Source organism: Ochotona curzoniae, unplaced genomic scaffold (genome assembly GCF_017591425.1).
Source record: "Ochotona curzoniae isolate NIBS_2020 unplaced genomic scaffold, NIBS_Ocur_1.0 contig_2688, whole genome shotgun sequence".
Lineage (NCBI taxonomy): Eukaryota > Metazoa > Chordata > Mammalia > Lagomorpha > Ochotonidae > Ochotona > Ochotona curzoniae.
In genome coordinates this window covers 565,329-618,710 of record NW_024465553.1, presented here as the reverse complement: position 1 = coordinate 618,710, position 53,382 = coordinate 565,329, and the positions used below count along the sequence as shown (strand labels likewise).

Below are 53,382 nucleotides of genomic sequence, written 5' to 3'. Positions count from 1 at the left end.
GGAGCCGGCGGCCGGGGTTGCGGGGCACCCCGAGCGAGTAGCGGGGTGGTTTAGTGGGGAGGGGCGGTGCGGGGCAGGGCAGGAGTGTGGGACCACGCCGCAGGCAGCCGCCTTCCCGCCAGCTTCCTTCTGGGGGCCTCGGGCTTGTCTCGTGGGTCACTCTTGGTGCGCTGGGTGGGGCTACAGGTGGCCTGGGAAGGGGCGACCCAGCGGGGGGCCGCCCCAGCCCCTGCTGGGGCTGGGCAAGGTCGCCTCTGTGCGGAGGGGGTGGGGCTGAGCTGCCGGGCCGGCTGGTCTGGCTGCGGCCTGGCAATGGAGAGAGGGGTCCCCACCCCTGCCTGCGGGAGGTGCTGGGTGCAGGGCGTAGGCGTGGAACCCCTTCCCCTGGGGGAGGTTACTCCACCCCCACGGGGTTGCTGTGATCTGGAGGCGACTGCAGGGATTGCCCAGGGAGTGGGTGGCCAGTGCAGGCCCAGGCAAGTGCCCATGTCCCCAGACCGCCTACGGACACTGTGTGGCCTGGAGGCTGTGGCAGCCACCTGTCCTGAGTGACCGCTAGGACTCCCAGGGTGTGCTGCGCTTGGTGGGAGGGCCTGGAGACAGTAGTGGCCACAAATGCGTGTCCCACAGTAGCCCTCTGGCTGTCCTGAGGCTGGCGTTCCGGTGTCCGCGGAGCTTGCCGCTGTGGGTGTCCATCCCAGGTGGGAGTAGCCCCCCGACTTCCCACCCCAAGGAAGGGAGCAATGTCGGCCAGATACCTGCTGGAGGGCTTGCGCCCCTGCTGCTTCTGGCACAGGTTTTGGCCTCCAGGAGCCCCCCGACCCGACCTGCGTCCAGCCCCACCTGCCCTGGGGACTCTGGGTGCCAGAACAGGCAAGACGGGAGGCCCTGTCCCACTCGCAGCCCTGCTCTGCTGCCCGCCAGCAGGTGACCTTGCCCCCCACCCCCAGAGCACTGTCCTTTCCTGGTACAGATGGACGGGGGGAGCCGCCCCTCAACAGGGGTGTCACGGCGGGTGCACAGGGTCCGTTGGATGTGGGGAGGGTGCTAGTTGCAGACACCTAGGCTCCAGCCTTCCCTTCTCGCCGCTTTTTCCATCCTGGCTGATGTGAAGGGTCCCCGGGACCCCTTCACAGTGTTGGGGTCTGCTTTCTGCAAGTGGAACCCGTTTCCTCCACCAGTGGAGCTGGATGTGGACAGCAAAGTGCCCTGGGCAGCTGACCCACGTGCCCACACTAGCTGGGGTGCTCATGGATTTCCTGCTGAGAGCCCTGGGCCCCAGGCAGGCAGGCCCCACTCCTGGCTGCCATGGCTGTGGGCTCTGTGTGTTTATGGAGGGCACACTGCCATTTCTGCAGTTACTAACATGCAGTACCATGCAGGGGTGTGTGGATGGGACACTCTGGGGACAGTGCGGTCATTGCCAGCCACGGGAACGGACAGGCCTCCCGCAGACTCGCTCCCTGGCCTGGCCACCCCTTCCAGCCTCTCATCCCTGCATTGTTCTTTGCTTTCTGGGGTGCCTGGGCCTGCACTGTGTCTCATGTGGGTGGCAGGGCCCACTGCTGGAGCCACTGTGTCAGCAGGGGAGACAGGCCTTGAGCCACCTGCTGGGGGACATGGCACTTAATGCCTTCCTGCTGACCCCGAAGGGCCACTTGTCTGCACTTACTGATTTTTTTCTTTTCTTGCCTTCTCCCTGCCTCGGGTTTCATGTATTTCTCATTGTTGCAGTTTGTGTAACAAATAAAAACAGTGTCCATCAGGTGCAACTGACTGTTTTGAAGGGTGAATGTGGGAGGGCTTCGCTGTGCTTGGCTCAGACTGACATCATCGCCAGGCGCCCCTCTGCGCCCCAGAGGCATCCGCCTCACTCACATCTCACCTTTGTTTGCCGAATGACTGCACAGCTGGGACTGGACTGGCCACAGGCAGGAGCCGGGAGCTCCACTCCCGACTCCACAAGGCCTAAGGCCACCCAGGCGCTCCAGAAGGCGGAGCAGTGGGTTGGAGGGCTACGGGCTGCAGTCCCAACCCTTCTGGGGGACGCTCAGGGCTGTGCAGAGCCCTGTCCCTGCTTCCTCACGCTCGCTCAGACGTGTTGCGCCCAGTGGACAGCCAGTGCAGGGTAGAGGTGATGCTGTGTGGGCCGGCTCTGCTCATGTGTTGCCACTGGCCTGGAGGCTGCAGGACACAGGCCTGTGTGGTCTCCCCCATCCATCCATCCATCCTTTGTGTCGCCCCAACTTGTAGAAGCAAGGGCCGATTTCACTCCTCTGTGTCGTCATGGCCCACAGTCCCCACTGGGCCATGGCCAGCTCCCTCTTCAAGTGACATGGAAACAGAACTTCAACGCTCCTGGTGCCGTGGCTGGTCCGTGGGGGTGTAGCCGTGGCAGCATCTACACTAGAGGGAGGAGGGGAGGGCAGCTTTGGCAGGTCTGCCACCAGCACTGAACTCATTCGATTTTGCAAAACGTTTAGTTACGGATTTAAAAGGCAGAGGGATCTAATGCTGAGTCACTCCCCAAATGGTGCTAATGTCGGGGCTGAGCCTGGAGCTGCACCGAGTCCCCCAGGTGGACAGGCACTACAGCCGTCCCCTGTCCTGTCTCAGACACCCGGGCAGGGCCCTGCTCCACTGGCTGTGCCTCAGGGCCAGGCTCAGCCTCGTCGGCACCCACACTCCACGCTGTGTGCTCTTCATGTCCCGTCTCCAGAATGACCGCACTTTGACCGGATGGCCATGCCGACTCCCGTTCCCAGCCCTGGCCGCTGGCTGCTCCAGGTAACGGGCAGCTCGCGGGCTTGCCCTGTCAGCGTCACATCTTCAAGGTTCCTGCCGGCTGCAGCCTGTGCCTGGTGCGCCATCTGAACAGCAGTCGGCAGGGACACAACTCTTGCTTCACTTCCCAAGTGAGGTCCTGCTGTGTGCAGGTGCAGGATCCTGCACAGCCCTTCTCTGGTGGACGCCGGGCCGGGCGTGCCTAGATCCATGGCCTTGTCCAGGGGGTGTGAGTGTGGGGGTGGCCCTGCCTGGCGTGGGGATGGTCCCTGCCTGGAGCGTGGGGGCGGTCCCTGGGGTGGCCCTGCCTGTGTCTGCACCTTCAGCTGAAGCTCTAAAGGACCGAGGCTCCCACCTCATGTGCTCTTCCTCGCAGCACTTGGGGCTCGCCCGCAAACCACCCAAAAGTCCTAGCGTGTGGCATGTGAGGAGGGCAGAGGGTGCCCGGTCAGCACAGTCCCACCCCAAGCCTCCTCCCTGGGACCACGTGGCTCAGCCTCCACTCCTGAATTTGTCCTTGTGTCCCCAAAGCCCACTTGCGATGTCCCCGCCCCCACCGCTGACTGCCATGCTCTCCGTATGCCAGTCCCAATGTTGCCCCTGGGATTTATGCCAGCACCTGGCACAGTGCAAACCAACCCCCGGCTGAGCCTCTGTGTGGCTATGACCACAGCTCCGGGCTGTGACCTGAGCCCGCCTGGGCTGGCATCTGAAAATGGCGTGGGACTCAGGTATTGGCCCCTCCAGCTGTGTCCCTCTCAGAGCCGCCTGCCCTTTCCCACTGTTGCAGGGTGGCAGTGGGAGAAGGCTCCTTGCTGCCCACTCCCAGGATGCCTACAGCAGCCAGGGCTGGGCCGGCCAGAAGCCTGGGGCCCTGAACTCCCGCTGGGGTCTCTCACACAAGTGGCAGGGGTCCATCTCCTGGGTGCCTCCCAGGGTGCATGCCAGCGGGAAGCGGGATCAGAGAGAACAGGGGGCTCAATCAGGCGCCCGGCTGTGGCACGCACCCTGAGCCCGTGTGTGCCCTGTATCCATCCTGACAGCGCCTCCCAGTGGCAAGTTCCCCCAGCAGGCTCAAGCAGGGGCTGTCTTGCAGCGTTCCTAAAGCAATTGCTTTGCCTCTTGATTTGCCTCGCCCGATTCACAGCTGTGCATAAACTGTGTTCCGGTAGAGATTCCAGCCCCTTTCGCGTGTCCACCTGCCCTTTCTCTTTCCTCCTCTCTCTGGGGCCTTCCAGCTGCTGGCTCCTCTGTGGACTTAGGCCCTGCACCTCCTTCCAAGCCCCTGTCTTCTTGCCCCTTGCTCAGGGACAGCCCACCTTCTCTGATGCTATGAGAGGGAGGCTGTGTCTCATCTCCCATGCGTGGCACCAAGTTGGGCTTCGGCGTCTTGTACTGTTGGGAAGCCCAGGCCATTCTGGCAGCTACCTGGAACGTTACAGTGTTGGCCTTTTACACGATGTACTCATTTGGCAGAGTTACAGAAAGATTTCCCACCCGTGGGTTCAATCCCCAAGTGCCAGCAGTGGCCAAGGCTGAGCTAGGCCAACCGGGGACAGCCTGGATTGGAACATGGGGTGCCAGGGTCACAGGCAGGGCTCACCTCGCTGTGTCAGGCACTGGACGGCTTCAGTGGGGTCTCAGGACCTACCCTGTGCCCCTTGCCCCCATGACTCAGACATCCTTCCCTGGAGTCTGCTTTATCTGCCAAGTGCTTTCTCAGGTGCTCCCTAAGTGGTACCAAGTCTCTGGAACGCAGTGGCGCCCCCTCTGAGGGAGCCCCGCCGGGCTGCTGTGGCCATGCCTGTCCCACTGGGTCCCAAAGTGCCCCCTCCATGTGGCTGGAGCCAGCAGCTGTCCTACCTGTCCAGCTGTTGGCCCAAGTAGCAGGTGCTGCATTCAGTGGTGGCCTTGCACACAGGCATGTCCAACACACACACACACACACACACACACACACACACACACACACGTCAGCCGGGTCTTCCTTTTGCCTTGGCTGCAGACAACGTGCACCACCTGCTGGCCACTTGTGGCAGTGCCCTGCTGCCATCAGGGCCTGAGCCAGGCACACACAGGGGCAGAGAGGCAGGCCTAGGGCCACAGGGATGCCACAGGGATGCTGCTGCCTCTTGGGGCTGGGGCATTAGCTGGGGCCCAGGGAGGGCTCGGAATTCCTACAGCAGGCACGCCCAGGGCTGCACACATCTCTTCCCAGGAGCTGGGTAGGGGCAGGCAGGTGGGCACCTTTCCAGCTAGCCAGGGAGCTGCCCTGTCGGCTGTGGGTCACAGGGGCTCAGCCTGGCTCACCCTGAGGCTGGGTTGAGTGGGCCTTGGCACCTCTCTCCGAGGAAGGGAGCTGACACTGCAGCCTTGCTCTGGACGTGGTGGAGGCATGGGAGCTGCCTGGAGGTCTCGGCAGATGTGCTGGGCGGGAGGTGGGGGTGATCCCTGTGGCCACTGTGGCAGTGGTGGCAGAGAGGGGTGGGGACATAGGGAGGAGGAGGACATTATGGGACAGACATGAGGGCAGCACCAGCCATAGGCCAAGGGCTCAGCACAGGCCAGCCGGGCGCTGGCCACGGTGCTGAAGCCGGGCTGGCCCGCAGACTCCTCCCAGTAGGGTGTGGAGGTGGCACAGGTGGGAGGGGACCGAGGGGACCCAGCGACCTGCGAGGGTCTGCTCTGCAGGAAGGGCCTGACCAGGACTCTCAATACCCCGCCCCCTGCCAGCTCCAGGCGGCTCACCTGACACCTGTGCTGCCCTGCAGCGTGGTAAACCAGGGTTGGCTCTGCTGCCTCTGCCCGCAGCTGGCCAGCTGCATAGCCCTGGACTGGTGCTGCTCCCCACCCCACTGGCCTGGGGGCTGGAACCTGTGGGCTCCTGGTGCCTTGAGATGCTGCACCACGAAGGGCCTCGCTCAGCGCTCAGGCTTGCCTGCGTGTCCCCAGGGGCCGCTCTGCCCTGCACTGGTAAATTAAATGATGCAAACATCCCCCACGACCTTCATCAATCCGGGAGTGGCCTACCCGCGGGAGCCCCTCCCCCGAGGTCCTAGAGAACAGAGGCCAGGGAGGAGGGCACAGGTGGGAGGTCTTCAGGCCCCTCCACCAGCTACCCCAGGGAGGGGTCCTGGAGGCAGGGAGGAGGCAGTGGAGCTGTGTGGGGGCCGAAAGGGTCCGGACGGTGTGCCTATCGCCCTGTCCCCAACTGCCCAGAGCGAGCGCAAGACCAGGGCTGGAAGGGGTGTCCTGGGGGAGGGAGCCCTGCCTACAGGGCGCCGGAGGTTGCCCAGGGTCAGAGTAAGAGGCCGCGCCCGGGGGAGCGGGTGGGCGGCCCCTGCCCAGCGCTTGGAGATCCCCGGCGTCCCCGGGGCTTGGGGCCTCGGAGCGCCCAGCCGCTACAGTAGATGAGAGGGGAAGGGCCTGGCGCTGCCGGCGCAGGTGTCGCGAACCGCGTTCAGCTGCGTCGCCCCCTCCCTCCGCCGCGGCCCCGGCCGGAAGCGCGCGAGGCAGGGGGGTCGGCGTGCGCCGGGCTGGGGGGCCGCGGGCCGAGCGCCTGGTGGCGGCCCGCGGCGGCGCGCGGCGGGCGCAGGGCCGGGGCGCGGGGGGCTGGCGAGCGGCCCTGCGCGCGGCGCGGCGCGGTGCGGGGCGCGGCGGCGGCGGGCGCGCGGCCAGCGAGGGCGGGGCGGCGGCGGCGGGAGGCGGCGGGAGGCGGCGGGAGGCGCAGGCAGCGGCTCCCCGCGCTCCGCTCCTCCATGGCGCTCCCGGGGCCGCCCGAGCCGCCCGGCGGCGCGCCCCGCAAGGTCCCCAGCCTGCTGGAGATGGGGGCGTTCTGCCTGGACTCCGACATCATCCTGGGCTTCACAAGTCACCTCCTGCGGCGGCGAGGCAAGGTGAGGCCCGGCTGGCCGGGAGACGCCGTCCCGCGACTTTGTCACGCGGCTCTGGACAGGAGGCGCCGGGGACCCCGCACCCCTCCCTCCACTGCCTCCTGCCCACTTTGAGGCCTCATCCCTGCTGGACGCTGGCAGGGCGCGGGGCAGCCGGCCAGGGTGAGGGCGCAGCGCAGAGAGCACCTGGCTCTTTCCTGGGTGCGTGGGGGAGCGAGGCAAGGGGATCGGAGGCTCCCCCAAGGTGGCTCTGGCCCTTTGCGCACCCCCAGAGGGCCGGGGTCGGGCACGCAGCCGTGTGGCCCCGGGCTCCCCAGTAGCGCGGAAAACTCAAGTTGCGGGTGTGGCTGGCTGGCCGCGGGGCGCCGTGCTCCGTGCTCCGGGGAGGGGGTGGGAGTCGCGTCCCGGGGGGCCCAGGCCACGAGCCCTCAGCAGGTGAGGCATAGGTGCAATGCCCGCGGCTTGGCGTTATCCTTCGCGAGGTCTCCACGAGCTCCGCGTGGAAGGGGGCCGGCAGCCTGGAGATCCCAGAGTGGCTGGGGGCTCAGCCCGATTGCTTTTCCCGGTTCAGATCACAAGTAGTGCGGGCGCCGTCAGCACCTCGTCTGTGCAGGAGGAGGTGGGGCCCAGCACCGGGAAGGGCCGCCCTGGGAGGCGGCTGGGGTCTTTGTGTGCGCGGGGGCTGGGGGCTCCGCCGGGACGGTGCCGGGGTGCGCTTCCCCGCCCGGGACGCGTGGCGCAAGGGCGGCAGAGGGCGCTCGTACCGCGCCTGCCTCGTGGTGCTGGGGGTTCGGGGCTCGGCTGCAGCCGGGACCCCTCACTGGGGCGACCTCCCAGCCGGGCCCCTTGCACAACAGGTCCCGCGTTGCGCTGAGGACGCGCGTGCGCTCATGCTATGCGTCCCGGGCCGCCAGCAGGCGACAAACGCGTGCGACGCCCGGACCCACAGGGTGGCACGTGGGCTGCTTTGGATTTAAGCGGGCGGATGGGGTCGGGGCGCGGAAGACCAGACACTCCTTTGTCCCCCCTCTACGCGGCCTCAGCCTTGCCGCTCGAGCTTCCCGGGAGACACGAACCCGCGTGTTCCGTGAGAGAGCCGCAGGCGCATGCGTGTCCCCGCGCAGGGTAGGGGGTGTCCCCCCCACCAGCCCGGCTCCTTGTCCGGGACTCACCTAACAGGTTGGGGTCCTTGGAGTGGGCGGGACCGGGGCGGGCCTCCCTCCCTTTCCCGCCCCACGCGCCGCCCACCCTCCCGCGCCCCGCCCCGAGCCCCAGCCCCGCCTCACCGCGGAGCCAGACGGAGGCCACACCGGGCGCTGGCGGCCACTCGCCCGGGCTAACTTCGCAGCCTCGGGCCGGCCATGGGGCCTCCCCCAGGCCGGATCACCTAGCTGTGGCATCCCGGAGCGCCCCCGAGGCCCCTCCTGCGTCCCGACCATGGGCGGCCGCGGTGCTCCGCTGTGGGTGGCCCCATCTGCGGTAAGCGCGGCGGGGCGGGCGGCGGGGACCCGAGCTGGGGACGGGGGCGCCTCCGGCCGAGGCTGGGGACCGGCTCTCCTGCTGGGCGCGCCGAGCCAGGATGTTCGTGTGGGCACGGAGGGGCTGAGTCCCAGCCCACAACTTTAGCTAACACGTCCCGGAGCTGGCTCACAGTTCTCTGCCCCATCCCCGCAGGTGGCCGAGAGCGGTCCGGCCCAGGAGCCGCCACCACAGCCACCACCGCCGCTGGAGGTGCCACCGCGCAAGAGGCTGCCCGCCAGGCCAGAGCAGGACCCACGCGGAAGCCGTCCCGCACCCGAGGGCGCCGGCGCAGGTCCAGAGCAGGGCCACCTGGTCGGCGGGAGTGACTGGTGCCGCCACTGCCACACGAAGCTGCTGGAGCTGAAGCGACAGGCCTGGAAGCTGGTCAGCGGGCCGGGGACGACCCTCCGGGTAAGTGACCCTGGGTCTGCCCCTTGGGCAAGGCCTCGTGCCCAGGCCTCGGTATTCCTACCACCACCACTCAGTGTTCCTGCCATGGGCCTGCTTCTCTTAGGGGTGTCTAGGCTGGGATCCCGTGTCCCACAGCTGGCACGCGGCTTGTAGGGTGGGGTGGCGGTGGCTCCGCCCCGGCCGGGTGTGCCCGCACTGCTGGCAGCCGGGTGCAGCTTGCCTTGGGGTGTCTGGAGACACCTGGTGAGGGGGAGGGCGTGGGGTTGCCCAAGGCGGTCCCTCTCAGCTGGAGCTCTCCCAGAGTCAGGCACCGGAGTGGCCCGGGACTGAGGCATCTGTTGTGTGGGCCATGTGCTCGTGGGGCCCAGCTGGCAGGGTGCCGCCAGAGATGGTTCCCAGGGTTCCCAGCCGCTGGGTCCTGCAAGGAGCGGGGCCATTGTTCCAGGGAACAATGCCGGGCCTGGGAGGGGGCCTCCCGCGGAAGCCCGCCCGTCTGGATCCTGGAGTCCAGAGTCCTCCCCTGCTCTAAATATAGGCCTGCTGGGAGGGCCCTGGGGTCTGGTGGCCCTGAGACCCTCTGTCCCAGGCAGAAGCCACACTGGTGTCCAGGTCCTGCCTGGCCTCTGTGACCAGAACTGAGGAGGTGTGCACCTGCTGGGCAGAATGGGCACTGGCCTCTGCCGAGCCCTGCATCTTTGGGCCCATATGGGCTTCCAATGGCGGTGACTTGGGGCAGACTGCTGATGGCTGGAGGCAGCTAAGGGCCACCTGCTGCCCTGGAGAGGGAGTCAGGCCAGAGACGGGTGGCGCCTTGGGGCTGGACTGGCCTTTGCTGTCTCTGCTGCTGCCCAGGCCTGGGTCGTGGTGCTGCAGGTCACACCTGGGCTTCCTTGCTCCTGTTGCGGAGGGCGCGGTGGCTCTGGGTTCTTCCGTTCCATTGTCGGCCCAGGGAGCGTGTGACCCATGGTTGTGCTGTGTGGCCATCGCTCTGGTGAGGGACATCACCCCTTCTGTTCCCAGACTGGGAGACCTGGGGAGGGAGTGGGGCAGTCCCTGCTGGGCGATGGGGGAGCCTGGTACACAGCGTGGGGGTTGTTGGATTTGTCTCTCTGCTGGTCCCCGGCTCCCTGGAACTTCCTCTCCATCCCATGGAGGACTTTGAAAGGCCCACAGACCATTAGTAGCCAGGACCCCCATTCCTATACGGATGCTGGGCCTCTGGCCTGCTGTGTCTACCCTTCGTGCCTTGCGCCGTGAGCCCCTGGGGACACTGCCCTAATGCCCCTCACCCCATGCTGCTTTCCCTGCTTGCTGCCTGCCCAGCAGGGCCACCGCAGACTGGCTGCAGTCAAATGGCCCTGAGTCCCAGCAGACACCGTCCCTGTCCCAGACAATATCTGTGCCGAGGCAGGCTGCAGTGACAGGTCTCCCCATGCCCGGCTGTGGAAGCCCCAGGCAGAGCAGTGCCCCTGTTCCCCGGGGACAGGATGCAATGAGACCCTGTAAGCTCACGGGCATTACTGCTGACTTGTGCCCCAGTGGGGAGCCCCAGGCAGAACAGTACCCCTCCCTGCCACTCCCACGCCACGTTCCAGAGGACACGATCCTGTTGAGACCCTGTGAGTTCCCAGGTGTTCCTGTCCACAGCTCTCCCAAGTGTCCAGAAAGCTCTCGCTTCCCTGGTGGTTGGGGGAGGGAGGAGCTGCCTGGGAGAGCTGGGCTCTAGGGTATCCTCACCCCCCCACCGTGCCTGGAGCCTGTTCCAACCCTGCAGGTCTCAGCTCTGATGACAGAGCTGGGCGCAGACTTGGCTGCCAGCAACCACCACTACCGGAGAATGCGTGGCCCAGGCTCCACCTGCTGGGACCCGCTGCGCCTGGAAGCCGCATGGCGGGGCTTCCGGCTGAGCCCAGGTGCCAGCAGCTGCGGGGGCTGCCTCCCAGGCTGTCCGGCTGCTGAGCAGTGCCTGGCTGGCAGGGGCACAGATGACTCAGCTGGAAGGGTGTGTTCCTGCAGCTGTGACTGGTGGTGGGCTCCAGCACTGGGAACCTTGGTGGCCTCCACCTGGCTGGGAATGGCCCAGCACAGAAAAGGCCTGTGCACGGCTACAGGGGTGGGTCTTGGGTCCTGGCTGTGATCAGATGAAGGGCTGCCAGGGAGGGGGACAGCTGGCCACTCTTGCCCTCTGAGAAGCCCACCTGTGGACAGCCCTCCCTGCCGAGGCCTCCTTGCTGCCCGGCTGCACCCCTGCAGGCCTGGGTGGACAAGGGAGACCATTGTGGAGAGGAGACCTCACTGGCCTGGTCTGTGGCTGAGCCGGACAGCTGGGCTGGCTCCGGGCCCGTGGTGTGCCAGCCAGTGCTGGGTGGGCTGGGCCACCCACTGTTCTGCTGGTCACTTCCTGGTCTGGCTGTTAGGTACCCGGGGGGCCTGGGCAGCGAGCTGTGACTGGCTGGGGGAAGGTGGGCCATTAGCTCTCTGTGTGGACATGTCTGTGTGTCCCTGCGGTGGCAGCACCCGGCCCAGCCTGGAGGCCCTTGCTGGACGTGTTGTCCACTCTGCAAGTGGCAGCTGCTTGGGGTCTGGCTGTCACCTGTGACTATGGGTCCCCAGGTGTCACTCGCCCCTTCCCCAGCCCCTGCCCCTTCCCCAGCGGCCTCCTGCAGGGAGGGTCTGGGTGGCTGTGTCCCTGCGGCCACTCGTGGGGGAGCCAGCAGAAAGCTTGGGGTGACACAGAAGTCGTGTGGAAGTGGCCCTTTCTCAGTGTGTGGATAGGGCCCCCACACCCTGGGCCAGGCCCAGCACCCAGTGGGAGGGTGACTGAACACAGGGCTGCAGGGACGGGCAATCAGCCTAGGGAGCTGGGATCAGGCTGTGTGGGTTCTAGGGGGACCCCAGGACTGGAAGGGAGAGGGAGTATCCTTGGGGGGGAAGCACTTGAATCACCCCAGCCTCAACCGGGGCGGGGCAGGTGGGGGAGTGGTGCTGCGGGGAGCTGGGTGACCAGGGCCCAGCCCCTGTGGATGCCCACTGGCCTTACCAGCTGCTGAGGGCCCTTCAGCCTTGTAGACCCCCCTGCTCCCGCCTCTGCTGTTGCCCCAGCCCGCCCGTCTCAGTGTGTGGCCAGGCCGGGAGGAGCTGGGAACCTAGCAGGCTGGGCTGGAGTGGCTGAGGCTGTTTCCTGGGGGGAGCGGGTAGTGGCTGGAGGTCACCTAGGGTCCTGAGGTCACCCCTGTGCTGCCAAGGCCTGGGTGGGCCTGTACGAGTGGCTCCTCTGCAGGGCTGCGTTGGAGCAGGAGTGTGTGTGGGGGGATTGTTGGCTTCTTGGCAGTATCCCCCCCACCAGGGGAAATTGGTTCATTCCATTATTTCTTCCTTTTGGAAAGTGTCACCTCCCCCAGGCTGGCCTCCCTGGCCCCCAGGCTGCACGAGGGGCCTCCCCTGGCCTCCCTGGCTCCTGGGCTTGCCCATCTGCACACCAGTCTCTTGTTAGAGATTTAAGTCCCCAGGTCAGGGAGGGGACAAGACCAGGAGTGGGGGCATCCCGGGAGTCGGGGGAAGCCCAGGAGGGGCAGCCCTGGAGCCTGGTGAGTGGCCCTAGCTCGGCCTCCTGCTGAGCGCGGAGTGGCAGGCTGGAACCTGAGCCCCTTGCTGCAGCCCTGGCCTGTGGGAGGCTCTACGTGGCATTGCTGTCACAGGCCTGCATGGAGGTGTGGACTGGCAGGGAGGTGGGCTGCTATGGTGCTGGGCCGGTGTTGGACCTGCTTCCTGTCACGTGACTGCCCTGTTCCTTGCTGTCCTCAGGAGCCCTGCCTCTCGGCGTTGCTTCTGGACAAGCTCGCGGTGCCGGGGGCCCTGGCTGCCTGCCCCCCCGAGGCTGAGGGCCGCTGCAGCACCTGCTCCACGCACCTGCACCAGCTCACGCGTGAGGCCCTGCACCTGCTCCAAGGCCCGGCCAGCCACGAGGACCCCGACAGCCCTGGTGGAAGCCCAGGCCCGGCTGCCGTGACCAGCCGGAAGGAGTCACTGGGCCCCTCAGGGCCAGACAGGAAGAAGGGGCTGGCCTGGGCCCCGGGCCCCAGTGTGCAGGTGTCAGTGGCGCCCGCGGGCCTGGGCGGAGCCTTGAGCACAGTCACCATCCAGGCCCAACAATGCCTTGAGGGAATGTGGGGCGTCTCCAGAGTCAGCGGCTTCCTGCCACCCACCTACCTGGTGAGTGTCTGCCACTCCTGTGCACCTGAATCCCCACAAGCAGGGTCAGGGTCCCTCCAGGCCAGCGGGTTCGGGCTCAGCTCCAAGCTCGCTCCCACAGTGGCCTGGCCTGGCCCCTTTCGGGGGCGGGGGAGCTGCCTGTGTTGGGGTGACTGCAGACACCCCTGAAGCTGCCAACCCCAGCTTGGGGCCACTGACTCGGGGACTTGCCCCCAGTTTTCCATCTGGAAGGAGGGGGTACCCTGAGCTGGGCTTCCAGGACCGGGTTAGCAGGTGGTGGGAGCTCTCTGGGGGTGGTTTCCATGCCTGAGGCATGTGTCCATTGTCTGTTGGGGTCAACAGTGGGGCTGGACTTTCACCTTGTGGGTGAAACATCAAGGAATGGCCGAAAGGCAGGGTGGTGCTGGTGCTCCCTGCACCTCCAGGCGGCTATGAGCCCTGTCCTGCGGCCTGCTGAGCCTTCGTGTCCTGGCCGGTAGCTAGCTCTTTCCACTGTGCCTGGTGGAGTATGGGGGTGGCCTCAGTGCTGCTTCCGTAGCCTGGACATTCCCCTGCCCTCACCCCCACAAGACCCCATCCTCCCAGTGACCAACCCTCTGAGGGCCCCTGACCGCGAGTCTGGGTGCCCAGGGACTCACGTCTGAGGCTGAGTCTCCCCTCCCCGGGGCCAGGCTCCTTGGCAGGTGGGGGCGGGGGAGACCACTCCCTGGCCAGTCCCTCCGGCAGTCTGCGGGCTAGGCTGCTGGGTGGCAGGACGCATGTGCTGTCACCACTGTCGGTGGTCAGCGAACTGCCTGGGGTGGAGCTGGCCTCTGGAAGAGGCTCACGTGACCCGGCCACAGGAGATGGGGCTGGGGCTCGATCCTTCTAGGGGACACGCTGTAGGGCTTGGTGGAAGCTGAACAGACGATGCTGGCCAGGGAGGCCAGGTCCCCAGGAGCCACAGGCACGGCTTCACTGCCCCAGCACTGAGCACGGCCAGGGAACGAGGCTGGGGCCTGTGCTGTGAGCCCTTGGGGTTCTGGGTGTCGGCAGTGGCCTGCCTCTGGAGCCAGGCTTTCCCAGCCTGGCTCACATGGTGCTCCCTGACCCTTCCTGCAGGATCCAGTCCACCTGCTCAGGGAGTGGATATGGGTGGCTTTCCTGGCGGTGTGGGGGCAGGGACACAGGCCTGGTGCCCACGCTGGAGCACCTTGGGTCCCGGAGCGCTGGTGGGTGTTGCCAGAGGCACCCTGTAGCCGGCCCCAAGGTGTGCCAGGATCATACAGGCTCAGGCCCTGGGGGTCCCCTGGTGGGACGGGTGTGAAGGCCGGGCCTCACGCTTTCCTCTCTCCTGCTTCCCACCCATTGCTGTCACGGCTTCCATTGCTCTTTCCGTGTGGCTGCCCCCCGCCCTGCTCTGCCCTGCCCCCATGTCATGACCCCGCCCCTGCCACCTCCCCCCTTCCTCCCGTGCTTTGAGACAGCTGCTTTCTCTCAGCTTCTTCGGCACGTTTGGGCTCTGCTCTGGCAGGAGTTGGCAGTGGCCGTCCCGTTGGACGGGGCCGTGTCACCGCAGCGCATAGGATGGTCATGCCGAGGCCCGAGTGGGACTGCCGAGACAGGTCAGTGCAGGAGGCCCGGCCAGCCGGCTGCAGGCTGCAGGTCTCCCGTCCTGGATGGAGGGCGGCCCCACGGGCCCCCCGTCAGCTTCAGAACGCGAGTCCGTGGGCAGGAGCAGGCCGTGCGGCTAGATGCCAGGTGGATTGTGGGCACAGCAGCCCTGGGCCCTGGCAGCCGCCACGGTCACTTTAAGATAAGTCTGGGCCTAGGGGTCACTGGGACGTTGTGACCTCTTCCTCGGGCTGCCCTGCTGTGGACAGGTGGGGTGGAGCGTGGTGCCCACCATTTGCGTACCCCAGCCTGGTGTGGCCGTGGGCTGGGCCTTTGCCACCCTGCCTCTCAAAAAAATGGCTTTGACTTTCCAAGGAGGCACCGGGGGGGAGGGGGGTGAGACACGGGGTCCCCCACAGGTGCCTTGTGTCGCCACGCACCCTGGGCGCTGGTGCGGGGGCTGTGGGGCTGAGGGCTGTGGCCTCACGCAGCTGGACCTTTCCACCTGCTCTGCCTGGGCCCTGGGAGGAGGGAGTGTAGGGCCGTCGGCTGTGGGCCGAGGTGCTCTGCTGGGGTCCCCGGAACACTGCTCACAGGTCAGGCCTGCCTCCCACGTCAGGACACCAGCCCTCGTGGCCCAGTTAGATCACAGCCTTGGCCTCGGTGCTGACCCTGCCCTCTGCCTGCCTGAGCGCAGAGGGCACCTATGGGTAGGGGCTGCAAAGTCGCACTTGGGGCTGAGGAGCGGCCCCAGGGACCAGGCTGGGCATGCCTGCGGCAGGGTCCCCGGAGGGCAGGTCCGCGCAGAGCTGTGTGGTAAGGCCATGTCCCCCCCACAGCCAACTCTGAAATGTCACAGTGCAGGCCGGCCGTGTATGCCCAAGTCATTCCCGGGTGAGGCCCCAGGCGTGGGCAGCGAGCTGCTGTATCCTCCTGGACCTTGACTGAGAAGCCAGGAGGGCCCGTGAGGGGGGCTACACAGGCGGGTCCCTCCGTAGCCGTCTCCTCACCCCACTCGTCCCTCCTTCCAGGCTGAGGCGGCCGTGGCTGCAGTAGCGGTGGCGGACACAGTCCGAGATGGCCCACCCATGGCAGGCCCCGAGTGTGTGTCCAAGGCGTGGGGTAACGCGGGGACACGCACGTCGGCTCTGGTCACTCCGGCCCCTGGCCCCTCTGCTGCAGCCTCTTTCTTCATCAGGTAGGTGGTGGGGTGGGGTGGGCTGACCTTGGGCGGGAGGGCCTGTGCGGGGAGCATCTGCTGCCCGGAGGCCTTGGCCTCTGCCCACCTGTGAGATGGGCCCAGGATGCTCTGCCTGCCTCCCCCCCCCCGGGTGGCTGGGTAGGGGTGTACGAGGAGAAATGGGGCTCCCGGAACAACTCAAGTGATGCCGGGGGTTGGGGAACTCGGTTGCCTGCGACCCCGTGCAGCTTGCCTGTGTGCTGTCCGGCTGTGGGAGTCGCTGGGCCTGGTGCCGAGATCGGTGCGTGCGGGGTGCAGCCTGTTTTCATTGTGGTAATGAGTGCTAGAGGCAAGCCCAGCTGTGGGTCGCAGTCCCATTAGCCACCTGAGCAGGCGGCCACACTTGTGTGAGTCTCAGCCAGTCGCCAGAGTGGGGCTGGGACCGAGGGAGGGTTGTGATTGTCGGCGCTGTCCCCAGGGGCTGCAGCCTGATTGGGGAGTGACGGGGCATGCGATTAGGGCATTGTCGTGAGGCTGAGCTGTGGTCTGGGCTGCCACCCCCATTAGGCCAGAGAGCCCGGCTGAGGGTTCCAGCCTCAGTTCTGTCCAGCCTGTTCAGGCCTGCCGGCCAGGCGGTGGCAGAGGAGCCGCCGCAGCTGCCACCCTCCTAGGCCGTGCTGGGCCTGTGATGAGCAGGGGGCTCCCTGGCTCCACCTTCTGGGGGTGCCTGGGTGGGGGAAGGGGAGTCACCAGTGATTGCCTTTTGTCTGGCGCTGCCTGTGCCACGCGCTGACCTTGGAAAGTTACCATAGAAACGCTTGTGTGGGGTGGGGACAGCACAGAAGCTTTGCTGAGGAGGGGCCCCAGGAGCTTCCGGAAGATCTGTGGCAGGTGGCAGGTCAGGGGTCAGGTTGGGAATCGAGTTGGGGGATGGGTGCTCTGAACCGATGTACATGCCTGGTCTTGTGGGTAGGGGGCTGTAGCCTGGCCTGGGGAGGGGGCTGCCTCATGGGGGAGGCACACGCACAGCTTGGGGTTCCCTGTCCAGCTCCTCCCTTCTCAAGGTTCATTTGCATACTGGTTAATTAGGCAGAGTTAGAGAGAGAGAGAGCGAGCTTCATTGATGCTACCCCTCAAGTGACCACAGCAGCCAGGACTGAGCCAGGATGAGGCCTGGTGCCTGCACCACTCGGGTACAGGAACCTGAGTGCCTGGGCCATCCTCCGCTGTCCTCCCAGGCCATTAACAGGGAGTCCAATGGATGCTGGGCCGCAGCGCCAGCCCTCTGCCCCCTCCTTGTGAGCCCCAGCCTGTGCTCTGCTCCAGGGTATTTCCAGCCTGAGTGTGGGTGGCAATGGAGGACACTGGGGATGCAGGAGTGGCCCAGCGGGACAGGTCCTGTGCTGGGTCAGTTGCTCACTCACTCAGGCATGCATTGGTTTATGTGCCGTCACTGGACTCCGAGCTCCCCTGTGATGGAGGCCTGGGCATGGGGGCATCTGTCCCCAGTACCCCTGCTGGTGGGGAGGCAGCCTCATAAGCTGGCAGGGAGTAGGCAAGCTTGTCTTCCTAGGAGAGGCTGGGTCCCTGTCACCCACACTCCTTTGCAAGCTCTACCATGGACATCTGTGGCCCCTGCTCCACCCATGCCAAGGCAATGCTCTGGCTGGCTGACATTGTTGGAGCTGTGCCCAAGCTGGGGGCCAAGATGTGTGGTGGAGACATCTTCTAGAACCTTCCAGATTTCTGGCACCAGGTTGTCTGTGCAAGGCCCACACTTACCTGGCCTGGCCTGGCCTTGACCAAGGCCCTGGCTGTAAGAGTAGGGCTGAGCTGCCACACCGCAAGTGTGCCTGGTGGGGGAAGCTGCCCCCTACACACCTCTAAGTTCCACCTTGTCACAACCTGTCACCCTGGTGGCCTAGGCGCTGCCCATGCCGCCCAGGTGGCCCTGGCCTTTGCTGGGCATGAAGTTTTACACAATCTAGAGCACCACCCGGTGTACCATGAGATTTCAGGGCCCAGATGTGCCGGGCCCTGGCCCCCTGCAGGCAAGGGCCAGGTTGAGTGCATGCCAAGGAGCTGCCGAGCTGCCAGCATCTGGTCACTGCAGCAGCCTGCTCCCCTCCCCCGCCCCGTGTCGTAGATTACTTTTACTTTCCGCCGTGACGCCTCACTCGGAGCAAAGGTGTCCCTGGGGTCTCTTAACAGACAGCACGTGTTAAAAAACGAGGAGTTAGTGAACGCTGGTGGGCTGCAGGCCGCTGATGCTGGGGGAGACGCCGCAGCTCAGTGCCCAGAGCAGGTGCAGGGCGGGTGGGGAGCCAGGGCGGGGGCCTGCAGCCTCACCCACAGCCCTTCCTTGGCTGTGCCCCAGGGGGCATCCTGACAGCCATGGCGGGACCAGACCTCAGCCAACCGAGCCCCGGGAGGGAGGCCCCACCTGAGACAAGGGGCAGAGCAGGCGGGGTCCCCAAGTGTGGGGAGCCTGGGCCAAGAGCCATGTGCCTGTCTGGGGATGTGTGTACCTATGTGGTTGGGGCATGCTGGGGGTCCACAGCGGTGGTTGGTCACCAGCCCCTGGTGCAAGCGGCTGTGTGGCCTGGGGTTGGCTGTGCTGCCTGTCTGGGGATGTGTGTACCTATGTGGTTGGGGCATGCTGGGGGTCCACAGCGGTGGTTGGTCACCAGCCCCTGGTGCAAGCGGCTGTGCTGCCTGTCTGGGGATGTGTGTACCTGTGTGGTTGGGGCATGCTGGGGGTCCACAGTGGTGGTTGGTCACCAGCCCCTGGTGCAAGCGGCTGTGTGGCCTGGGGTTGGCTGTGCTGCCTGTCTGGGCATGCTGGGAAGGTGACTGTGGCCAACTTGAGCCTTGCTCGAGGGCCTGTGAGGTCCCAGTTTAGAGGTGGGGTGCAGGGGACCTAGTCGCCAGTCCGGCTCATGTTGCCCACGCCCCAGCAGGGAGGTCAGGCCCATGGTGGGCAGAAGGTCTTGGAGCTGGCCACGGGGCCTCTGGTGTCCTGAAGGTGGAGGGGCCCCTGCTGAACTCTGTCTCCCGCGTCCCCCCTCAGGGCTGCGCAGAAGTTCAGCCTGGCCTCCAGGCGCAAGAAGGCGCCCCCGCCGCCCACCCCTACACCTGTGTCCTGTGCCCGCGGTGCCTCTGCATATCCCACTGACTTCAGCAGGGTCCTGCAGCTGGGGCCGCCCCCTGTACCCCCCTGCTTGCTCCGGGCTGCCTCCAAGGCCAAGGACAACCCTGGTGGCATCGGAAAGGTACTCCCATCTCTGAGGGGGAGGAGTGTCCTGGGACCGAGTGCTGGTCTTGGGGTTGGGGCTCTGGTCCAGCGGGCCCTTGTCTCACAAATGCGACCCTGCACTGGGTTCCCTGGGGTCAGTAGCCCAGAGGGTGTCGGAGGCTCAGGAAAGGCCAGCATACCTCCGAGAGTGTGTTTCTGAGCACCCCTGGCCCTAGGGTATGTCTTCAGGTCTGCCCCTGCTTCCTCTGGCCTCAGCATCCCGCCAGCTGCTCACCTAGGCACTGCCCGCCTCCCCCCCAGGCCAACAAGGCCTCCACCTCCTCCTTGCTCCCGACTGGACTGTGTGGCTGTCGTGGTGGGAGACCAGAGTTGCCAGGGGAGAGGAGAGGAGTCCCCCGCTCCTGGCAGATGCCCCCTGTTCTGCTCGGGGACAAGAGGGCATTGGGCTGCCACGCCTCTCCCTGTGGCTCTAGGGAGAGCTGACCCTGCAGTGCAGTGGCCCCCCGCCAACTGGGGGACCCTCTCCAGCCCCTGAAGGGGTGCAGGGCTGGCGCTGGAGGAAATTCCTGGGGTGCCGGAAGCAAAGTGTGCATTTGCATTGCGCTTGGTGGTGGGATGGTTTTGTGGGCAGTGGCGGGCGGGGATAGAATCGATTCTACCTAATGGAGGCGTCCTGAGCCGCAATAGCGGCCCCGTGCCTGCCCCACAGCTGCCCCGCACCCTGCGCCTACCCCGCACCCCCATGCCTGCCCCGCAGCTGCCCTGCACCCCCACCCCAACCCCCCACCCCCGTGCCTGCCCCGTGGTTGCCCTGCACCTGCCCCGCACCCCGCACCTGCCCCGCAGCCCCACGCCTGCCGCTGGCTGTCAGTGCTGCATTATCAATTTGCTACTTGCAGAGAGGCAGGGCGACCCTCAGCAGAAACAAACCAATTGTGCCGGCCGCTGTCGCCGAGAAAGCTGGGCCGGGAACCGGGCCCTGCTGCTCTGATGGTCAGGGATCCCACTGGCCTACCCCAAGTCCAGTGTGTGGGGGTCCCAGGTGCCCCCTGCTCGGGGCTCCGTGTCTGACCTACCCAACCCTGTCCTGCAAGGCTTTGCTCCAGTGACCACCCTTGTGGCCTTGGGCAGCAGGGCCCAACAGCCAGACTCGGGTTGTAGTCGGGGGTGCCGAGCAGGGGCTCACGTGACTGCCTCATCTGGCTCTGCAGGTGAAGGTGTTGCTGCGGGTCTGCCCGGCGCAGGGGGCGGTGCACTCGGCTGAGTCCACGTCCTTCCTGAAGGTGGACCCTCGCAAGAAGCAGGTGGCCTTCTACGACCCTGTCGCTGGCCTCCGGCGTGGGGCCGCGGTCACGGTCCCCAGGATGTTTGCTTTTGATGCTGTCTTCCCTCAGGACTCTGAGCAGGTGTGGTGAGACCTGGGGTACCCTGTGTCTGTGTGGGGCAGGGCGGTGCCCCGAGGTTCACTCCCGCAGCAATCTCCCTGGCCCACAGCTGCTCAGAGCTGGGTCTGGCTCAGACTGTCCCTTGGGGCTCAGCCAGTGAGCCCTGCCCGTGTGTTCCCCTGTGCATTCAAGGCCAAAGTGGCTCCCGGGTTGGATAGAGTGTGTGCGTGTTGTCCGTATGCCTTGCTCTGGTCATGTGTGCCAACGGATGGGGATGACCCACCCCGCTGGCCTTGGCCATGGCACCTGCCCGACTGTCCGTCCTTCCCAGGCTGAGGTCTGCTCGGGGGCCGTGGCCGACGTGCTGCAGGCTGTGGTCGGTGGGGCTGACGGCTGCATCTTCTCCTTTGGCCAGACAAGCGTTGGTGAGTGCCTGGCCGGGTCTGTCCGCGATTGCTGTCCTCCCCGGGGAAGGGCTGGGTGGGGAGGCCGAGGCCTGGGCATGACGTGCCCCCTGGGCCCCAGGCCAGTCGCACACCATGATCGGGAAGGACAGCTCACCACAGAGCCTGGGCGTCGTGCCCTGCACCATCTCCTGGCTCTTCCGGCTGCTCGGCGAGCGCAGAGACCGGACTGGCACCCGCTTCTCCGTCCGTGTCTCTGCTGTGGAGCTGTGTGGCCGTGACCAGAGCCTGCGGGACCTGCTGGCCGAGGTGGCCTCTGGCGGTCTCCAGGACACACAGTCTCCAGGCGTGCACCTTCGGGAGGACCCGGTGTGCGGGGCACAGGTGCGCCTAGGCCTGGGCAGAGGGCAGGGGGCGCGGGGCGGCCGGGGCAGCTTGGGACCTGTCGCCTCCCCGTCTGCCTTCAGCTGCAGAACCAGAGTGAGCTCCGGGCGCCTACGGCCGAGCGGGCTGCCTCCTACCTGGACGCAGCACTGGCTGCTCGTAGTACAAGCCGGGCGGGCTGCGGCGAGGAGGCCAGGCATGGTTCACACATGCTCTTCACACTGCATGTCTACCAGTACCGTGTGGAGAAGTGGGGCCAGGCGGCAAGTAAGCCCTGCCCCGGTGGGCGTGCTTGGGTGGCGCATCCACGGGGGCCGCAGCTCACTGCCCTGTGCTGCCCTCCCAGTGTCAGGAGGACGAAGCCGCCTGCACCTGCTGGACCTGGGCAGCTGTGAGACTGTGTCCAGCAGGGCTGGAGAGTCCTCAGGGGGCTCCCTGGATCTGTCACTGCCGGCCCTGGGCAGCGTCATCCTGGCGCTAGTCAGCGGTGCCAAGCACGTTCCCTACAGGTGGGTGTGGACACCTGGGAGCCCCTGGCAGGGGTGGGGCTGGGTGCTTCCTGGCGGCACTGCTCCGGGGGCCACCTGCACTGGCCTCAGCCTCGGAGTCCCCTCTTGCCATCGCCAGGGACCACAAGCTCAGCCTGCTGCTCCGTGAGGCCCTGGCAGCCGCTGGCTGCCGCACCACCATGATCGCTCACATCTCGGACGCGCCAGCCCAACATGCTGAGGCCCTGAGCACCGTGCAGCTCGCTGCCCGTGTCCACCGTCTCCGCAGGAAGAAGGCCAAGGTGGGCACAGGCGAAGGAGGGCATGTGTGCGTGGACCTGTGTCCAGGGGCGTGACCCTGCCGGGTCCTCATGGGGCGGCCCCCAGGACCCCCTTCTGTTCTTGCTCTCTTCTGGCCTGGAGCTCCGTGTTGCTTGGCAGGGCCCTGAGAGGGGAGATGGGGACCCGGCGGCCTCACAGACCTGTCTTGCTTTGCTCACAGTGCGCGTCCAGCTCCTCGGGAGGAGAGAGCTCCTGTGAGGAGGGCCGGGCACGCCGCCCGCCGCCCCTGCGGCCCTGTCACCCACGCTCGGCTGCTGCGGACCGTGGCGACCCCGAGTACTCATCCAGCAGTGAGCAGTCCTGTGACACAGTTATCTATGTGGGGCCTGGGGGTGCCCCGCTGTCAGATCAGGAGCTTACCGACCACGAAGGCCCTCCCGACTGCGTGCCCATTGTGCCTGTCTTGAGCCGCCGCTGGCCGTCCGGAGGTGCCCGGGATGCTGACCACTTGCGCTGTAGTACCTTTGCAGAGCTGCAGGAACGCCTGGAGTGCATCGATGGCAACGATGCTGCACAGGCCACCGTTGCCCGAGCCGGCCCCAGGCCCGAGCCGCCTGAGACCCCTGCCCCTAGGAAGGCCCCAGGCTCCCCCGTGGTGAGCGGTACCCCTCGTGCTGGTCCTGGTCCCAGTAGCCACCGGGCTGCACCTGACTCCCCCAAGGCCAGTGCCCAGGATGGCAGCCACCCTCGGCCTGAGCCACGCACCCTGGACAAGGCCATGGTGGATGGAGGCCGGAGATTACTGCCCAGCCCGGCCCCTCCACCACCGCCACCACCACCGCCACCGGAAGCTGAGGACCTCTGTGGAGGGGGCAACGGCAACATGGCCCGGACACCTCCTGTGGGCATGAGTGAGCAAGCAGGCTGGCCCCTGTCTCCCCATGGCCGCCACCTGGAGCGGGGTCTGCTTACCACCACGGTGACGCTGCAGCAGCCCGTCGCCCTCAACGGGGAGGACCAGCTGGTGTTCACGCTGGTGGAGGAGCTGGCCCTGGGGGCGGCGGGCGGCCGGCCCCCCAGCCTGGCCAGCTATCACAGTGACTGCTCCCTGCAGGCTCTGGCCTCGGGGTCCCGGCCCGTCAGCATCATCAGCAGCATCAACGATGAATTTGACGCCCTCACCACACAGGCTCCCGGAGGCCCAACTGAGGCAGGTGGCAGGCCGGAGCCACACATCAGCTCGTGGCTGAGTGACCTCAGCATCTACGGTGCCGAGGGCTGTGGCCCTGTGCCCCGGCTGAGCTTCAGCCCTGACTCGCCTGCTGGGCCTGAGTGCCCGGGGCCTCCTGGCCTAGGCGGTGGCTCTGAGGGCAGCAGTGTTGGGCTCCTGCGGCATCCCAACCCTTGCCCGGCCCCAAGTTCTCAGCCAGCAGAGGCTGTCATGGCCCCAGCCCCAGCCCATGCTGGGCCACCCCGGCAGGCTGTGGCCGCACAGAGCATCCATTCTAGCCTGCCCCGCAGGCCGAGGATGGACTCCGAGGCTGGCCACACTGGCTGCTGTCCCCTGGACCAGAACCCTCCTGACCCTGGCAGCCTCTTTGGTGACCCCTGGCTGCTGCAGGCAGGCGAGTGGGACTTGCTACAGGTGGGCTCAGCTCGGCCAGGTCCAGGGCTGCCACCATGTACCCAGAGGGTGGTCGACGGGTGTGAGGTGGCAGCCAGGACTGCTCCCCGGCCAGATGCAGCTGCCCAGATCCCCGTTCTGCGGAGGGGTGCCACGACACTGGGGGTGAGCATGCCCACTGCCTCCTTTGGGGACCATGCCACTGTTGAAGGCAGCAGGAGGAGTCCAGCTCCCAAGGGGAGCCTCTCTCCCAGGCCTGGTGGGGTGGTCCCCCCAGCCCCGCCTGTGCGTAAGTCCAGCCTGGGGCACAAGAATGGTGCCACCCTGGCACCTACCCAGGCCGTGAGCCTGAACCGCGCGGCTGCCACCATCCAACTCTCCTCAGAGGAGGCCAGGCCCGGTGGCCGGGCTCCATCCAGCCTGAAGGCCCGTGCAGGCAGGGTGGAGGGGGCACAGCGAGTGGCGGGCCACGCCTCCCCCGAGCGGGTCGAGGCCCTGGGACACAGCAGTGGCAAGGCCAGGGAAACCTCTGCACGGCCACCCCGGGCTGTGCCCAAGCTAGGGGTGCCACCTGCCAGCCCCATGCCCACGCTTGCTCCTTCCTTCAGGGGCAGCCCAGCTAAGGCAGTGGGAGTCCCTAGGACCCCAGGAAGTGGGGGCAAGGGCCGGAGCCTAGCTGCCACCGGGCCTCGAGCTCTGGGTGCCTCGGCAAAGCCGCCGGCCCCCACAGCAGGCAGGACCCCGGGGGGCCCCCTGGCTGGCCCCAGGATGGTGGCCAAGGCCAGCCGGGGCACCGTCATGGGCACCAAACAGGCACTCCGGGCCACTCACAGCCGTGTGCATGAGCTGGCGGCCCGCAGCAGGGGCGGTTCCTCGTGGGGCTCTCCTGACTCAGATAGTGGCACCGACAGTGGTGTAAACGTGGCCGAGGAGCTGCCCGCCTCGCGGCCGGCCCTGCCCTCTCCGTACAGCACCGTGACGGCCCCACGGCGGCCCCAGCGCTACAGCAGCGGCCATGGCAGCGACAACAGCAGTGTGCTGAGCGGAGAGCTGCCACCTGCCATGGGCCGCACCGCTCTGTTCTACCACAGCGGCGGCAGCAGCGGCTATGAGAGCATGATCAGGGACAGTGAGGCCACGGGCAGCGCCTCCTCCGCCCCGGACTCCATGAGCGAGAGTGGGGCGTCTCCTGGTGCCCGCGCCCGCAGCCTCAAGTCCCCCAGGAAGAGGACCACAGGTGAGTGCCTTGTGGGGGGCCTGGACTCCCTGCGAGCTCACCAGTGTCCTGGGGGCCAGCTGAAGCTGCCCTAGGGGCAGGGTACGGGTGGGGCTGTGAGAATAGCAGGGAGGCCGACTGTATTGCTGTCTGGGGCGCGAGTGAGTCCTGGAGGGAGATGTTTTGGGTCAGGGGCCTCCATCCTTCAGTCCTCGCCCCGCTTTCAGGAGTGCAGAGGCGGCGGCTGATCCCAGCCCCGTTGCCCGACACTGCCGCCCTGGGCCGCAAGCCCAGCCTTCCCGGGCAGTGGGTGGACCTGCTGCCGCTGGCCGGCTCCCTGAAGGAGCCGTTTGAGATCAAGGTCTATGAGATTGACGATGTGGAGCGCGTGCAGCGGCACCGGCCGGCCCCGCAGGACCACCCCACCCAGGTACGGGCCACGGGCGCGAGGGGCGCGAGGGGCGCGAGGGGGTGGCTGGGAGCTCGGGTGGGCAGACGCCTGAACTCTTCTCCTCCTGCCCCCAGCTCTCCCAGGACACAGAGAAGGTAGGAGCAGGCGGCGTCCAGCCCTGGAGCTGAGGGTGGAAGGCAGGCAGAGTCCTGCAGCCCCCACTGCTATCCCTACGTTCTGGGGGTCCCTGGGTCCTGCCTAAGTGCCCAGCATCTGAATAACCCTGGCAGGTGCCCAGGGATCTCAAGGTCGAGCTCCCCCCAACTGGGACGTGGGGAATCACACCCTCCCGCCCCCTGCCCCGTGCCCGAGCTGACTGCCCACCCCTATGCCCAGGGCACGCGACTGCGGCTGGCTGAGCGCAGGCAGCAGCGGCTGCAGGAGGCACGGGCCAAGCACAGTCGTCTGTGTGAGGAGCTGGAGGAGACGCAGGGCCGGCTGATGCTGCAGCCGGGCCGCTGGCTGGAGCAGTGTGAGTGCCCTCTCGTGCCCGGTGCCCCGCCCATCTCCCGTGCTGGTCACTGCCGCTCCCCTGACTGGTGCCTCGACCTCCTGCTGTCCCCAGTCGAGGTGGACCCCAAGCTGGAGCCCGAGTCAGCTGAGTACCTGGAGGCGCTGGAGCGGGCCACGGCCGGACTGGAGCAGTGTGTGAACCTGTGCAAGGCGCACGTCATGATGGTCACCTGCTTTGACATCAGCGTGGCCGCCGTGGCCACCACGCCGGGCCCCCAGGAGGTGGACGTCTGAGGCTCGGTGTGGAGACGGGCATCAGGGAGGGCAGACGGCCGCTGCCCCCCAGCCACGAAGTGCCTTTAACCTTGAGCTGGACTTTGTCCCGCTCACATTTGGTGCTAAGGACTCCTTGGCCAGCAGATGCCAGACCGGGGGCCGCGCCCCGCCTGAGTTCGTGGCGGGCACGCCAGGCCTTCTTCACGGCAGGAATTCTTACCAAAACCATCCGCCCTCGGGTTTTGTAACGTCTCTTAGGGCTGTATTTTTATAGTGTTTTGCCGACAGCGGGCTTTGGAGACAGAGGGTCTGTGTCTCTGTGGTTTTCTACGTAGGGGCTGCCCCCTGGCAGGTGCGACCCTGGGGTCTGATGTGTGCGTGTGAACGGGGGTAGAGAGGAGTGGAGGTGACCTGCGGCTCCGGCAGTGTCCATCCAGAATAAAAGGTGTGTCCGTGGTCCTTGGCTCTGGTCACTCCTGTCCTGCCTTTCCAGGTGGACACAGCCCCTGCTGCTGTCCCAAAGGACCTGCAGCTTTCCATGCCCACCGCAGGCTCCAGGCTGGGGCTGGTGGGAAGCGGTCCTGTGGGCCTTAGCTGCCCACCTGTGGGACAGCATGGCTGCGGCTCCTGGCTCCATGGCTGAGGCTGCTCAGCCTGCTCCTGCGGAGGCCCTGTGGGCTTCTGACAGGCCTGGGGGGCCCAGGCTGGGGCTGCAGTAGCTCTGCTCTCTGCTCCTGCCCATGCCTCAGCCTGCCAAGCCATTACAGCTCTCCCCACAAGCCCCTGTGGCTGGGCCTCACTGTCAGGAGCCAGTCTGGTGGCATGGTCTTCTCCCTCCCAAGCCTCGGGGACCTCACCCCACTCGCACACAGGGCTGTGGGCGAGGTCTGTAGAGGCCCTGGCACACCTGAGCTTGAGCTGTCCACCGGGGTCTGACCCCCTGCCCAGCCCCCTCTGTTTTGGGGGCAGTGGCGCCCGTGCTGCTGGCTGCTGTTGAGTGGGGCGGACTCTGTGGGGCACACTGCTGCCTGGGGCTGCTGGAGCAAAGCCGTCCCCAGCCCTGCCTGAGCAGAGGCCCTGAGCCCTCCTGCCCCCTGGTCCTCACTGTACAGAGGCCCCTGTGGGCATCTGGCAAGCAGGGGTCAGGACGGTCAGGGTCAGGGGTCAGGACTGGCCTGTCTCAAGGTCAGAGGTTAAGGTGGCCTGTGTTGGGGTCGATGATCAGGGTCAGACCTGTGTTGAGGTCACTGGTCAGGCCAGGCCTGGGTCAGGGTCGGGGTCAGGCCAGGCCTGGTGGCGTCAGGGTCAGGGTATGCCAAGCAGGGCCCACCTGGGGGGCACTAGGTCCCCTAGGTGGTTCTGGGGCCTGCTCCTGGGATGCACGACCTGACTCAGCTGGGCTGCTGCGGCTGGCCAGGGGTGAGGGCACGTGTCCAGGAGGGTCTTTCCCTCCACATGGTCACCCCTGCCTCCTAGCCTTCAGCCTTCACTGCCTGGCCCTGCCCCGGCCTGAGGCAGCTGGGCAGGCCCGGGTCCCACGGTCTGAGCGGCCTTTGATCTGGCCCCAAAGCCTGGTCCTGTCATTACAGCTGGGAGCTGGCGGGCTGCAACCATTTCACAGATAGGAAAGCCTTGGATGCCCAGGACCGCCCACAGGGGCCTGTGTGTGTCCTGCACGTTTTGCCCTTTCCAGGAGACCCTGGCCAGGGAGAGCTGGGACTACCGGGCCACTGGTGAGGCAGTGGGGACAGTGGGTGGCCAAGGCTGGAGTCCATCCAGTGGCCTCCGAGGCTGGCCTGGCACCTGGCTGCTGGCTGCCCCTGGAGAGGTGTGCCTGACTCAGCAGCAGGTCCAGACCTGTGCAGCCTGCCCTGCCCGCCCCAAGGCTGGCACTGGAGGCCATGATGGGAGGCGGGCCAGGGCAGGGTGCCCTGGGCCGGGTGCTGGGAGGAGGCCTGGTGGGAGAGCAGGCGGGTGAGGGAGGGTGGGAGCCCAGGGAGGGGGCGCTTCCTTCCTCCAGGGCCTGGGTCAGTGTGGGGGCGGGGAAGCCGCCATCATCCACCAGGCACAGCTCCAGGAAAGTCTGAGAGCCCGCTCCCTGCTCCAGGGGCACAGCAGCCTCCTGCCCGCCTGGCAGCTAGGGCTCCTGAAACTGGGCGGGCCCTGGGACCTTGTGCAGCCAGCAGGAAGCTGGTGGAGATGGCTTGTTGCTGATACTGTGTTTATCAAGGTGGAGCCAGGCCAGGCTTCCACACAGGAAGCCCGTGAGGCTGGGAGGAGGCCGGAAGGAATTCTCTGGGCCTTCCTGTGGTTCGGGCTGGCGGTGTGGGGGATGGGCATTGGGCTGTGGGGCTTGGAAGTCCCCACTGCCCCAGCTCAGGACCGTGGCTCAGGCCCAAACCTCTTCAGGCAGGACAGGCTGGGGGCAGGGCCTGGCGCAGGTGCACGTGGTCGGGGCCGTGTGTGGCCTCGCACAGGGCCTCTACTTCAGGGAGGGCAGCCAGAGCCTTTGGGGCTTCCTGTGGCTGCCCTGTGACCTGCTAGACTTGAGCTCTGCTTCAGGTTCGCAAGCAAGTGCGGTGGTCTGACTCCAGGCAGTGCGGCCTGCAGAAAGAGGAGCCCACAGCTGGCCCTGCCGGCCTGCAGCTTCCAAGGGCAGTAGCCTCTGGGTCCTTCCACCCTAGAGGCCCCTTGCTGGGCCCCTCAGCTGCTGTCCTTGGCTGTGGGTCAGCCCTTATGCCTGGGTTCTACCACTGGGCTCCTTAGCTATGCTCTGGCCACCACCCCCTCAGGTAGGTGGCTCCTTTGGCCTCCAGGGTCTGGCCCCGGCCAGGGGGTCTGGTCCCAGCCCCCTCCCAGGAACAGGGACCCTGAGGGTGTCCTGTTTTCCTCCTCAGCGTGGAGTACCCCCTGCAGGGCTGAGTTACTGGCAAAGGGGAGGGCCCTGGAGCTGTGTGAGCACCACGCTGCAGGTAGAGTGGTGGGGTCTCCCGGGCTCTAACAGGGCGTTCCAGAAGCTGCCACCTTCACTGGCCCCCACTGGGCCCCCCTGGACTCCAACGCCCACTGATCGCCAGCAGCTCACCTGCCCGCCAGGTAGAGCCGCGGGCACAGCAGAAACCCTCCTTTGGCTGTGGGGGACATCTCATCAGCCCCATGGATGTCCGTGGTGTCCCCAGTGGCTGGACAGGACTGCCCTGAAGAGTGGTGACCTGGACACGCAGGTGTGTGCTTGGGAGCGGAAAGGAGAGGGTATGGGGCAGGGCACGCCCAGGAGAGATCGCCTCCTGGGGTAGTCAGGAGGTGCCTGAAGCAGGGGTCACGGGTTGGGCCGGGGCTGGGGGAGTGCTCTGAAGGGCAGCTCGGCCTCCCTGGGGGTCATTTCCTTCTGCGACCCTGGTCCTTTGTGACTAGCCCACCTCTACATCCCAAGCTATGAGCCTGGTGGCTGGGATGGCTGCAGCCTGTGGGAGGTGCTGGTGTGCTGGGGCCAGGGCTGGGGCTGGCCAGGAAGCTGCCGGGCAGCCTCCTCCTGTGGGGCAAGGACTGTTGGGTTGAGGATGCTGAGGGTCCCTGCTCTGGCCAATGCCAGGACTTGTGGCAGTGGAGACCTGAGAAACATCCCTGCCCAGGTCTGCCCACCACATGGGGTCTGCAACAGGCCTGGTCTTCCCTGGGTGGCATGGGGGCCTGGGGCTGTGTCGCCATGGAGGCGGTAGCCCAGAGCCTTGGCCGCTCATGGTGGTTTGGTGGAAGAGGGTGGGCTTGCTGCCCCAGAGCCACCCATGCTGGCCACCACGTACTTGTTTTCCCTGTGTGTCTGTGGCGCTCTGCAGGAGCCCAAGCACGGCCAGGGAGTGTGCCTGAGGTCTCAGGCTGCCAGGGTCTGAAGGAAGCCTGGCTGGGTCCAAGCTGCTGTGAGGGGCATGGCCAGTAGGCTGGAAAGAGGCCTGAACAGGGCCGTGGGGACTGCCCGTGGGCGATGGGTCCAGGTTTGGGAAGCTCAGATCTGCAGTCTGGCCCTGACTAGAACTTGGTATCAAGGGCAGAGGGACATTGGTCCGCAAGGGTTCCAGAATGGAGGCAGCCTGGCCCCGGGACTGGGTCGTCAGCTGGGCCTCCAGTGGCCAGGCTCTGGCTGGCAGTGGCAATGGGAGCACCAGCTCAGTTAGGAAAGATGGCAGCTTGACATCTGGTTGGCCCAAGCCTGGCATCATTGGTCTCAGTTTTGGAACACTGTGGCCAGCGATACGGTACAGGAGGCTAACCACATGGACACCGGTTCACATCCCGACTGCTCCAGTTCCCATTCGACTCCTGGTGATACACCGGGGAGTGCATCGAGGATGGTCCAGGTGCTTGGCTCCTGCACCCACGGGGAGACCGGCTGCTGGTTCAGGCCTGCACCCATGGGGAGACCAGCTGCTGGCTGCTGGCTCGGACCAGGAACAGCCCTTGCTTTTTGCATGGAGGTCAGGAGGGCTTCTCTTGGGGGCCTGGCCACTGCTTTCCTGTCAAGGGGCCTGCCCAGGTCCTGGGGCTTCTGTGTCTAGAGGAGGCTGTTCCCCTGAGCTCCTCCCCAGTCTTGGGATGGCCAGTAGGGATTCCCCCAAGTGCCGGGTCTGGAGTTGGGGCATGGGAGCCGCACACGCTTGTGGCACCTAAGAAGCAGCCAGCGTGGATATGGCTGGCCACCTCCATGTAAGCATCCTGGTCCCGCCACTGTGCAAATATTGATCCTGCCCCGAGTGATGCTTCCCCCGACGGCATTCTAATCAGAGATCAAAGCCACAGAGCCAGACTCGCCTCTCCTGCTCATCCGTCTCCCTCTCCCCACGTCCTACCATAAATTATTCTATTCAATTAAGTAAACTCACGCATAATGGCATTTTGCAAACTGAATAATTTATGGGTGAGAGAAGGGGGGGCTTGGTCTCCTTGCTCGTTCCGATCAGTGGGTGGAGGGGGCTGCAGGGTCATCTCCCCCTCCTCTCTAGGGGGGGTTGGGGCCATGGGTGGGGTGTGGAGGCCTGGCTGCCTGAGCCCCGTCCGACCTGCACACCCTGTGCTCAGCAGGTGAAATGAGCTAGGTCCTGGGCAAGACAGTGAGCAGGTGTGCTTCAGGACCCTGGCTGAGGTGGCCATGGCCCCTCACTGTCCTCTGTCTTGCTGGGCCACAGGTCTCTGCAGACTTCAGCTTCCCACGCATAATGGGGCAAGGTGTGGCTGCCACCTCCTGCCTGAATGGGCACGTGGATTACCCAGGGGCCGAGAACCTGCCAGGCAGATGGAAGCCTTCGTGTCTCGGCTGTTTGGGAGAAAATGTGGACCCCGAACGGTCGCAGCTGAGAAGGTGCCATACACAATGAGCCTGACCCAATCCTCAGGGTCAACCAGGCAGGTGCCAGGGGACTTGGCTGCCCTGGGTGTAAGCCCGCTCTAAAGGCAGAATGGGGGGCAGACAGTGGGAGGCCAGCTGGAGGCTCTGGGGCATGTGAGGGCTAACAGAACCCATGTGTCTCTACCCAGCCCAGGACACAGAGAAGGGGCGAGGGCGTTGTGTGCTGACCTGGATGCTCAGGCGTCCCAGAGCTGGCCCAGCTGGAGCAGCCTGGGGCCGTTGGAGGAGGGTGCTGGTCGGCTGCTGCCCTCCTGAGGGCCCTGCCCAGGGCAGAATTGGGCTGGGGGAGGGGTGGGCACAGCACACGAGAGAGCAGCAGCCTGCATACCCCACGTAGGGAGTGGGGTAGCCCGGCAGAGAGAGGCTTGGGCAGGTGGGGGTGGGAGGAGCCATGCAGAGGCCGCCCGTGGGGAACCCAGGTCAGTCCACAGGCACGGAGGCTGTCAGGGACTTGGCATGGCTGTGGACGCTGCTGAGCGGCCTGGCCTGCCAGGTAAGAAACAGCTGGACTTGCATCTGCCCCCAGAGGTTACAAGGGGCTGGTCGTACCTGGGCCTGGGCCAGGGTGTCCCCAGAGGTGAGGCTGACCGCTCTTCGGCCCCGGGGGTCCAGCTGGGGTTTTTCCAGGCTGATCCCAGGGGGACCTCACTCAGGCAGAGGACTAGCCTCCTCTAACGCTGGCCCTGGCATGCCCCTTAGCTGTGGGGCTGGACCCTGGCTGCCCTCCAGGGTCGCCTTGCTCTGTGTGGGGGAGGGGCAGGATACCCCTGGCTGGAAATGTCATTAGGAAGGAGCCAGTCTGGGCTGTCTTTGGGGTTTCCCATTAAGGCCATTGGCCACCATCTCACCAGCAGGGTCCTAATCCCATTTGTGCCATTTGCGTCTTGCCTGTGAGCCTCAGATAACAAGGGAACATTTGCATGGCGGAACTGAACGGGCAGTGGCCCTGCCCCCTGGGGGACAGCTGTGCACCTGCGAGTGCTCTGAGGTGTGCGCGGTGCACACCGGCTGTGCCCCTCTGTAATGACAAGCCAGGGGGCCTCTGCTGCCGCAGGGAGGGGACTGTGCAGGGGACGCAGGGCCTTCACCTCTTCATGCTGGTTGGGGCAGGATTGGGGTCGTAGTGTGCGGGAGAGATTACAGAGACCCCGGCCCTGAGGATGGGGGACCCATGTCTGTTCGACCAGGAAGCCAGGGGTCCTCAGAGTCTGGGCAGGGCCTGGGCCATGACCAGGGGGTTCAGGGCCAGGCGGGCTGCAGACAGGAAGGGCCATCACGCCTCACCCTGTGAGGGTGCCATGCTGGCAGTCCAATGGCCTGTGGAGCCCCTCATGGGGCTGACCGCCCTCCCCTGGAGGTAGGGGTGAGGCGTCCAACATGCCTGGCAGGGGCCCAAACCCCACAACCCCCACACTCGCCCTGGAGCCTGCCAGGCCCTGACATGCCAGTTACAGGTTCCTTAGGAGGCATCCCAGCCCAGCAGCTGGGCACCACCCAGGGAGCACAGAGGGGTTAGGGCCAGGAGCGGCCAGGTCTTTGCTGGGGTATCAGCTGATGGATGCCTCACCTCCCAACAGCAGGGACCGTGGGTTCCCTTGGGATGAAGAAGAGGTGTGTGGGGGACCTGGGGTCCCCAATCTTTCCAGGGCTGCCTGTCCCACCTGCCTGACCATGCCATCTCCACTCTGCTGGGGGTGGGGGCATCCCCTCGTTGCCCTCCTCGCAGCCTTGGTCCAGGGTGCTGTGAGAGGGTCCTGATGAGGGCTGGAGGCTGCGCTGTGGGCAGGCCGGCTGGGCAGCGATGTGTGCCCTCCCCCCACCCAGCGAGCGCCCGTCCGCACTCCTTGCACCAGGTGCCTAGGTGACTCTCAGACCCCGGAAGACACAGCAGCTGCAGCCCTGCTTCCCCTCCAGGCCTGCTTCCTCCTGCCCCAGCCCCAGCCGGCTCCCTGGCTGTTAAACACCAATCTGGAATCTTCCCTGGAGGAGCGGGTCTCCTCACCCCCGCCCAACATGGGACGCATGCCAGCGGCCAGCAGGTGGGAGTTTATGGGACTGCATCCACCTGCCACCCACGTGGCCACACAAGGCAGGAGACTGGCCCTGATTGGCACCCGCATGGCCTGGCTTGTCCGTGCTTCTGATGGCCGTCCTGTGCTTGGTGTCCTGCATAAAGCCCTGGCCGCGTGCTCAGCTGCTGCCCAGTCGGTGAGGGCACTTATGGGCAACTTGAGGGCCAGCTTGTTCCCGTGCCTGCAGCTGCTTGTGCCTGAGGCACGTGGGCTGCGGGGAAGGAAGGCGGCAGGGAGTGTGCCCACCCATCCATCTGTCCATCACTCAGACCTAAGCTCTGGGTCGAGGCCTCCGAGGACCCCAGGCTGCAGGCCTGAGGGCGCTGTCTGGGGCAGCAGTCTGCGGTGTGCGAGCAGACCTTGGCTGGGTGTGGTGGTGACCACAGTGAACAGAGCAGCTCTTCTGGAGCAGGGGAGCAGCACGAGGAAGAGGAGGGGAGAGCCTGGCGGGACCTCTCCCCGTCTTCCAGATGAAAGTAACCCTGCAGGCTGAGATGACAACGATGGCGCAGCCCTTGCATTGCGCCCGCCTGGGCTGCCCGCAGCACCAAGTTCAATTATGTGTGTAGCAGGGGAGGAACGGCCCTGTGTAAAAAAAAAAAAAAAAAGCCACGCGGGTGCCTGATGACTTTGCTAGCCAACCACACAGTATGCATGGACACTCCTGCGGAGGTGGCAGGGTGCAGTGGTGTGCCCAGGGGCCCGTCTGTCTCATCTGGCAGCTCAGGCCTGAGTGTCCTGAGGTTCTCCCATGGCAGCAGGCCTCGGGGTGCACGCTGCAGCCGTCCATCTCTGCCCCGTTCGGGGCCCCTCACAGCCCAAGATGCAGCTTGAGTGCCTGTGTGGGGGTCTGGGGTTAAAGGAAGCCCCGTTTTCCAGGGGGGCACCTGCAGCCCTTGCCCCCACCACGGGCTGTGCCAGCCCTGGGGCGGGCGTCACTGTGGGCTGTGCCTCCTCAGTGTGCCCCACAGCCAGGTCTTAACTGGGGTTGGCAACAGGAGGGCAGAGGTTTCGGCTCCCCAGCAGCTCTGTACTGCAGCGTGGGGATGCCTGCTCTGCATGGGTGAGGCCGGTGGGGCAGCACTTGGTGCCCAGGACTTGGGGTAGGCAACTAGGACAGTGCTCCTGTTGCAGCCTGTGGGGTTTCCATAGAAACCGGGCGAGGTCTAATTAGACCCACGGAAGAGCTTCCTAAATGTGCTTTAATTATAGCTATGTGAGGTGAGTGTGAAGCCAGGCTCCCCCCTTCGCCTCTTCCTGTCATGTGTCGGGACTGGGGTGCAGGGCCCCAGGGGCAGGGCTGGGGTGCGCCAAGCAAAGGTAGAGGCTCTCCCAGTCCCCCAGGAGCTGGGTCTTGGGAGACCTGAGCTGGGAAGGGCAAGTGATGAGTGGCAGGGGCAGGCAGCGCAGGCAGGGGCGGGCAGGGGCAGGCAGGGGCAGGCAGGGGCTGCTCCACTCTGCCCAGCCGGGCCAGGCCTGTCCAGCGGCCGCAGTGCTGCTAGAATGGGCTGTAGGAGCGGCGCTGGGGGAGGAGGGCTGACCCGCAGCGAGTCCTCTGTCCTCCGGCACTGCTCTGAGACTTAGCCTGCTCTTGTGTTCTGGGCAGGGGCTGCAAACGCATGCTTGCTTAGGGTCTCCCCAAGTGCTCCTGAAGCTGGCGTGCGGGACAAGGCCCTCGCACAGGAGGGGTCTCCCCCGCTTGAGCGCTCAGGCCTCCACTCCAGACGGACGAGGCAACAGGAGGCCGCCAGGTGGCCCTGCTGCGGCTTTGGCAGGTCGGGTAGTGCGGGTCCCAGGGCAACTCTGGGTGCCTGACCACACAGCTGTGGTTCACAGCGGTACTGCACACTGTGGCCAGGCAGTGGAGGCCCAGGAAGGCGGGCTCCTGACCGCTCTGTGGGTGAGCAGGCCCAGGTGACTGGGCTCTCCTGGGAGGCTGCTCACTTGAGGGGCAGGAGCAGAGGCTGTTGTGGGTGGCCAAGGGAAAGTGACATGTCCTCAAAGTCATGGTCCAGCCTGGGAGCCTGCGCTGGGACACAGGGTGGGCAGGGAACACAGTATGCATGTGCCAGGCACGGCCTCTGAGAGCTGTGTGTGTGTGTGTGTGTGTGTGTGCCCAGCTCGGCCTCTGAGGGCTGTGTGTGTGTGTGTGTGCCCAGCTCGGCCTCTGAGGGCTGTGTGTCTGTGTGTGTGTGTGCCCAGCTCAGCCTCTGAGGGCTGTGTGTCTGTGTGTGTGCCCAGCTCGGCCTCTGAGGGCTGTGTGTGTGTGTGCCCAGCTCGGCCTCTGAGGGCTGGAGCTCTGCAGGTTTCTGGAGAATGAAGCCACTTCTTCTTATAGAAGTGTGGCAGGGCAGTCAGCTGAGCCACCTCCAAGGATGCTGTGTCCCCCACCAGGGCACCTGTCTATATCCCAACTCCTCCACTTCTGACCCAGCTCCCTGCAAACGTGTCTGGAAAAGCAGCAGCAGATGGTCCAAGTGCTTGGCTCCTGCACCCACATGGCAGCTCCTGCTCCTGCACCCACATGGCAGCTCCTGCACCTGCATGGCAGCTCCTGGCTCCTGCACCCGCATGGCAGCTCCTGGCTCCTGCACCCACATGGCAGCTCCTGCACCTGCATGGCAGCTCCTGGCTCCTGCACCCACATGGCAGCTCCTGCACCTGCACCCACATGGCAGCTCCTGCACCTGCATGGCAGCTCCTGCACCTGCACCCACATGGCAGCTCCTGCACCTGCATGGCAGCTCCTGGCTCCTGCACCTGCATGGCAGCTCCTGCACCTGCACCCACATGGCAGCTCCTGCACCTGCATGGCAGCTCCTGGCTCCTGCACCCACATGGCAGCTCCTGGCTCCTGCACCCGCATGGCAGCTCCTGCACCTGCACCCACATGGCAGCTCCTGCACCTGCATGGCAGCTCCTGGCTCCTGCACCCGCATGGCAGCTCCTGGCTCCTGCACCCACATGGCAGCTCCTGCACCTGCATGGCAGCTCCTGGCTCCTGTACCCGCATGGCAGCTCCTGGCTCCTGCACCCACATGGCAGCTCCTGGCTCCTGCACCCACATAGCAGCTCCTGGCTCCTGCACCCACATCGCAGCTCCTGCACCTGCACCTGCATGGCAGCTCCTGGCTCCTGCACCCACATGGCAGCTCCTGCACCTGCACCCACATGGCAGCTCCTGGCTCCTGCACCCACATGGCAGCTCCTGCTCCTGCACCCGCATGGCAGCTCCTGGCTCCTGCACCCACATGGCAGCTCCTGGCTTCTGCCTGGCCCAGCCCCGGCCGTTACAGTCGTCTAGGAAATCAACCAGCAGATGGAAGATCTCTCTTCCTCTTTGTCACAATAGCTTTCAAAACAACAACAACAAACAAAAACAAAACACAAAAACAACCAAGAGAACCCCGGCCGCCCTGTGGAAGGGAGGGTGGCCTGTGTGTCCTTCCGTGTCCTGAGCAGGGCAGGGTCTCCGTGGACGCTGGGGCCCAGCAGCAGCAGAGCCAGGGACTGGCTGCAGGCGTGGAGGGCCCTGGACCGAAGCCAGTCCATGCACGACCAGAAGCCCCATGAAGCCCCCGTTGGAGCCGCAAGTGGCTGTTCTTGGGCTCTCCATTGGTGTAGGCCAGGCCACTGGAGCTGCTGCTCGGCCCTGGGGGAGATGGGGCTGCTCCCCTGCGTATGTGCACCCCAGGCCAGAGGCAAGTGCCGAGTTCTGCTTGAAGACTCCCTGGGTTAGGGGACTTTCGGGGGTGGCCATGACACCTCTAGGGCTCCAACTGTTAAACAACCCTGCAGCGCAACAACTTGTCCCACTGTAGCTGGCCCGCAGCCAGGCCAGTGGCCAGGGTCTCCTCTCCCGTCCTAGCAGCCTGCAGAGCCACCTCCTGCCCCCTTGAGTCAGCCCCGCTCTGGGAAAACCTATCACCGATTCACATCAGTCTTCCTCACTCATTATCAATATTTAATGACTGGCATTCCCCAGGTCACTTCTAACATGAACGCAGCAGAGGCTCCACACGGCCCATGGCCAGGTGGATGCCCAGGGATGGCAGGGTAGGTCTCATGGGATGCAGGCAGCGGGATGGGGGCCTCCTTGGCAGGCAGGCCAGGCAGGCCAGGCAGGAGGGGATCCGACCCGGGGAGCAGAGACGCAACATCTCACACCCTCGTAGCTGCCCAGGCACCAAGACCCTCACATGTGTCTTGTCCCCTGTCCCCCTAGGTGTGACCAGGGCAGTGACAGTCCAGGGCTGCCAGCATCATCCCGCATGAACAGGATGCCAGGGCAGGTGCAGCATGGGAAGGAGCAGCCCTGGGCTGACTACAGGGCCCATTCATGTGCATCAGTCCTTGTGGCCGCTGCTCTGTGCGTGGCCGCTGCTCTGTGCGTGGCTGTGGACTCTGCTCTGTGCGTGGCTGCGGACTCTGCTCTGTGCGTGGCCGCTGCTCTGTGCGTGGCTGTGGACTCTGCTCTGTGCGTGGCCGCTGCTCTGTGCGTGGCCGCTGCTCTGTGCGTGGCTGTGGACTCTGCATGGCTGCTGCTCTGTGCGTGGCCGCTGCTCTGTGCGTGGCTGTGGAACCTGCTCTGTGCATCTTTCAGAGTGGCCATGGACCTCAGGTGCCTGTGCACCCTGGCGGGCAGGCAAACCCCCGCCACTTCAGTCACACCAGGGGAGAGTTTACGGTCGCTAGCACTGGAGCGGCTCCTAGGGCCCTTGCAGGCTGACAGGGAAGGTAGAATGGTGACCTGTTGAATCCCTGATGTGGAGACGCAGGGATCCTCCCACTGCCCTGGGCATGCAGGGTAGAGGCCTGGGACAGCTTCAGTGCCCCTCAGGCCTGCACAGCCCCCTGCGCGCCTGCACAGCTCCACCTTGGTGCAACCACAATGAGCTTGCCCTGGGGGTGCTGGCAGTGCCCAGGGAGCCCAGGTGGGTGCGCGTGGTAACAGCTGGACAGTCCCTGCCAGACCGTAGGGAGCCCTGACCTGCATCTCCTGCCCATTCTCCCATCTGCCCCAGCTGAAGGCGGGAGGCTGGAGCTCCATCTGGGTCTCCCATGCAGGTGCAGAGGCCTTGGGTCATCCTCTACTGCCTTCCCAGGCCGTTAGCAGAGACGGCTCAGAGGCAGAGCAGTTGAAGCACAAACCAGTGCTTCATGGGATGCTAATATCACAGACGGGAGCTTAACTCGCTCTGCCACAGCGGCCCCGCCTGGAGCCTCTTCAGCAGAACATAGGGGCTGGCCTTGTGGCTGAACAGGCTCATCTTCCACTTTCAAGCACCAGCACTCCATATGGGAGCCAGTTGTGTCCCAGCTGCTCCACTTTCCATTACCTCGCTGCTTATGGTCTAGGAAAGCAGAGGAGGACGGCCCCAAGCCTTGGGACCTTGTGCCTGAGTGGGAGACCTGGAAGAAGCTCCTGGCTTCTGGCTTCGGATCAGCTCAGCTCCAGCTGTTGCAGCCATCTGGGGAGGGAACCAGTGGACAGAAGATGTTTCTGACCGTCCGTCCTCTCAGTAAATCTGCCTTTCCAATAAAAATAAATAAGTCCAAAAAGAAAAAAGAAAGCACGAAAGAAAGGAAACAGCAATAGATCCCATGCTGTGGCCAGGGCCTTGAGGGGGCAGTGTGCCACTGGGCCAGCCCACGGGGACGGTCAGCCCTGCTGGATCTCACAGAGCCCAGGGCTGGGGCCATCACTGACAGGTGCTCAGAGCCTCGCGGCATGGGTCAGGTGCGCTGTGTGGAGCTGCTGCTGGGCCCCAGGCCAGCCTCCAACCCCTGTCCCCTCTCTGCAGCCAGCCTGCGGCTCCTGGATCGTGCCCCTCGCCCCTTGGCCACATGGACCGCCCCTCTGGCCACAGGGACCGGGGTCAGCCCCACCAGCACCAGCACCTGCCCAGCACTCACTCTCCACCCAGGTCTGCAGGGCTGAGGAGGGTCTGCTCCAGCACTGCCACAAAGCCGCAGCCTGTGTTGTGGCCTGGTCTTTCCAGAAGCCCCCCGCCGCCGGGAGAGGCAGGACCCCCGTCAGCCCAGCTGGCTGTGGGGGCGGGGTGAGGGAGAAGGTGGTGAGGGAAGGGGGGCCTTTGATTTGCATGTCCGTTGTCTGAGTATGAACAGTGAGGAAGGAGGCTAGGGAGGGTCCTGGCCGTATCGATCAGTATTAGACATGATAATGAGCTGTCCTTGCAGGCCGGGAGAACTTAACCCCTTCACAGCTAGCCCTGCCCTGGACCTTCCGGGGGGCCAGGGCAGCAGCCAGAGCCCTTGGGGCTTCCTCTCGGCTCCTGGCCTTGTACCAGGAGCAGACCCCACAGCCGTTCACTGCTTCAGCTTGGTCTGGTCCACGTCCTCTGAGCAGGGTCTCTGCAGGCTGCTGAGATGCCCGACTGGGGCTCCCTGCCTCCCGGCCCATCCACTCTGGGCACACATTGAGCCCAGCGACCTCACTGGCCGTGAGATCCTGCAGGGGGCATCGAAGGCGTCCATGCTGACAGGTCGCCACTGGCACCGCCATCACCACTGACATGGTTGGCAGTGTTGTCACCATTGTCCTCATACTTTCCCGGCCCCTCATTGTGGTGTAGCAGGTAAAGCAGCTGCTGGCTCGAACTGTATGGGCACCAGTTCAAGTCCTGACTGCTCTACTTCTTTTTTAAGATTATTTGTTTTTATCGGAAAGTCAGATTAACAGAGGGAAGGAGAGACAGAGAGAGAAAGAACTTTCATCTGATGGTTCACTCCCCAAATGGTCGCAACACCGAGTTGAGCTGATGTCAAGGGCCAGGACCTCCCTCCAGGTTTCCCACGCAGGTGCAGGGTCCCAAGGCTTTGGGCCGTCCTCGCCTGCTTTCCCAGGCCACAAGCAGGGAGCTGGATGGGAAGGGCGGGCACTGAGCCTGAAGTGGCACCTGTATGGGAGGCTGGTGCTGCACAGTGAGGGTTAGCGATGCCACTGTGCTGGCCTTGTGCCCCTTCCCGCCTCTCCTGGTAACTCTTTCAAAAAATAAGCAAATCTTAAGAAAGAAGGAAAGAGAAAGAAAGAAAGAAAGAAAGAAAGAAAGAAAGAAAGAAAGAAAGAAAGAAAGAAAGAAAGAAAGAAAGAAAGAAAGAAAGAAAGAAAGAGAAAGATTCCCCCAGCTGCCTGTGTCTGCTACAGACGGAAGGGGGGATGCGGGGGACACGTGGCAGCCCGCGGGGGCAGTGGGAGCCGCTGGCCCTGCTGGGCATGGCTCCAGCTCTCCTGCCAAGTGCAAGACCCTCAAGGAGCAAGGGATTTCCAGGTCACTGAGCTGCATCTAGGAAAAAGCCTGGGAAGCCAGCGGGGGCTACAGGCAGGAAGGGACCAGCACCTGGACCCTGCGAGGCTCCCACTCCGGTGTGCCTGGGGCAGGGCCCCTCAGTCCACTCCCATCCTTGGCACAGAGGGTCAAGCTGAGGCCCAGGGTGGTCAGGGCTGTGTTGAGGTCAGAGGGCAAGCAGGAGGGGCCATGGGTGGAGCAGGGTGCCTGCAGGCTGGAGGGAGGGGAGAGCTGATCTTGGCCCCCCGGGAGAGGGTCGTCCCAGCAGGCGCTGCACCCGCACTGCCCGCACTGCCCTTGGGCCATCACCAGGCAGGAAGGACACCGTTCCCTCGTTCCCTCGGCCGCTCGTAAATCCTGGCCCTTTACGGCTCTCTCTTGTGCTTTTTCTGTGACCAATTGTGACTTGTGAGAGGCCAGGAGGGTGACTTTTGCAGCACATTTTAAACAAAGGTGGTTGCCAGAACCGTAAATCACTGTGAGCAATGCAGGGCGCCTGGCGCATCGCCCCAGGGTGCAGCTCTGCCTCCCACCCCAGGCCAGGCAGGGCTTGCTCCCACCACGAGAAACAGGGCTGGGAAGCCCCAGGCCCAGCTCAGCAGCGTGGACCCCTGCTCTGGGCCCTGTGGGCCCCCAGCTCGGCAGGCTCACACACAGTCCTGGTCTGCCCCGCCCTGCCCCCAAAGAGGTTCAGACCTGTGGAGCTGCCATCCCAGTGACACCCGACTCCAGCTGGCCCTGCTGCAGAAGCCAGGACCACAAAGGACAGCCCTGGACCAGCGCAGTCGATCCACCAGGGACAGGGCTGGGCTGGAGGCCCTGGGGTCCCTCATTCAGGTGCTCGCAGAGGAGGCTGTGGGCAGGGGCTCTGGAGAGATGTGTCACTCTGTGTGCTGTGCCAGGGACCATGGCGGCCTCTCCTTGGCTCTCCCCTTCACATCTCTGGGGCATCCCGGTGAGGAAGAGAGTGACATAGGGGATGTGTGTGCACATGTGTGAGCAATGCATGTACATGCCACACATGCACACGTGTGTACATGCACCCGACAACATACATGTCTGACACACATATAGGCATGTAGGATGCACACATGTGGATAATGCAATACGTGGCACACACATGTACGTACACACGACAGCACACATGTCTGGCACACAGGAGACACACGTGTGGACAATGCACTACACGCCACACACGTGTGTACACATGACAACACACATGTATGACACACAGGCACACGGGAGACACACGTGTGGACAATGCACTACACGCCACACACGTGCGTACACACGACAACACACATGTATGGCACACGGGAGACGTGTGTAGACAATGTGTGTGCACATGCTCAATGCGACACAGTACATGTGCATGCCCACAGTCGCGCAGAAGTGCAGGCCTACACGCACACGCACAGGGAGCACACACTTGTCCCTGCCTGTGTGGAGCCTTGCAGGTCCCCCAGCACCACCCAGAACACCCCTGGGCCTGAGGCCAGCACTGTGTCTTCTGCCGCCTCGGGTTGCATGTCCAATGCAGTGATGAAACCAACGTCCTCAGTGTGTGGGACACGCATGTTCGGACCTACAGCCCAGCTCGTAAAGCGCTTGCAATTTCTTCTTTATGGCGAGCTCTAGAATTGCCAACACAACTCCTCAGAAGCCACCACAGCAAGTACGAAGTGTGTCTGAGGCTGAGCTGCCAGGCCAGGGGCTCGGTGTCCTAAGCTGGCTGGTCAGTCGGTCTCTCTGCCTTGGAGCTGTTTTTCCAGAACCCCAGTTGATTTGATGTAGAAATCACCATGTTTGTGGACTGTGGCCACCCCAGGCGCTGGGTGGTTCATGTGTCCACGGGGACCTTTGAGAGGCCACCTGCCCTGCCGTGTTCTGTGGTGACTTGGGATTCCCCTTGGGGACTCTGTCCTGTGGTCCTGGGCAGAGCAGGGGCCACCTTCTCGGCTGCATGCAAGTGACCTTTTGGCCAGACGAGTCGCAGAGGGCAGGTCGTGTCCGTCCTGTAGGATCAATCCCTAGGGCTCTCTGGGGAGGAGCAGCAGTGGCACAAGCAGCCTCCCAGGGCCTCCAGACCCTCGGCTCTCATGGAAAGAGGGTGTCTCAGGGACTGGGGGGCAGGACAGCAATGGCTTCTGTGCGCGAGCGCATTCTGTGCAATCCACGATTAAGCAGTGTTTGACATTTAAGAAATGCTGGTTGCGCGCTTTGGCTTCCAGGGTTGCTTAAGGAGCTGTGATGTGTAAATTGCATTCAAATCAGGGTTAAATATAGTTCTGCGGGAGAGAGAGCAATTGAAATCGCCTAATTATTGGGGGGTGGCAAATCTGCTCTTCAGTCAGGAAGGGAACAGGGTGTTGGCTCTCCCGCGAGATCAGAAATGGGTTTCCCTACCCTATGGTCCCGGGGCCTGAGGAGCTACCTGGGGTAGGGGTTGCCTTTGGGAGGGGCTGGGGGCCTGGCAGGCAGGGCCCTGGTAGGGAGGGAGCTGACCTGGGCTGCTCCCGTCGGCTACTGGCATCTGCAGACGGGTACTAGGGATCTACCAGGCCTGGCAGCTTGGGCGCCAGGCTCTGCAGTGGGATGTGGAGCTGAGCCAAGCAGGGAACAGGCGCCAGCTCTGCCTGGCAGGGTTGGCTAGCATATGGGCACGGCGGGCCGGGACCAGACGCCACGGGAGGGGGGTTTGGCAGTGCCGAATGCCAGCAATCCGTTAATTAGGTGCTATTTCTTAAACGCTAGCATGTGTATTGGAGCACAGGGAGTGGGGGACCTGGCTACGCGCCTGCACCGCCAGGAACCTCACAATCACAGCGGCCCCCCCCCCAAGGGAGAGGCTGGGAGGCCGTGAGGCCGTGGAGGACGCACACACGTGCCAAGGGCTGTGTGTGGTCGGCCCACACTGAGGACTGTGCGTTGGCCAGGACAGGGCTGTGGCAGCCACCTGACCTGTTGTGGGGCCCCACAAGCCTGCTCCCTTCCCGGCCTCAGCCCCCCGAAAGCCGAGGACCCAGAGCACAGGGCGCCACGGACCCCATGTCATTTGTGACCCAGAGAGGCAGTGTTTGGTAGGCCATGGGTATGGGTCATCACCTGCCACCTGCCAGTTCTTATCAAGCAGGCGCTGTGGGGGCAGAGGGAGCCTGTGCCAAGGGTAGAGCTGGGTGCCCCGGGGACTCTAGACAGCGCCTGGAAATGGTGGGTGCTCCCCATGGCACTGGCCTGAAGCCAAGCAGGGCAGGGTGTGCCCACCATGCATCTGGGGGCTGAGCCGGGACTGCACAGAAAAGGGGGGTCAGCCCCAGGCAGACATGTAAGCCTGTAGGGCAGCAGGAGCTGCGGCCCACCGAGGGTGCAGGGTGCATTGTTCTGGAAGGAAGCTGCCGTGCTCCTGCCCGCCGAGGCCACACACACTCCTGCCTCTCCCAGCTTCTTCTCACCCTTCCAGCTGCTCCTGGCCTCTCCTGAGGGTGGACCTGAGCAATGGGCTCTGCTGGCAGGGGCTGCGGACGGGGGTCAAGGACAGGCCTGACCCTGGCTCTGATGACTGCTTTGCAGCGCGCATCTGCTTGGGCCGCAGTGAATCCCAGGAGGGCAGAGGGGACGACAGGAGCATGGCCCCCAGGCGCTGCCAGCTGCAAGGGCTGGGTGCTTGGCGAGCTGCAGTGGCCGCACCCTCCTAGGGTGGGAGGGCAGCAGAGGGGGTGAGGATGAAAGCCCCCCACCTGGGGGCCACGCTGTCCCCGCCCTGCATGAGGAAGCCAGTGCCCTGCTGGCCAGAGTGGCCCAGCGTGCCTGGGAGTCATGCCTCACCCCCGGCCTCTGCCCACCCACACTGCCCACCTCTCCTTTTCACTGAAGCGATCGCCTTCAGGCAGCAGAAGGCAGAGAGAGCGGAGATGGAGCCGGTTTCCGTTCCCCTAGCCTCTCCCACCACGCTAAGGCAGCGGCAAGAGGAACCAGGAGCCCATGACCAGAACGAGCAGCTCGGCAGCATTCACCATGAACCGCCGTTCCAAGAGCTCGGCCCAGTGGGCCTGGCTGCCGATCGACAACCGTGTGTGGTGCCGGTGGGCAAGCCACACAGCTTCTCTAACTCACCATAACCCCTGTAGGGAGGCCTAGCAACTGGCAGGGCTGGGGCCAGCTCCTCCAGGGGCTGCTGCCTCGGCTCCCAGAAACACCCTGGGGCCGAGGCCTGTCCCCATGCTCTTGGGGTGCATCATGCTCCCAGATGTCCAGAACCTGTCCTCCTCCTGGCCTCCCCCTGTCCTCCTCCTGGCCTCCTCCTGTCCTCCTCCTGTCCTCCTCCTGGCCTCCCCCTGTCCTCCCCCTGTCCTCCTCCTGTCCTCCCCCTGTCCTCCCACTGTCCTCCTCCTGGCCTCCTCCTGTCCTCCTCCCCCTGTCCTCCCCCTGTCCTCCCCCTGTCCTCCTTCTCCTGTCCTCCTCCTGTCCTCCCACTGTCCTCCCCCTGTCCTCCCACTGTCCTCCTCCTGGCCTCACCCTGTCCTCCTGGCCTCCTCCTCCTGTCCTCCCCCTGTCCTCCCCCTGTCCTCCCCCTGTCCTCCCACTGTCCTCCTCCTGTCCTCCTGGCCTCCTCCTGTCCTCCTCCTGGCCTCCTCCTCCTGTCCTCCTCCTGGCCTCCTCCTGTCCTCCTCCTGTCCTCCTTCTCCTGTCCTCCCCCTGTCCTCCTCATCCTGTCCTCCTCCTGTCCTCCTCCTGGCCTCCTCCTCCTGTCCTCCTCCTGTCCTCCTCCTGTCCTCCTCCTGTCCTCCCCCTGTCCTCCTCCTGTCCTCCTCCTCCTGTCCTCCCCCTGTCCTCCTCCTGTCCTCCTCCTCCTGTCCTCCCCCTGTCCTCCTCCTGTCCTCCTCCTCCTGTCCTCCTCCTCCTGTCCTCCTCCTGTCCTCCTCCTGTCCTCCCCCTGTCCTCCTCCTCCTGTCCTCCTCCTGTCCTCCTCCCCCTGTCCTCCCCCTGTCCTCCTCCTGTCCTCCTCCTGTCCTCCTCCTGTCCTCCTCCTCCTGTCCTCCTCCCCCTGTCCTCCTCCTGTCCTCCTCCTGTCCTTCTCCTGTCCTCCTCCTGTCCTCCTCCTGTCCTCCTCCTGTCCTCCTCCTGTCCTCCTCCTCCTGTCCTCCTCCTCCTGTCCTCCTCCTGTCCTCCTCCTGTCCTCCTCCTGTCCTCCTCCTGGCCTCCTCCTGGCCTCCTCCTGTCCTCCTCCTGGCCTCCTCCTCCTGTCCTCCTCCTGGCCTCCTCCTGGCCTCCTCCTCCTGTCCTCCTCCTGGCCTCCTCCTGTCCTCCTCCTGGCCTCCTCCTCCTGTCCTCCTCCTGTCCTCCTCCTGTCCTCCTCCTGTCCTCCTCCTGTCCTCCTCCTCCTGTCCTCCTCCTGTCCTCCTCCTGTCCTCCTCCTGTCCTCCTGTCCTCCTCCTGTCCTCCTCCTGTCCTCCTCCTGGCCTCCTCCTGTCCTCCTCCTGTCCTCCTCCTGTCCTCCTCCTGGCCTCCTCCTCCTGTCCTCCCCCTGTCCTCCTCCTCCTGTCCTCCTGTCCTCCTCCTGTCCTCCTCCCCCTGTCCTCCTGTCCTCCTCCTGGCCTCCTCCTGGCCTCCTGTCCTCCTGGCCTCCTCCTCCTGGCCTCCTCCTGGCCTCCTCCTGGCCTCCTCCTGGCCTCCTCCTCCTGTCCTCCTGGCCTCCTCCTGTCCTCCTCCTGGCCTCCTCCTCCTGTCCTCCTCCTGTCCTCCTGGCCTCCTCCTGTCCTCCTCCTGTCCTCCTCCTGTCCTCCTGGCCTCCTCCTGTCCTCCTCCTCCTGGCCTCCTGTCCTCCTCCTCCTGTCCTCCTCCTCCTGTCCTCCTGTCCTCCTCCTGGCCTCACCCTGTCCTCCTCCTCCTGGCCTCCTCCTGTCCTCCTCCTCCTGGCCTCCTCCTCCTGGCCTCCTCCTGTCCTCCTCCTCCTGGCCTCCTCCTCCTGTCCTCCTCCTCCTGGCCTCCTCCTCCTGGCCTCCTCCTCCTGGCCTCCCCCTGTCCTCCTGTCCTCCTCCTGGCCTCCTCCTGGCCTCCTCCTCCTGTCCTCCTCCTGGCCTCCTCCTCCTGGCCTCCTCCTCCTGGCCTCCTCCTGGCCTCCTCCTGGCCTCCTCCTCCTGGCCTCCTCCTGTCCTCCTGTCCTCCTCCTGGCCTCCTCCTGGCCTCCTCCTCCTGTCCTCCTGGCCTCCTCCTGGCCTCCTCCTCCTGGCCTCCTCCTGTCCTCCTGTCCTCCTCCTGTCCTCCTCCTGTCCTCCTCCTGGCCTCCTCCTCCTGGCCTCCCCCTGTCCTCCTGGCCTCCTCCTGGCCTCCTCCTCCTGTCCTCCTCCTGGCCTCCCCCTGGCCTCCTCCTGTCCTCCTCCTGGCCTCCTCCTCCTGGCCTCCTCCTCCTGGCCTCCCCCTGTCCTCCTGTCCTCCTCCTGGCCTCCTCCTGGCCTCCTCCTCCTGTCCTCCTCCTGGCCTCCTCCTCCTGGCCTCCTCCTCCTGGCCTCCTCCTGGCCTCCTCCTGGCCTCCTCCTCCTGGCCTCCTCCTGTCCTCCTGTCCTCCTCCTGGCCTCCTCCTCCTGTCCTCCTGGCCTCCTCCTGGCCTCCTCCTCCTGGCCTCCTCCTGTCCTCCTGTCCTCCTCCTGTCCTCCTCCTGTCCTCCTCCTGGCCTCCTCCTCCTGGCCTCCCCCTGTCCTCCTGGCCTCCTCCTGGCCTCCTCCTCCTGTCCTCCTCCTGGCCTCCCCCTGGCCTCCTCCTGTCCTCCTCCTGGCCTCCTCCTCCTGGCCTCCTCCTCCTGTCCTCCTGTCCTCCTCCTCCTGTCCTCCCACTGTCCTCCTCCTGGCCTCCCCCTGGCCTCCTCTTGGCCTCCTCCTGTCCTCTGGCCCTGAATGGCCACAGGAGTCCCTGCGACCCTGAAGGAGTCCATGCAGCCTTGACACTGGACCCCCCTCCTCCCTGAGCAGCTTCTGCTGAACCCTGGCCCTGAGCCGTGGGGTGGGCATGAGGAGGGAGTGACCGGCAGGATGGCATCCTCCCTGGGACCCCTGGCTTGTGAACCAGAGGGTGTGCCCTGACCAGGGGCTGAAGTGGCCTGCCACTGCTGTCCTAGCCGCTAGGTGATCAGACCCTCATTCCCTGCAGGTTGGGCCAGCCCCTCCTGCATGGTTGCAGTTGGGCGGGGGCTGGAAGGCAAATGCAGGACCTCAGGGGGGCCTGGGCAGCGCTCCCCCAGCCCTCAAGGAGCAGGGCTATGGCCAGGAAAGGGTTAAGGCAAGGATGGTCTCTCAGAGGCTGGATAAGAAAATGTTGTTCTGCTGTTTTAATGGCATTTCAAGGCCCTTTAATCTCATTTCCTGGCAGCCCATCCCTGGCCCTGTTCTGAAAGGGGGACCCTCTTAGCAGAGACAGCCTGCTGTCTCCCAGCCACTGCTCCTTCCGCTGTGGCTGCTGGGTATTTATATCTCAGTGCATGCCTGAGCCCTGCCATGGTGCCCACAGTGGTGCCCACTGACCCGTGGAGGATCTGTGGTGTACCCTGCAGAGCGGGGCTGCAGGACACATCACTGCATCAGGGTTGGCCAGTGCTGCACGGCCAACCCACTGGGCCCATGGGGGATAGGGGCATCGCTGAGCCACGGGGGGCACAGTGGGGGTAGGGGGTCGCTGGGCCTGTGGGTGGGGTACAGTGGGGGTAGGGGGAATCGCTGAGCCACGGGGGGCATAGTGGGGGTAGGGGGTCGCTGGGCCCGTGGGTGGGGCACAGTGGGGGTAGGGGGTCGCTGGGCCCATGGGGGGCACAGTGGGGGTAGGGGGTCGCTGGGCTCATGGGGGCACAGTGGGGGTTGGGGGGTTTGCTGGGCCCATGGGTGGGGCACAGTGGGGGTAGGGGGTCGCTGGGCCTGTGGGTGGGGTACAGTGGGGGTAGGAGGTCGTTGGGCTCATGGGGGCACAGTGGGGGTTGGGGGGTTTGCTGGGCCCATGGGTGGGGCACAGTGGGGGTAGGGGTCGCTGGGCCCATGGGGGGCACAGTGGGGGTAGGGGGGTCGCTGGGCCCATCTGGAGAAGAGTTCTAACTGGCCCCATGCTTGCTCTGAAGCTCACCTTGACAATGGGGAAGGGCAAGGGGTGAGACAGTGGAACTGGTCTGCCTTCAGGGGTTATAGGATACAGAGGGGTCTGTGGCGCACCCAGCGTTGCTGGCCCCCAGCCTCACCCTCACCTTGGGACCACAGGGCGGGGCTCAGTCAAAGGAAAACTTTCTCACCGCCCCATGCCTGTGCCGTGCTGGGATCTACTCCCGTCTGCTCCTGCAGGGCCCGGAGGCTCCTGCCTGCCCCATTTGCCACCTGCACTGAACTTTCTGGGTGCTCGATCTTCCTTAGGACCTAGGGACTCAGGCCCTCCCCCAGGAGGAAGTGGCTGTGGGGTGGGGCTTCTGTCCTCCTGGCCCCCACCTCCCCGTACCCCATCCCCACCCTGCTCCCTGCCCCAGCCAGACTTCTGTGGCTCAGGAGGCTGGGACAGGGGCTGTGTGCTCTGGGAAACCTGCAGGAGCTCCTGTCCAGGAGGGGTGGGCCGCTGTGGCTGGCCCTGGGCAGTCCCCTGGGCTGTGGCAGAGGACAGCCCATGAGTGGGCGTGAGGCAGCCATGGTCACGTTGGCGAATCATACTGTTCTTAGAAAATGCCACGGTGAGATGTGTCGTCCCATTGCCCTGGGGCCGTGCTTGGCTGGGACAGGCCTTCTCGGCTGGCACACCGAGCCAGCCTGAGTGCCAATTCCCTAATCAGGTCTGGAAAACGTTGTGTTTCACTCGAGGAATTTCTTAGAAGTTTCCACGGAAGTCCCGACGCCCAGCCTGGGCTCCGACACGTGAGGAGGTACAGAGCCATCGCTGAGGAGCTGCCCCGGTCGGAGTACAAGGCGTGACACGGGACTGCCGCTCTGCCCTCACCGTGTGACCTCGGCCCCCAGCCTTCCTGGCACGCGGGGTACAGTGCTGTGGCAGGGGCAGGTGCAGCAGGAGTGGGCAGGCCTGGGCCCTGGCAGGAGGGGCTGTGGGCGATTGGATTATCTCATTTGCAAACAATGTCAGCAGGCAGCCCCCCTTCCAGGATGCAAATGTAGCCTTTATTAAAACCACCAGCCCGGCAGACAAACACGACAATTACATGTAAATGATGTCATCCCCTGGCTCACCCGCATTACCGAGGCGCCAGGGCCCTGGCTGCAGGGTGGTGGCGGAAGCTGGTAAATCTGATTACGTGGAGGAGGCAGCCCTGACCTCTTGCTGTTAACACAGACCTAGCACAGCACGCGGGGGAGCCTGGTGACAGCTGGGATGCGGGGCAGCGATTTCACAGCAATTACATGTGAATGGGGGCTGTTTACCCCCTTGCGGAGTGCAGGCCCACAGGGGTCGCCCCAGGCCTGGCCGGAGCCCCTGGGGTCCCTCACAGGTGGCAAGCTGGCTGGGCCTGTCTGAGGCCTCAGGGCTGGGATTTGGGGTGAGGTTCCTGTGAGGAGTCCTGGCAGTGTCATGGCTGTCCTGGGGCTGCAGCTCATGGCTCAGTTAGGACAGGGCCCTTCATGGGCAGCGGCCTGCCCAGGTCTGCCCAGGGAGCCGCAGGTGCAGAGACCACAGGGGCCAGAAGCTGCCTGCAGGACAGGCAAGGGAGTTCTGGGTGCTTGAAGCCCCAGCTTGCTGCCAAGGCCGAGTGCTTCTGGGGCTGAACAGGCCACTCTGTCCTCCCCCAGGAACCACATACCCCGGGCAGTCCCACTTGGGACTTGGTGGCACAGTGGGCATCTGTGTTTGACAGCTACCCTGGGGTGACTGTGAGTTCCCTGTGTACCTGCTCTGGGGCAGCGACAGGGGAGCTGAGACTGGAGCCTCTGCCTTCTCCAGGGTGACCCAGGACAGGCACAGGAAAGGTCTCAAGGTCTTGCCTGTGGATTTGACCTGTCCCCAGGCCCAGCCACGTGTCCTCCTCCCTGCCCTCTGTGTCCTATCCCCTGTGCAAGTTCCTGTCCCCTGGCCCAGCAAGGCCTCCCAGCATCAGTTGCTTTGTTTCTGCGCCACCCTCTGCCTTGACTGACCCAGGTGCGCAGTGTCCCTGACCAGATGTGGGACTGCCAGACCCTTCTGGGGCCAGAGCTGAGAGACAGCCAGAGCTGACACAGCCAGGGCTGAGATGTGCACGCCGAGGAACACCCCCTTTTCATGTAGGATCCCACTGCTCTGGGTGACTTTGAGTTTTAAGTTTGGCACCTGCGTGTGCTCCCCCAATCCCCCTCCCCGCACGGTCGCGACGTGAGCCACAGCCTTTCCGCTTTGTCTCCTCCAAGGGGGCGGCTCTCTCCCTGAACGGCGAGGCTGGGCCAGGTTCACCACGAACCTTGACCAAGAACCTCCCCCTTTGGTGCTATGGCAGACCTGGGAAATAAATCTTCAAGAAAAGGAGATGCTATGGTTTCCACTTTTCCATTCTGCCACGAGGATCAAGGAGCTGGAGAGGGAAGTGGACCGGGTGTCAGGGCTGCTCAGCTGGGCAAGACCAGCAGGGCACACGGCTGCTCCTGGTACTCTGAGGAGGGCTCCCTGTGCCTCTGCCCACGGTGTTTCAGGACTCTGTGGAAGACAAGCTATTCTGATGGGGGCGTGGGACAAGTGAAGTGGGGCAGAGCCCAAGACCCTGGCCTGGGCCAGGCAGGGTGGCAGCTGAGCAGTGGGAGAATGGTGAAAGATGTCACTGTTGAGCCCAGGGTAGTGCCTCCAGAGGAGGAGCTGTGCCCTGTGGACTTACAGGGCCTGGCCGTGGGAGCCATGGGGGGAAGGGAGGAGAGCAGGCAGGTACCAAGAAGGCACGTCCAGAACCCAGGCAGGAAGCACACTGCCTCACTCCCGGCCTCTCCCTCAGCCAAAGAGCTGTCCTGAAGCTGCCCCACCGCCACCCGGCTTCTCTCACACTGGGGTGCAGCACAAGACCCCTTGGAGGCTGGAGGACACTGGGGCCGTGCCTGTCCCCTCCAGATCATGAGCCAAATCCAGCCTCAGGCCATAGGCACCGGATGGAGCCAGAGCTGGCGTCCCCTGACACCTGCTGTGTGTGGCATCCAGGCCAGAGCCAGCATCTCCTGACACCTGTGGTGTTGGCATCCAGGCCTGAGCCGGGCTCTCGTGGCACCTGCCATGTGCGGCATCCGGGCCCTGGGCACTGCCCCTTATCTGACAGGTGGCAGCTGCTGCAGCCTCATGCCGTGGGCAGTGTCTTGGCAGCATCGATGTTTGCCTGCGTGCTTTTGCAGACATAAGTTTTGCTCTCATTTGGGTGAACACCAAGGACGACAGAGCTGGCGAGCCAAGCCGCGCTCAGCCACGGCCAAGCCGCTTAGCTCAGTGGCTCCACCCACACAAGCACCAATGCTGCTGGAGGGGGCTCCCTGAGGGACGCCCCTCTGTGAGTCTGCTCCACAAGGGATCAGCTCCATGCCGTGCAGACCTTTGTTCTCGTGGCGTGGGGTGCTTGTGTTTTGGATTCTGATCCGTTAGTCCCTCTCCAGCCACATGCTTGTACAGACGCCCTTCCTGCCTGGCTCCGAGGTCTGAGCTACAAACACCAAGGCGGGAGGCTGCGGCTGCTTGCCCTGGCTGTGGGCTGAGTAGAAGGGGGCAGGACACTCACACCAGTCTCTGCCTTGGCCTTGAACTCTGTTCAGAGGTGGCGAAGCTGCGTGGGGAGGTGGAAGGCATCCCATGGCATGGGCTCGGGAGCACTGTGGGAACCTCACAAATGCCCTGTAATGCCCGTGCTGAGGGGCACAGCTGCCCACCACCACCACCGCTGCTGCTGGCAGAGCCCGAGTTCCCCAGCTCAGCGCAGGAGCCTGTGGCTTGGCAGTGGGTCCCTGCCAGCCCTGTGGGTGGCACACACTCACATTTGTCCAATTTCGTAGGAAGTTGACCATGACCCACCTCCTGGGGCCATTTGCATTTCTGCCACTTGGAATCCCAACTCCTGCTTGGTCGCACCAAGAGCTTATCCAAATGCTGAGGTTGGAGACCCCTCCCCGACCTGCTGGGCCTTGCGGCACGGCAGGAAGGAAAGAACACTGAGGTTCTTCAGGAAGTCCCCAGTCGCCTCCCAGCAGAGATGCGCCCAGGAGCCAGCAGGGAAGGCAGGATGGGCCTGTGCCGGGCTGTGGTGGAAGGTGAGGGCAGGCGCATGGGTGGGCACTGTCCAGGACAGACCATGTGGCGGACACTGTCCCTGGCCGAGCCCAGTGGGGACCCGCGAGATGGGCAGCAGCTGCCCCAAGACTGCCAGGCAGATGTGTTACCAGGACATTGTGTGCTGGCAGCCGCATGTAATTGGTCGATCAGGAGTCAATTACCTGCAGATGGAGACAAGAGGCAGCAGCAGCTTGGGCGGCTCGAGGTCAGGACTGGTGATTCAAAGGCGACCGGGAAATGAAGTTTAAAGGCCGGAGCATGTGGGTGGCACAGTGGGCGACTTTGGCAATGTGCTGAGCGCAGGAACATGTTCACACAGAGGTAGGGGCTAGAACCAGCAGCGATGGCCCTGCAGCCCCGGGCTGCTGGGAGCCCCAGGCCCTGGCGCCGGGGAAGCCACTCCCAGCAGTGTGGAGCAGTCCCTGTGGCTGCAGCTTCAGTCCTGGGCACCCACCGTCCTCGGCCCATGCCTGCTCACCATCCTCGGCCCATGCCTGCTCCCTTAGCGCCACCCACTCGTCACGCTATGACTCAGCTCCACCCACTTCTCCG

General features: G+C 64.9%; 1 protein-coding gene across 1 annotated transcript; it reads left to right on the top strand.

Moving 5' to 3' along the window:
• Window positions 1-6,542: 6,542 nt before the first annotated feature.
• Window positions 6,543-26,145, top strand: KIF26A (kinesin family member 26A). The gene is made up of 18 exons (XM_040975677.1): window positions 6,543-6,680; window positions 7,249-7,296; window positions 7,857-8,156; window positions 8,352-8,609; window positions 12,414-12,821; window positions 15,446-15,612; window positions 18,665-18,866; window positions 20,062-20,256; window positions 20,567-20,660; window positions 20,761-21,023; window positions 21,107-21,290; window positions 21,370-21,532; window positions 21,651-21,813; window positions 22,014-24,654; window positions 24,861-25,063; window positions 25,159-25,179; window positions 25,421-25,556; window positions 25,650-26,145. The coding sequence occupies exons 1-18, from the start codon at window positions 6,543-6,545 to the stop codon at window positions 25,829-25,831; spliced, it is 5,766 nt and encodes a 1,921-aa protein (XP_040831611.1). The 3' UTR covers window positions 25,832-26,145.
• Window positions 26,146-53,382: the final 27,237 nt, after the last annotated feature.

Excerpts from the sequence above, each read along its gene's own strand:
- KIF26A (XM_040975677.1), top strand. The coding sequence starts at position 6,543 with ATGGCGCTCCCGGGGCCGCCCGAGCCGCCCGGCGGCGCGCCCCGCAAG. Across the intron at positions 20,661-20,760 it reads CTTTGGCCAGACAAGCGTTG|GCCAGTCGCACACCATGATC; the intron begins GTGAGTGCCTGG and ends CCTGGGCCCCAG. Across the intron at positions 21,291-21,369 it reads GAAGTGGGGCCAGGCGGCAA|TGTCAGGAGGACGAAGCCGC; the intron begins GTAAGCCCTGCC and ends CTGCCCTCCCAG.